The sequence below is a fragment of the Oryza sativa genome, chromosome 4, assembly GCF_034140825.1.
Source record: "Oryza sativa Japonica Group chromosome 4, ASM3414082v1".
Lineage (NCBI taxonomy): Eukaryota > Viridiplantae > Streptophyta > Magnoliopsida > Poales > Poaceae > Oryza > Oryza sativa.
The window spans coordinates 16,362,313-16,429,162 of record NC_089038.1 but is presented as its reverse complement, the minus strand read 5'-3'; the positions used below and the strand labels follow the sequence as shown (position 1 = coordinate 16,429,162).

The following is a 66,850-nucleotide window of genomic DNA, read 5'->3' as shown; positions in this document are numbered from 1 at the left end:
TATCGTAAAACTTTGCTTGGCGTTGCTTTCTTTCTTTCTTTCGTTAACTTGGTTTCTGGCTTTTTACCTTTCCATCTAGAAGCCTTACAAATTGAACAAAAATCATCATTAACCTTATCTTTCCAAAACAGCTGACAGTTATTGGGACATGCATGAATTTGTTGATAATCTAGACCAAATTTTGAAACCACCTTCTTAGCCTCATAAAAGTTTTTTGGCAATTCTTTTTCATTTGGAATTGCCATGTGAAGGATATCAAGTAGATCGCCAAATGATTTATCACTCCATTTGTTCATGGATTTCATATTGAACAAAAGCACTAGCAGAGATAAGTGTGATAGTTCACATCCATCCCATAAAGGCTTCTCTGAATCTTTCACCAGCTTATAAAATGCTTGAGCTTCTAAATTTGGCCCATCAGTATGTGTACATGGTGAATCTGCATGATCACTCATAGGCACGTCGTCATACACAGTCCTAAATGCATCATTAATTAATTCGTGCATGTTAGCACGCATATTTTCATTGTGGGGCTGTGGTTGCTGATTCCTAGTTTGCTCCTCTGAAGACTCACCATGAAAATCCCATTGGTCATAACTCTGGAGCATTCCATTGCACACCAAACGATCATAGACATCATTTTTTGAAAGTAGCATAGTATGTACGCATGTTTCACATGGACAATAAATCTTTGTATCCTCCGACTTATCTTTATATGCAAATTCAAGAAATCCATGTACTCCAGCTAAGTACTCATCAGAACCTCTAGGGTAGCGCAAAAGAATCTTGATGGTTTTTAAATCCATTTTGACCTGTATAGAAAAATGATATTTAAGATTCTTTTAGATAATAACAATGACAAGGAATTGTCTCTTCTGATAATTTTTTGAAAGTAGCATAGTATGTAAGCCTTAGTCCATAAACTGTAAAAACAGGCTATATACTACCTGAAATTAAAGAAAAGAAAATGGATTCTCTCAGAGAAAGTGAACATTAAGGGTTAAAATTTACCAAGAAAGAATATATATATAGAGAGAGAGAGAAGTGCAGCACTTAAGAAAAACCCAGGATGGCTGTAGCTTGCAAGAAGATGAGATCAAGCAAATAAATGGGACATAAATGTTCTAATTTCAAAATAACTGTATGGAACCAAATACGAAGTATAATAACCATCAAACTTCATCTGCCAGCAGCAAGTATCTCAACATAATCAAATTTCATGCACTGCTATATAATGTATATACACACATATCCCATTCAACTTCAGTCCATCATTTTTATGAAGACATTTCTAATAATTTATCAAACAAATACACTAATGAAATGAGTGGAGCAGGCCGGGGATTGGACTCAGACCTTAGTTCTGCAGCCTAGCCGTAGACCACCTTCACCCGCGTTTACCCCGTCAGCGGACGCGGAACAGATCGGGGCGCTGCCAAGTGGTGAGACCTCCGGCGATCGACTGCGGGGTTGAAAGTCACGACGTTGACGGAGGATCAGCGCCGGGACTATTAAAGGATAGAGAGAATGTTTTTAAGTACAAATGATTCAAGGTTAAACATGAGAAATAAACTATCAAAATTATATTATCATCCATAAATGTAAATTAGTCTCTTGAAAATTCAGAACTTAGTTAATTCCTTTAATTGGAAAAGAGGCAACATAAATGAAGGGGATCATCGCTTTGGTCTAAATCCAGTGAAAATATTGTTAGCACAAATTTATTTAAAATCCTATAGGCATGGCAATGTAGAGAAACAGATTGGTAATTGTTTTATAAACAAATCCAGCAGCATAACATATTGGTGTAATACTTTCCTACTATTGACTACTACCTCCGTCCCATTATAAGTGCAGCTATAGTTTTTCGCGTCCAACTTTGACCGTCCGTCTTATTTAAAAAATTTTTGAAAAAAATTTAAAAACATAAGTCACGAGTAAAGTACTATTCATGTTTTATCATCTCATAACAATAAAAATACTAATTATAAAAAAATTTTAAATAAGACGAACGATCAAAATTGGGCGCGGAAACTTATGGTTGCACTTATAATGGGACCGAGGGAGTACAACTTTGCTTGATTAACAGGGTAGCAGAAAGTTTCTGCGGCATTCAATAGAATGCTGAATGTCCATGGTCTGCTCGTACATGGCATGAACTAGTCAGAATATCATGTTCAACTCAACAGCTAAATAAGTTTAATTGGTGTTTGCATCATTAATAATGCCATATCATCGAAGATCGGGCCCATCAGGTAGCTATCCCATGGATAATATGCTATACGTAGGAGTTCGAGAGAAGCAGTAGTGCCTCCAATTCCAAATACCGTCTTCGGAGGCTGGGGTTGGCAGTCGGCAGCCCGACGAACGAGGCGGCGGCCGGCGTCGCTGTGCCCGGCGGCGGAGGGCGACGGCGGCGCGGCACAGCGGAGGGGGATGGTGGAGCGGCGCGGTGCCGGAGGGGGACGGCGCGGTGTCGGTGCTGCGCGGCGTGGCGGCGGAGGCCGGCGCCGGCGGTGCGCTACGACGCGAGGAAGAGGCGGAGCAGAGTTGGGGTCGAGGAGGCGGCGCTGGGTTGAGCCCACTGGGCTATATTTTGTTCACGTATATCGTTCTGTTGGTTCTCATTAATTAAATTACTAAATATAGTATAGTAGTTATGCCTACATATAAACACAAAGCATAACATTACCAGGTTGTTAGGTGACTGGACGGAGAGCACTTTTTCACGAATGTTGCGTCTCTGTTTCGATTAACACAGGCCGATTTGTTTTTTTTTTAAAAAAAAAACTCGCTTGAATTTTTTTAAAAAAAAACAGCTCGCCCAGTACACAGTGTAAAAAAACAGCTCGCTCAATTATTATTATTTTCTAAAAAAGCTTGCTTTAGTCCAAAAGTTTTTACATGGCAAAAAACCAACTCACTTGATGATTTCTTAAAAAAAACAGCTCGCTAGATGTCCGAAATGTAAAAAAAATATATCTCTTTCAATTATTTTATAAAAATAAACAATAAGTTTGCTTAGTCCAAAAGTTTTTACAGGACATTGAGACCATTGCAACGCATGTTATCTATTGCAAAGTGGACTCAGGCGTTGCAATATACTCAATCTCTGCAACATATGTTCTACAACACATATTATCTATTGCAAATTAGGCTCACCCACTAATAAGCGTTGTTAGGCTCGCATTTTGGTAACGCATGCTTCATGCGTTGCCAAGCATGTATTGCTAGAGGGGGTTCCTGTTGTAGTGCGGTGGGTGCGACTCCGGTCGGTGGCAAGCACGACAAGGAGGGGCGACGAGCGCGGTAGGAAGGGGGGATCGGCTGGCAGCGTGTGGCGAGCGGCGAGCAGCGACGGGTGCGGCTGGGTAGCTCCGGTCGACTACGGGTGCAGTTGGGCATGCGTCGGCGGGTGGTGTTCCGGTCGGCGGTGGGCACGGCAAGGAGGGTGAACTGGTCGGCGGCGAGCGACAAGGGGCGACGGGAGTGGATGGGTGCCTGTAGTCGGCTACGGGCACAGCTGGACGAGCAGGGTGAGCGCGTCTCCGGCTGGCGGCGGGCATGGCGGGCAGGAGAAGTTGGTTGGCAGCGAGTGGCATGCGGCAAGGGGCGCGGCTGGGTGGCCCTGGTCGGTGGCGGGAGCAGTGGGGAGGGACCGCCACCGTCACTGATGCCGCCACCACCGCCGTCGCTGCTTTCCCGGCCTGCCCTGCCCCCCGGCGGTTCCTTCGCCACCACCACCGCCAGACCTGGAGGAAGAAGGGGAAGGAAGGGGAGAAGCGGCTGTGGCGAGGAGGTGGCTTCGCCGACAGCGGCTCGCTACCGAGCTGCACTCGTCGCCGCTGGCGACCCAGCTGTGCCCGTCGCCGCCGCTCGCACCACCACCCACCTCCCACTCCTGCGCCCCCATGAGAGAGATAAAGTGAAGAGAGAGAGAGAGGAAAAAGGGAAGCGGAGTATGATAGGTGGGTCCCATAATTTTTTTAAAACAAAATGATGACATGATTGCCACGTGTATGGCATGTAGGACAAAATCGCTCTGGATTAGGTCAAGGGGGGTAATTCGTGCGGTATTGAAAGTTCAGGGTGAAATAATAACAAAAATTACATGAAAAAATTACAGCTCATAATCTTTACAAAATTAGTTACAAAAAGTTCAATCTTAGATAAAAATAAAGTAAAGCCATATATAACAGCATAAGTACAGTTAAAAAAGGTAACCATACACACGCATACCTAGTACAATTTTAGACTTAGGAGTGTGCAATTTTAGGCTTTATTTTTTAATATATGATATCATTGACTTTTTCATATATGTTTCATCGTTCATAAAAAATTACGTAAGTATCATTAATTTTTTTTGACTTTAGAAGAGCATGTAGACTTACTGTAAGAAACATATTTCTTAATGAATGAGAGAAAAAAAATAATCTGAAACTAAGGTTCATGGAGTTTTCCATACAAGCTTAACCCGATTCAACAAAAGAAATATATTTTTAGTGTAGTCACTAGTAGAAAAACCTCATAGATATCTGTTCCAAGACCAGCACCAATATAATTAATGAAGCTAGCTAGTGATGGTACTTGTAGGTGCCTCTTATATATAGTAATCAATATGTGCTGGTTTTTCCTAGTACATATATGCCGGTTTGTTATAACAACCGGCACCTATTACTCCTTAAAACTATTAATTGGTGCCGCTCTGTATTTTAAACCATCATAAATGGTGACGGATTTTAATTTGAACCAGTCAATGAGGCTTAGATGGATGAGAAATTGGTCATATTTGTGCTGGTTTTAAGCGAACATGCATGTATAAGGACGTTACATATGTGACGCAGTGTATTAGTGAATTATTAAATTAAATTAGATGATAACTAGAAACCAATTAGATCTCTCCTTGGAAGTAGACTTTTTGATTAGTAGTATATGGACACTCCAGCCAATCATTTATTAATTCAACACAGTGGGATTGTTGCGCACAGCTCCCTCCAGTGAATCACCAATCCTCGACTCCCTCAAGTCACTACTCTAACAACCATTGTGCGGGTTGGTATAATGTTTCTTTCTTTTAACTAATCATGCTGAAACTTTTGCATCGTTTTGCCTGAAAAAAGTCTGCATTACCACGGAGAAAAGATGACAAAATAAGACAATATCCATAATTCCATATATAGTCCTGCCGGCGAGCTTGTCAATCAATCCCTTAATTCATCAAATCTTGACGGGTCCCCTATCTATTAATCTCAAGCCAACAGATAAATTAAAATCACAGATAAATTGATTGGGCCACGTTTTGTCCCTGACATCACAGATAAATTTTGAATTTATATAAGAAGAAAAGTATAAATCTATAGTATAATAATATGAGATATATCACATTGATGCGAGTGGATAGTCATCGAGAAAACTCTACACAACACATAAGCCATGGGCTCATGGCCCGACTCAATTGATGTTAGTTAGGCCAAATAGGCCCATTCAGCAATGTACCATGAGGCCAAGTTTTAACAAAACACAAGAATAATTTGTAGAATAATAAAAATATTCTATTTGAATGCTAGAACCTATTCATAGAAATCATAGGAATTGTCGAAACTGGAATTTGGCAACAATAAACGGGGTAGCGCAGAGACCTAAAAATGGATAGATGCGGAGATAATGGTTTAGATAGGTTCAGGCCCTCTCGATGAGAGGTAATACCGTACTTCTGTTTGAGGATTGTATCCGCGAGTTATGTATTGATTTGAAAATTTGGTTGTGGTTATGTGTTCATCTACCCTTGAGAGGGCCCCTGCTCGTCTTATATAGGTTGGGGGTGGGGCAGGGTTACAAAGACAGAAACCTAGCCGGACACGGCATTAGTTTCCTAATCTACTATATGTTAGATAATAGAGAAATGATGAAATGACTTGGATTGAAATATTATGAAAATGATCTAGCATGTGTATGTTTAGTTTTAGAATGAAGTAAATTGTAGATATAATTACTATATGTTTGCATGTTAAGCCTTGTGTGTTTAATGGGTTGATGTGGCATGCTTGTATGTAGGTTTTAGGAGTGCTAATAAATACAATACTTGCATGTTTTGCTTTAGGTAGTACCCGGTTGGGCTCTATACCATGCCTTATGATACAAGGCAACATAGCAACCGAGTCCTACTCTATAACATAATATATGCATCCTGCCCACCTCATATCTCTTGTCGAATATGCACTAGAACGGATACCCTCATCTCAATTGGGTGGTAAGCCCCATCTCAATCGGGCATGGCGTCCGTCACAGGCTAGAAGTCACTGATGTGAAGAGCTATCTCAATCGGGCAAACGGCCGTCACGGATGATTCTATCTCAATCGGGCCCTAAGTAAAGCCCGTCACCGATAGCTTTGACCCAGACGACCAGTCAAACTATATGACCTATCTCAATCAGGCTACAACTAGCGTCCGTCACAGATGACCCTTATCTGTGACGGGCATTAATTATAGCCCGTCACATATGAGTCATCTGTGACGGGCATTAACCTATGCTAGAGTTAATGCCTGTCACAGATGAGTATATTCCAAAAATAAATAAATTTTATTTTTTGGCTAGCCCTCACTCGTCACTTAACGTCAAAGTTCTCTAGAGATTGGCTTCCGGAAAAGTAATTGTGACATGTTGGTATGAGTATTCTATTAATCCTATTATGCCCTAGTCCAGGATGTCAAATTGGGATTATTAAATGATTTCAAATGGAAAAGTCACCAAAACCAAAGTTGTAGAACTCATCGAGGTGCAAAATTTTTATTTTGGTAATTTCTCCATCTGACTCTATTTAAACAATTTGAAATTTGAAATTCAAAGTTTGAAAAGTTCAAATAGAATTTTAGATCAGTGAACGACTTCAACTGAAAAAGTCATCAACAACAAAGTTGTATAACTCATCAAAATCTATAACTTTTATTTTGGTCATTTTTCTATATAACATTTTTTGAACCGTTTGAATTTGAATTTAAAAATATGACAACTTCAAACAACATTTTCAAATACTAAATGATATCAACTGAAAAAGTCATCAACAACACGGTTGAATAACTCATCAAGATCTAAAACTTTTATTTTGGTCATTTCTTCATACGACAAAGTGATAGTAACATTGTTCACAAAATTGACATATCTCTTATCTGGTTTTATAAACTATAACACATATATGTAAAATTTGTGAATAATATTACTAACATTTCGTCAGATGAAGAAATAAAAAAAATAAAAGTTTTAGATCTTGATGAGTTATTCAACTTTGTTGTTGATGACTTTTTCAATTGAAATCATTTAGTATTTGAAAATGTTGTTTGAAGTTGTCATATTTTTAAATTCAAATTCAAACTGCTCAAAAAAATGTTATATTGAAAAATGACCAAACTAAAAGTTGTAAATATTGATAAGTTATACAACTTTGTTGTTGACATTTTTTCCATTTGAAATCATTTACTACCTGTAAAATTATTTTTGCTATAGTCAACTTATAAATATAAACATTTCATATGAAAAATGGAAAAATAGTCTTCGGTGACGGGCTTTAGTTAATGCCCGATAGAGATTAAGTATATAGCCCGTCACTGATGAGTCATCTGTGACGGGCCTAATTGTTATCTCAAACGGGCCTCAAGTTGGTGCACGTCACAGATGATGGTCATTTGTGACGGGCCACAACTTGAGGCCCGTTTGAGATATGGAATGTTATCTCAAACGGGCCTAAAGTTGTGGCCCGTCACAGATGACCTCATCTGTGACGGGCCACAACTTTAGGCCCGTTTGAGATATGAAATGTTATCTCAATTGGGCCTAAAGTTGTGGCCCGTCACTGATAGGTGTCATCCGTGACGGGCTTAAGTTTTATACCCATCTAACATGTCTGTGCGACCATATCTCAATCAGGCACTTTTCGGCCCGATTGAGATGACTTCCTTGTGACGGGCCGCTATTTCTAAGCATATTAGAGTCCGTCACAGATAGAAGGATCTGTACTAGTGATGGAGGCCATGTGGGTACCCGGTAACCATATTCTCCACAGTAGCCACTAAGACGACCATCACAGTCGAAAAGATAATCTTCTGCTGAGGTAAATCACCAAAAAGCCAAGTATTTCAATCATCTTCGCCATAGTCTCGCGAGCGCTTTTATCAAATCATGAGGCTATGGAGGGCCGAAAAAATTTAAGGATAATATCGAATATATATTTAAGTGAATTGATTAGATGCACCTAATTAAGTGTAGTTCCTGACTATGTGTTTAGTTGAACAATCTAAGCATATAGTCAAGAGATAAATAATTTAACCATCCAAGTGGTTTAAGCCACCTAAGTAGCATAATAATAGTAGTATGAACCCTCGAGTATACGATACTCAAGTGATAAAACTGACTGCTTAAAAAATATAATGCGTACAACCTAAAGTTGACTACATCTTTCAAAATTCACATAGAAAAATAGCTATAAAGAAGCTTGTATGCTGTGAATAAAGAAATCTCTAAAGTATCGGGCACATGCCATGCGCACGCTGCTTTAACAAATATGCTTAACTCACTAAAAGACACATGGTTTCACTACACCAAGAAATATACGGCATATGTGGTGTAAAATCCGTGTAAATAAACTCATAAAGGATTTACCAGCCGCCTAAAAAGGACCAAAATGTATAATCAGCCTAAGCCATAATATTGGTCTATAAATAAAAATGCATACTTACGTAGCAAAAATGCCACGATATTGTATCCAATCGATTGCTTTATAAACCCGAACAATACCCTGACTTATATATATATACATATATATATATAGAGAATTATATATAGAGAATTACTATATGGCACCTTAAGGGGCTATGTACTAAACGGCACGTGATACAACCCCAGCCCCCAGCCCCACCCACTGTGGAACCCCACACCCACACACACTCCCCACCCTGCCTACCACTAGGTCCACAGAATGCAGTTAAAATTTTACTCACCGACCAATCTCGATCCCACCCCTATGCCCCTCCCCACACTCCCATAGTCCAAGTAATTTTTTATTAAATGTTAACCAACTTCTTAGTAGTTCTATATATAGTTAAAATTTAACTCATCGACGACCAATCTCGGTCCCACCCCTGTGCCCCGTCCCCCACTCCCATTGTCCGAGTAATTTTTTTAATTAATGTTGCCCAACTTTTCAACATATATATACATGTGTTGTTCCCCCATCCCGTAACCAACTGCATATCCCAATCTGATTTTTTGGATATGAGGGAGAGGCGGTGGGTCAGTGGTGACGGGCGTCTGCGGGCACGGCATCGGCAAGTGGGAGGTGGATCTAGCACGGCACGGCTGCGAGCGCAGTGGTGACAGGCGACTATGGACGCGCATCGGCAGGCGGGAGGCGTGGCGGCACCACCTCTCCCGTCGAGCGGCAGAGGGCGTGGCGTCGGCGGATCTGGCACAGCACATTTGCGGGCGCAGCAGTGACGGGCGACTGTGGGCGGGAGGCGCGGCGACTCCACCTCCACCACCGAGCGGCGGCGGGCGCGGTGGCGGCAGATCCGGCATGGCCTGGCTGTGGGTGCGGCGGCGACGGGCGACTGCGGGGGTGGGGGGGGAGGGGGGTGGCGAGGAGGCGGCGCATCCGGCTGCCGCTCCGTGCCCCACGTGCGCGGATCCTGTTGCGGTGGAGCGTATCCAAGCATGGATGCGGGCGGCGCAACGGAGGATGCGGAGTGGATCCTGCACGGGTGACGGCGAGCGCGGCTGTGACAGGCGGGAGGCGAGGCTACGGTGGATCGGGCCACCACTCCGCCCCCACGCGCACGACGTGACCTCCGCGGCGGCGAGCTCGGACTCCGATGGATATGGAGGAACAGCTGCGGCCACCTCCACGACGCGCCGCCGTCGATGTCCGGAGCAAGTGCCAATTAAAATTTAACTTATGCTTATAGATTGTGAGGATGTATATGTTGAGTAAAAAATTTTTTGTCATACCAAGTTAATTTTTTACTCAGGAAGGATACCAAGTTAATTTTTTACATAGTCGCCCCTATGTTTTTAACATTATTAAGCTGCATCCCATGTAAAAAACGGGTTTCTAATGAATACAACGTGACAATTACGCAACCTATTTTTTTTCCCTTAATTCACGCCAAAAAAATGTGTAACATCATTTTTTGCAGATCCAAACGAAGAGTCCGGTTTTGTTCAGAGGAATTATTGCACAAAAAAAGCACCTTTTTTGGGCACCTCGTCTAACCGTTTTTTCAATTAACACCGAATCAATACTCCATTCAATCATGCATATTTTTTTAAAACTAAAGTTACTTTTTAACTATGTTTTTCAGACATCATATAGGTGTTTTGAAAACTATAAGTTATTTTTTAACTATTAAATCCAACAATTATGACATCACACATTTTTTTAAACTAAAAGTTATTTTTTAACTATGCATTTCAAACATCATATAGGTGTTTTTATAACTATAAGTTGCTTTTTAACTATTAAATCCAACAATTATAACATCACACAAATTTCATAAATTAGTTTTTAACTACTATTACAAGATCTTATATTTACAAGCTAAACTTTAAGTACATATTCAGTCCCCGTATAAGTATTTCTACAACTTCATATTTTTTAACTAATAAAACAAATGTTTTTAATGTCAGTTATTATCACATCGATTTAAAGTTAATAGTTAACTCATCCATATTTTGAGTTTACGTAACTCCAAGTTCAACAACTCACATTGTAAAGTTCAATTTTTACTCCACAACAATGTCATCTCAATCCACCAACCAACTGTATCATATTTAAATTTTAACTCCACAGAGAGGTTGGTTGCCTCGGTGGTGGGGGAAGTCATGAGTAGCGCTACGAAGTTTCATAGCACGCAGCGTCTGTTTGTCGCTTCACGTAGCGCCACCATATATATAATTATATATGATATATATATTGGAACATATATATGCATAATATATAAACATGCAACAAGCAGCATGAAAAAAAAATCTTTATACCCGGTTGGTGGCACCAATCGGGACTAAAGATTGATCTTTAGTGCCAGGTATTTGAATCGGAACTTAAAATAGTAATCTTTAGTCCCATATACATAACTCCGCCAAGGGGTTGCAACCGGGGTTAAAAGATGGTTTGTGCAACAGTGATATAATCCTACAAGTCATTTTTGTGCTGACCTTAAATATTGCTTTGATCGAAGAATAGTTTCATTTATTTATATTTTAGTAGTCGTTTCGATTGTCGATCTGAAAAACAAAAAAATAGGGAAGGAAAAAGTGCGTGTATTTATTAGTACTTGTACTACTTCTACTCCCTTTATCAAAAAAAGTCTAACGCCAAAGATGAACTTATGTTCAGATTATTCATCTGTGGAATTAGATATTTTTTTAATAATAGATTTAAATAAAACCCGGCCTCTGTCTAAGTTCAGCGCCACACGATTTGGCGTTGAGCAAAAGGGTCAGATTTGAAATAAGTTTTGGCAGCGATTCATTTGTAAAAATAGTTTTTGCAAAGGGTCAAATTGTCAAAATTAATGGCCAATTGGATGTACCGAGTCTGATTCCTGATTGAGCATAGGGAAGTCTAATCCTAATTGAACGCTACGGAAGTGAACGTCAGAACGGGACAGCTGGGATAGGGAGATGAGGGAATTCGGCAGACGAATCCACGAATTAGTACGGTGGTATACTGTTGATCCACATCACCAAGCACCGGAATTTCTGCCTGCAGGTTATTCTCCTCCACACAAGACCGTATAAATTGCCTCGAGTGGACCCGCAGCAGTTAGCGCGCAGCTCTCAATCATGGTCACCTTGCTTGAGAACTGGTCATGATAAGCAAGGAAGATACAGGAGCAGTTAGTCCCGACACTGGTCACCTTCTCGATCCTACGAGGCGCTGACATGGAAATCCAATCATATTAATTCCCCTTTACTGGCACTGTTGGACGAGCGACGGTGGGTGCGACTCGCAACGAGTAGCAAGCGGTGACGGGCGCGGTAGGGAGGGGGAATCGGCCGGCAGCAAGTGGCGAGCGGCGATGGGTGCAGCTGGGTGGCTCCGGTCGACTACGGGTGCGGTTCAGCATACGTCGGCGAGCGCGGTTCCGATCGGCGGCGGGCGCGGCAAGGAGGGCGAACTAGTCGGCGGCGAGCGATGAGCGGCGACGGACACGGATCGGTGCCTCCAGTCAGCTATGGGCGCAACTGGCCGAGCGGCGGCGGGCGCGTCTCCGGCATGGCGGGGAGGAGGAGTTGGTTGGCAGTGAGCGGCAATTGGCAAGGGGCGCGGCTAGGTGGCCCTGGTCGGAGGCGGGAGTGACAGGCAGGGACCGCCACTGTCACTGATGCCGCCACCACCGCTGTCACCGCTTTTCCTGCCTGCCCTACCCCCCCCCCCCCAAGTGGTTCCTCCGCCGCTGCCACCGCCGGACCTAGAGGAAGAAGGGGAAGGGAAGGGGAGGAGCGGCTGCGGCGAGGAGGTGGCGTCGCTGACAGCGGCTCGCCACCCACTCGGGGGGTAATTCGATCGACCGAGATAGTTCGGGGGGGGTAATTCATACCTTTTTCTTTATTATTTGGTATAAGGGATGTATTTATCACTTACTAGACCCGCCTTCCAGGATAAGTTCGTTTTACACATTCCACCTACCAATACATAACCAACACAACTAGAATACCGTTACTTTCTCAAAATCCAATGCCATTATTCATTACTAAGAGTAACAATGCTTTTTTTATTCCTTCCTATGAGGTTGTAGTGCTATTACCTGATATTAGTTGCTTAGTATCTTCACAATGTTTACTACTTGGTATAAGAGATGTATTTATCGCTTACTACACCCTTATGCTAAAATAAGTTTTGTTTACTAGCTGGTTGTAATGCAATTGTCACATATTTGCTGCTTACTACCTCCAAAATATTTACTATTCGATATAAGTGATGTATTTAGTGCTTACTACTACACCCTCGTCCCAAAATAAGTTCATTTTTCACACATCTCACATGCACCAATACAAAACAAAAAGACAATAATACACTTGCTTTCTCAAATGACAATGCAATTATTTCTTGCTAAAAGAATTAATGTTTTTTATTCCTTACTAGCAGGTTATAGTCTTGCTTGATATTTGTTGCTTAGTGCCTCCATCATGTTTACTGGTTGGTATAAGGGATGTATTTATTGCTTATTACACCCTGCTCGCAAAATAAGTTTATTTTTCACACATCCCACACATAGCAACCACTATCTATTTATTTTACTACCTATTTTTTCTTCTCAATCAATCACAAACTTCATCCAATCATTTTTACCTAGCTACTTCCTTAATATCCATGCCCACCTAATATTAGAATGGAGAAAGTATCTATTTTGTGATAGAGAGTATCCTTTTAAGAGTTCACTGTGGAAGCCCTATTATTTTTACTTATTTCTTTAATATCCATGCCCACCTAATATTTGAACGGAGAAAGTATCTATTTTGTGACAAAGAGAGTATCCTTTTTAAGAGTACATTCTAGAAGCCCTATGCCTTATCCTATATAAAGCAGCTAGCTAGCTAGCTAGCTAAAGCAACGATCAGACTACCACACTACAATAGTATCAGTGAACTGCTATTGCCCTCCCAAGGGAAATATACTAGTATGTCAACTTCCATCCCTCTCCCTTTCTTCTTCTCTCATGGTGTTGTGCATGCTAGGATAGGCCATCGTCCAATCCAGCCATCGGTTGGGCTTCTTTCTGCTGGTGCCCCGGCAAAAGTCTCCTTCCGACGACAAAGCAGTGCGCATCGACATGCTGCACATGTTGTGTCCTCAGAATCAATCACTCCTGTAAAGGAAGTATCTAGCTTTGAGCCCTCTGTATGGGGGGATTTCTTTATCAACTATGACCCAAAGCCACTACAGGTATACCTTTTTTATTTTCATATTGTAGAAACCCTATCTTGATCCAATACAAGCATCGTGGCAATCGATATGAGATGACATAATTAAGGAATAAGGACGAGATGATGTGAGATAAAGAGTCACTAGAGGTCGGGCAGATTGATGGGCATATTATTTAGGTTTCGCCTTTTTCACACGTGGTGCTATTATGAGGCCGACCTGTCAATTGTTTTTATAGACAGCTCTGGGTATTTTCTATTAAAAAATACGATTTTCTCGGCCTTTAAGATGGGCACCTAAAAGAATGATCCTATTTTTCTATGTGCCTCCTAGCTAGCATGCTTGCCTATGAAAATTGACTCTCATCGTAGAGCCTTGACCAGAGAGCCTACGCATTTTCACAGGTAGGTACTTACTTAGGCCGCCTATAAAAATATACGGGTTGTTCACGAAAATAGTTCTTTATAGCGTGGGCAATTACTCCCTCCAATGTTTCTCATTTGGTATTCTGACGTGCAGATTTTCCCAACACAACTTCAACTAAGACTTGACTTTTATAGTAAGAATGGCATATTTTAGCTGTAAAATCAACGGCAATATTCACATGACAAATTATATAATTAATACTTCTATATCTATTTACGTACTTTAAAAATGTTTGCAAGCACTCATTGTAGAACGGCACATATTTGGAAATTAAAAGGATGGAGGGGCGACGTAGTTCACATTTTCCTAGTGGATCAATGGAGTTTTATCATATTTTTTTATTACATTTGATTTAATGCAGCTTTTGGCAAGAAAAAATTTGGTCAAATCCACAACACACCAACAAGTTATCTAAAAGGAATGTTTTATTTCACCTAATTATTCATTCCTGTATTTCTTTCATCCGATACTAACAAATCAAATTTATGCATGCAAATAAACAGAGATCGGAGGATTGGATGATGGAAAAGGCTGATAAACTAAAACAGGACGTCCGTATACTGTTTGAGACGCACAATGATACAGCCAAGAAAATGCACTTAGTAGATGCAGTTCAACGTCTTGGAATAGATCACCTTTTCCAAGATGAGATAAACAATGCAATAAGTGACATCAAAGAAAGTGAATTCACTAGCTCTAGTCTCCACGAGGTTGCTCTCCACTTTCGCTTACTTAGGGAGCATGGCATTTGGGTATCTCCAGGTACTAATAAATACTGAAAGAGATAACTTGCAGAGTGATTTTCACAAAATTGCAACTTGGTCAAAACTATCTCACTGCAACATTTACTATGTATTTTACAAACAACAACAATGCCAAACAAGTCTATTACAAAATACACCCTTCGTTTCTATAAATCTGGTCAATCTTAAAGAAGTTTGACTAGCAAAAAAGTCAAACGACTTATAATATGAAAAGGAGGGAGTAACAATTTATCCACTATGTGCATATGACAGATAGGCCCAATTTTCAATAGTGCCAGTATTTCTTATATTGGTGATGACTTACATATACAAATTTTTGTATTTTTCTCTAGATCACAAATTTTAAGTCATTGTATTGTAGGTATTCATTCATTTTCGTAATTATGGTTGTGTCAAACAACTTTTCAATACAAGTCCAGATTAGAATATATACATAAAAATTAGTCAAGAATATCCGATGTATTAAAAAATTGTATGAAAAGGGAATCTAGTGTCTTTTGGAAGGAAAAATCCACATTTAATTTAGCTGCCTTGCAGATGTATTCGAAAAATTCAAAGGAGAGGATGGGAGGTTCATCAATACAATAGCTGATGAACCAAGGGCATTATTAAGTTTGTACAATGCAGCTCACCTCCTTGTCCATGATGAGCCAGAACTTGAAGAAGCTATGTCTTTTGCAAGGCACCACCTCGAATCAATGAGGGACGGAAGTAGGCTCAAGGCCCCTCTAGATAATCAAATCAACCGTGCCCTACACTTACCATTACCGAGAACCTACAAGAGAGTTGAAATGTTGCATTACATGCTGGAGTACGGACAGGAGGAAGAATGTATTGTTGTTCTTTTAGATCTTGCAAAGCTGGAATTTAACCTTCTGCAGCATGTCCACTTGAAGGAGCTCAAAGCTTTTTCTCAGTAAGAGTCTTTCTTTGCTTTGTCTTTGTACATGTCTTGTGGATGTAGATACCAGGTTTATTCATTTCCTTTATCTAAAAAAAGAGTATTTATTTGATATTTATATATATAATAAGTAAATATATACCATGAAAGTAATTGATTGTGCCCTTTAGGACAGAAACAAACCACTGTAATAATCTCAAATCTGTGTATGTGCACGATACAACTACCAAAATATGTTTTTCGATCTTCGCTCTACAGTTAGTAAAGATAATTTAGAGAACATTTAGTTATTAGTGAATGGGCCGTGCATTACAGTGGAGAATTTAGAAGTATTTGTTTTCTAGGAAAGCTTGATAAAAACCTATTGGAAATTATTTACTCGTCATACCTAAAAGGACTATAATTTGAGCTACGTAGAAGTTGATGTGTAATTTCAACTCATGAATAGTTATGACAAGTATGAGAGGGATTCGATGGCTTTTACTTTCTAGGTGAGATGTTGCTCAATACATCTTGAGCTCTAAAGCAATTATACTAAGTGGTTAATTCTGAATACACATGACATGTGGGTAGCTATGATCAAAGTAAAGGAGGAATCCAAAGGCTGTTGTATTTCAGATGAACTTAATCAATACATGTGGATATTTTAGCTCTGACTATATAGGATAGACAGATATAGATAAGTGCAAAATTCTGGAGAGACGTTGTGTTCCTTCGATGTACTGAATGGTAAATACATAAAATGTGTACCTCGTTTTAGACAAATTGACGCTTTGTTTGTGCAACCAATTTAATGTTAATTAATCACAAAATACATGTACAACTTTATGTTTTGTCCAGAAGTAGTCAATATATGTCATGTTAATGAGGTAGTTAGTGTATCCGAGTTTAGGTATCGCTTTATCTGTAGTTTCAAGTATTGAACAATAGAAAATTAAGGTTTATACTACTATATAATTTGTCCACTCTCAGATAAAAAAGAAGGACAGCTAGCCTTCAAGGAATATCCGAATATTTTATCAATCTTTGTCTCAGCATTTGCAGCAGCAATACACTAGAGGCTTTTATGCGGCTTTAAACATCCAATAACTAGTGACATATACTGAAATAACTAGCAATATGGCTCTTCATGTTGTTAGTGTTTTCGGTATGCCTGATATGCTATGTACATATTATTACTATCATAAATCAATTAATACTCATTGCTTCTAATGATCTAATATATATATCTTAAATATACTTCAAAACAAGCACCTAAAACAATCGATCATTTTAATTTTCAGGTGGTGGAAAGATCTTTATGGATATGTCGAGCTAAGTCATGTTAGAGATCGTGCAGTGGAGTCATATCTTTGGTCCTATGCGCTGTTCTATGAAGAAAACTTAACACTCACACGGATGATCCTTGCCAAGATAATTGTATTCATTGTCCTTATGGATGACACATATGATGATCATGCCACCATCGAGGAATGCAGGAAGCTGAATGAAGCCATACAAAGGTACGATTAATTAATAGGTCAAAAACAACAGAAATTAATATCCTTCATCTCGAGCCACCAATTGTAAGAGAAATCAAGAAAACCGCACAACAAATTATATTTAAAAGTTCTAAAGTTTCACAGAATATTATAATATGTTAAAGATCAGGCTTTTCAAAATTGAAAGGTACAGATGATCAAATCAGAAGCCCAAAAATAAATCAAAATTTAACTATTCTACCCCTATACCTGTAAATCTGAATCAATTGAAACTTCTAAACGCTATGCATGACCGTGTGATATAACCTCATATACTTAAAGTAATTTCTATGGAAAAATATACAGAGATAGATAGAAAGAGAGAGAGAGAGAGAACGTGCTATTGCCTAACACGTAGCATGTTGTTTAACTAAGCAATGTGTCACACGCGTGCCCATCGATCCTCTGCACCTCTCCCACCCCTTCATTAGCTACCCTCTGCCCCTCCCATGCAGATTCAATATTTTGTGTATTTTTGGAAGACCCTACCTATACTTTTACTTCTAGATGGGATGGGGAGGGGATAGATTGGGATGGTTGTCTCTGACGCATTGTCTAGATGGCCAAAAGCTGGCAGTCTTTTTATTTCAATAATAGGCACATGCACATTTTTCATCGTAACCACTACAAACCATTTCCGTGTCCCTATGAAGATGACTAATGCCGCCCAGGGTCATATAACAAAAGAAAACTATTTTTACAGATAGCTCCTTATGAAAAATTGCATGTGAAAATAGGTCTATTAACACAAATGGGTCGCGTAATTTGAAAGGTGGGGTCATTTTTATATACGGATCTCATAAGAAAAAATCAATAAAATTGATTTTTAAGGGCAGTTCTATTAGGAAACCACTTGTAACTCTTTCCTATGATGTCGCCTAATGACAAATGTTATGTGACAATTATAGTTCTTGTTGAGATGTTGTAGTTAATGTTTTTCTATTTTAGGTAGTTAATGGGATCAAAAGTTCATTATAAGAAGCTTTAAGGTCTACATTAGAATTTTTTGTTACATACGTTGACGGGTACAATTTCTATAAAACAATATAGCGCTCGACAAGGTTTGTAACTTTCTAGTCAAAGTTATTTCATTTAAGAACATTTAGGTGCCGAAATATTCGTTACAAATTCGGAATCTACTTTTTAAAATAGGATGATTTTACAAACAGATCTTTATGAAGTCTAAAGTTTTAAAATTCATAGAAAATACACCTTAAGTCCAATTGAGTTAATCCAAAGTTCTATGAGATCCTTACAATATTTCCTCAAATATGGCCTAGTCAATTTTTTTTTTGATATTTCCTTTATTATGAACATTCACAAATGTCAAGTTGCATAACACATCAAAACATACAATGGGAACTTGACATAAGTGAACAAGGATATTACCAAAATATGGACCTTACAAATTTAATGAAAAAATTGTTGGGATCATATATAACTTTAGTTCACCTCAATCGCACTTCAAATGAACACTACATAAATCTTTAAGGTTTTAATATGTGTTACAAGTTTAGGAGAGTTTAAATTAGAAGACCAACGTCTATTTCATAGTAATTAACAAAGTGCTTCATATGTAAGATGGTAATAAGTAAGATACACATGAAGGGAGAGATCCCGGATTTGAATCCTACATACTAGATGCATATTTTGTGTGAAAAAATTGCGAACTTGTGATAATTAAAATATGAAATACTTTTTGCGCCTACAATAATTAAAGACTTGAAAGTCGAACTTAAAATACAAAAAAATAGATTTGTTAACATGCAGTTGTGCAATCCACTAGCACAAAACTGTCGATTTCTATAGGCCCTATGTAACATTTGGTTGGCTAAACACTTCCAAAAATGGGGGTACCAATTATATTGTAACCGCCTATAAAAGTAGTTTTCCGAGCATTCAACATTCCACCTCTAATTCTAGAGCAGCAAAACATGCGAGTTTTTCCAACTACTATGCAATGACCAAGCAGAGTACCGCTCATGCATACACATATATTCTACTGTCATTCTATCAAGAAACAGCTAAGGCCAACTTTTAGTTAATTAAAACAGAGATGTGCAACTGGAGGTAGAGCTAGCTACAACTACCAAAGGTAGCTGGCATCAGTATTCTTGTTACCGAGCTGTTGCTGCCAGCATGATATGAACCAACAATTTCCATGAACCCGAGCTACTTAGAGCAAATAAAAAAGAAATTGTTTATTTTACCTTTTGATGTTTAATGCACCTAAACAATTAATCTGAGTAAAGCACAACTGAAAAACCATGTTGATCCTCTAACTAAATAAATTTGTTGTACAGTTACCATCGAATTTATCGATCACTATACATCTCAATTAATTATGGTCACGCGTTTCACACAATGTTAACAAGTCTTTCATTCGAGAAATATTAAACATCATCAAACCACTTTATTCGTCACTGGTACATGGCGTGTCCATTTGAGCATAATTTACAAAGTATTTCATTCATTTATTTGTGGTTTCAACGCGATACATCCCTGTCAAACTATCTTTTTCGGCTAGATTTATTTACACTTGCCTAATTAAGTAATTTCATAAAAATTCCCAATTGGCCTATTGGACAGATGGGATGAAAGTGCTATCTCATTACTACCAGAGTACATGAAAAAGTTCTACCGTGCACTGCTGAATTACTTCAGGGAGACTGAAGCTCAAGTAGAGGCCAGTGACAAATACCGGGTGACCTGCATGAAAAAAGAGGTATACCAGTTATATATGTACTGCATCTTTCCACTTTTATTTCCTGTATTTGTTTAAATCTTCATATTATGCATTGATCGTTAATGGATTCTTCTTACTGTATGTTATCGATATATACCAAGAAAAGATCGTGTGCACCAATGAAATTTGTCATCTATTGGAATAAACTATCCACATTTATTATATATTCAATATAAGAGCATCACCAACAGTTCCCAAAATTCTATCCCTGAAATCTTTTGTTTAAATCACTAATGAGAAAATTTTGGGATAGAATCTAGGGCTAACTTTTCACCACCAAACCTAAAATTTTGAAACCATATTGAACATCTATTACTGATAGAAAATCGTAATAATCCAGGTACCAATACTTATAGCTGTATGCTCAACATGAATTTGTTAAACCATGCCTAAACGATAACACACGTGCTTTTTCATCCTCACTTTATGTAAAATGTTTAGTAAGTGTTGCTAGAACTTGGACAACTAGATACGTAAACTTGTGTAACCCTCCCAAAATTAGCATGGTAGGACTAAACTTCTCATTTCATACTGTACACACGTAGACTTCTATGCACTACCAGACTTGTGCTAACCCTACGGATCAAAAATTGTCAGAAAAATAGGGTTTATCCGTAGAAATTGTATTTTTGAGGGAACCGACAAGAATTGCCGATAGAAAAATCACAACGGAGAAATTATATTTTCCTATGGGTTTCCCTATGTGTTTAACACAGAAAACTTCCATTGGCATCGGGTTTTGTCGCCTAAATTGTGACGTGCTGCCGTCAGGAAAAAAGATCATGTGGCACCATAAAATAAAATGGCTCCAAGACAACCTCCCGCCCCCCCCCCCCCCAACAATTCAATCCACATATCCATATGGATTATTGAACATAACTTTTTCAACAAAATATGCAAATGAACTCTTTTTTTTTTACTGATACATAAGTGATAAAGCTACAGATAGGCATGCACAACAATTCAGCATCAAATTTTAAGCAAACTTCAATCCTGTAAGTTATATAACCAATACACGTACATGCCAATTCACATCAACAAGAATCTTTTATTCACCACTATAAGTTACAAGTTATGGTACTACATGTCCTCCGGCAGCAATATTCCAAGCTAGATGAGACAATGAATGCAGATATCTTATCCCTTTTCGATGCATTTTTATCTCTATCTATTTTCTCCTCTTTACTTGCCTTGAGAATACTACAGATTATGGTAAAAATATATCAACGTATAGGAGACACACAATATTGTAAGCTGGTCAATAAGATCCTGCTATATGCTTAAAAAGTTGTGGTTACTGAGGATACTACAAACAGCATAATATTGAATACATGTAAGTAACTGTCAGTCTAAGAATTCCAAGGATATAAATAACTGATTAATCATATGGCTGCTATTATCATGCTTTAATGTTCTATACTATTTATGAAATTCATATATTATTTAGCCCAATAGCTTAAATGGAATTATCTGCCATATCAATCTAGCTAGCAGGAAGCACAATTAACCCATAGCTTATACTTAATCTAATCGTATTCCAGCGGGCTTTGCACAAAATATATATCCTTCACTGACACACGAACTACATATCCTTAACAAGATGGACAGGGACTGAAGATACACGCAAAATAATGAACTAGCTAGAGACTTTAAGTGTATACATCGATCTAAATATGTTGTTTTTTAATCATAACAATATTAGAAGAAACCAAGGGAAGGCCATGGCTTTTTTCTACAATAGGAAACTATGAAGTCACAACCTCTCAGCATTCAAGCACCTTACTTAATACAGTAGACAAAAAGCATTCGAAAGAAAATTACAGACAAGGATCCCATCTTAGCATTTCACAATAGACTGGCTTTGGCTACAAGCAAACTGGTTAGTTTAAAGTAAAATAGATGCATCAACCTGACATTAGCGTGGATACATTGAAACAACGCTCACCTCCAAAGATGGCTAGCTGGCTAGCTCGATCGGGTAGCCGGTGGGTGGTGACTGCCGAGGATGAGGGGAAGGGGGTGGCCGGCACATGCTCTCCTTACAGTTGGTTGACCTCGAAAGCAAACGGCAGCGCACAAGGATAGTCAAGTGGAGGAGGGGGGAGACACTGTCCACTCACCCATAAATAACTCGACGAAGTTAACCTTTAACTATGTATAACTTGCCTAAAATGATAATTATTGGAACCGGGTGGAGTATGTCTTTGTTTGATGAGTATGGTAGTAGTGCGGTAAAATAATTATAATGATGTAGCTAACTAGTTTTTTTTGGCTAATTTGATTTGCATGGGTGCAGTTCCAAAATCTATCCACGTATTACCTGCAAGAATTTGAATGGTTGCATCAAAATTACAAGCCAGCATTTAAGGAGCGGGTTGCTTTGTCAACCCTGTCCAGTACTGTTCCACTACTCTGTGTGACTGCTGCAGTTGGCCAGGGTGATGCAGTAACGAAGGAATCATTTGAATTGACAACAGTACGTTCAAGTGCCGTTATAGCTTGTGCAAAGATTATGCGTTTCATGAACGACATTGCTGCATTCAAGGTATAGATGCAGTAATTCAATTTTACTGTTTTGGAAAAAAAATTGAGAGTACTAATTCCATGTACTTCCCTAATTTATTGTATTTAAATATGTAAGGCTGTGTTCGGAACTACGATTCCTAACTTCTACTCTCTTATTTTCCATGCTCAAGTTTCGTGAACTGTTGAGTTGTGCTTTTTTTATTAAAAAATCTATAAAAAGTTGCTTTAAAAATCATATTAATTTTTTCAAGTTTTTAATAACTAAAAGTTAATTAATTGCGCGCTAATAAGTCCCCTGTTTTACGTACACTGGGAGAAGTTCCCAACATAGTTTATGGAACACAGCCTAAATGTGTATGCAGTCTGGAATTGGATGCTGAATGTGGTCCAGCTACTTAATCACTTTACATTACTAAATTATTAGTGGAGAGCTGAAATGTTATATGTATATAACTAGCTATTTCCTACAGCATATAATATTGAAACAAAAATTGTCAAGAAAACCTAATTATATATTGTAAAATAGAGGAAGTAACATATATTTTTTTCACACTCATGCAGTCTGGAAGAAAGAACAAAGGAGATGCCGCAAACACAGTAGAGTGCTATATCAATGAGCACAAGGTTACAAGCGAAGTTGCCTTAGACAAGATCGAATCAATGATTGAAAGTGAATGGAGAACCCTGAATCAGGTTCGTTGTGATCATCAAAAGCAGTTCCATGTGGTGCAACGAGTTATGAATTTGGCCGTAGCAGTGCCATTCTTTTACGATAAGAAGAAAGATGCATATACATTTTCGAAGTATCATCAGGGAAATGTTGGGAATCTGTTTGTGAATCCTGTCACCCTTTAGAACTGAGCTATCAACAATGCAGCAAACTATGTGCTTACACAATGCTTATGTAATTCTATCTCCATCTTAAAATAAGTTCACTTTTGTACATAAATCTGGACATGGTCTATATCCAGACTCATGTATAGAATGAAATTTATTTTGTGATGCAGGTAGCAATTCTTATGCGTATACTCTATGTGTACGTTGGTAATTAGTAAATAAAGATGGCACCGTCCGAAGTGCATTGCCATTTATGTTGTTGGGCAGGTAATTCTCTATGATGTTTAATCATCTCTGGTCCCACTGCAGTCGCTGCATTGATATTGTCACACCCAGAAATTCAAGTAATTTCCGAACTAATTTGTGCATTAAAACCCTCGTCCAGAAATCAGCCGATGTACACAAATTGATAATTTTATATATAGATTCTTTAAAATAACTAAAGCGAAAAATACTTTCATAAGAGGCACTTAGTCCTCACCACGAAGAAAACTGGAGCGGAAAACAAAATCTATCGAAGCTTCAACTTTACTCCCACATGCAGCTCAACTAGAATCTAAGCCAAAGTTCTTCTCCTTCTTGATCATTTTTCTTCAACTGAGATTTGGTGTTTATTACAAGGTGAGTACATGGAATACTCCATAAGCCAGACAGGAAATATGCAAGTACACAGGGATACCAAAAGAATGGCGTAATATAGGGCTTATTTGCGAAAGCAGCATTTAGCAAAGAGTTGAAAATATGTAAAACAGTAGAGAAATCAATTAAACAGTATTAATCCAACAATATACAACATACCCGTTGCATAGGTCCAACCAAACCTGAACAACCAACCCTGGTCGTACAGATCAAACCTCCAAACCAGGAATTAAACATTCCAAACCAGGAGTTAAATTAATTACCATCAATTATCACATTATTACCATTAATGAGTAGTGTGGGATTAATCACCAAAACATTGTTAGACCCACCCATAACCGCGGACACGAGTATATAAATAGTTTTACTCTGGCCAGAGGTGTACCACGATACCCACAAGACACAGCCCCACAACATGTCACCATGCCCTTAGTACCACCATGGTACCTCGAAACGGGACTGTGACAGTACCCTCCGTATAACGCAATTCACAGTAGTGCACCTTTCCTGGATCATAATCACCCCCTTATGGTATGCTTTCTCCAGCGACCCCTATGGGCTTATCTCCGCCACTTCACAGTCCAGTGCCCCACAATGAACCACACTATACAAAAGGTAAAGTCGTTGCCCACGCTGGCTTGTGGTTGGTACGGTTAATGTTTCACAACAGTAGCTCGCGAACCGGTCCTTAATTGTCATGAGCACGACTATCAAAACCATGTACTCACAACCCACCATTATCAGGTTTTAGTTGGTAATTAATTAACCAATCACGATTAGCCATTGTTAGCTACCTTTAAATAATCATCAATGATATATAAGTGAAGCATTAGTTATCCCAAAAGTGTGCTAATGTTTTTCAGCATAGCTAAGCAATGATATTTAATATCTAGCTGAACCAATATATAAAGTCCAAGCTAGTCAAATTATAAACCATAGGAAAATAAAATAATTTTCGGCCATAATACAGGGAAAAGGCTCACACCACCCAATGACATTCGAAATAAATGCACATTTTAAATAAATAGAGAATTTAAATATAGGTTCAACATGCTCAAAGGAATTGTGTTTGGGATCTGTGTGACTTGCCTCGCAAACAAGCGTCTTCAAATCGTCTTCAGGAACTCCTCCAACGAACTAACAATCCTTCCAAATGACTAAAAACTGAACCTAGAGCACAAAACGAGGAAAAACACTAACAAAAACCAAATAAACATTACAGTTACATCAATGATTGGGAAATGGGTATGTTGACGGTTCTTAAATCATAACATTTGACCATCAATACCTGCATATAATAAAATAAAACATGGTATCCAACTTACCGGTGTTGATGTAAAAACACCAGGCCTGAGAGATCTGCTTAACTCCAGTGCATGTCCAAAAGCTTGCCTTTAGGTTCGTGAGCGTGCCAGTTGATTTGATCCTGCAATCAACAAGAAAGAAAGATAGAAACCGCGGTTAAATCCATAAATGACAACCGATCGGCTAATTGCCGATGACATATCATTTATCTTTGAGCCGATGTCATATATATATTGATCGGCGGTCGTAAATAAATAATAAAGAATTAAATCTACTCGATCGGCTGTAGATATTAGCAATATATAATCCTTATGTCGATATATACTGAAATCAAGTGATTAGGATAGATCGGTCGCCATGCCGAGACAGTATAAATCACTTAGATCGAAATATATATTAACAACTGGATTATATAAGTTTATAGCATAGCCGATCAGATAGATCTAGCATGTATCGGCTAATACTCCGATATCACTCTATATTAAGATATTAAAGCAAGTAAAATACGTCAAACAGAAGCCTAACGTATCTAATTACAACAAGATCTTAATGTAAAGGGCGGATTTAACATGTCAATCAAGCATATAACACATAAAGTAGTTAAATCAGGTAAGATCGGCTGAAACCCCGATGCTACCCTAATCGGCAACCAGAAAGCAGGCTAGGGATTAAGATTCTAAACATGACTTATAAGGTCAAACTCAATTGATGCAACTATAAGTATGAAAAGAAGAATAATATCTAGACAATCAAGCCGCTTGATGTTTCATAGAGTAGTGGATATTCTATATAATCTAAGCCAATGTTGTTACTTAACCTAATCGGCTGCCTTCCAGTGATAGACGTTAGCCGATTGAAGGTTAAATAGCAATATTGTCAGGGATTGTATAGAATATATGATATCTCGACGAATTACATAATTAAGATTAGAGTATCATGAAGATGGAAGCACTAATCCAAAGAACGCAAGCCGCCATAACAAGTTTTAACTCTAGTTGAAGATCGAAACCGATGCAGCTCAACTCGAAAGCAAGAACTCGTTGAAACAAAACGAAAGTAAAAGGGTGGCGATGCACCGAGATTGTATTGAACGTGTGTTGATTTGATTACATGGGGCTCGGGTCTATTTATACTCGAGAATTACAAGATATATCCATGTCGGACACGACTATTATCTCTAACAAACTCTAATATACCATAAGTCTTTGCGGCAGATTTTTGCCCACACTTATCTCTAAAGACATTACATAAAATACCCTAATTAATAGATACAATTACCTTCTTAGGACTCAATCTGTGTGTGGCAATCCACGTGAAGTACATCAATGTTGACGGTTGTTATCGATCAGTTCTGACCGTCAATATTACTAAAACAGGAGAGAACTAGTGATGCTTGCAATGCATAAATATGTTAGAACAATAATATTCCACTAGTATTAGGTCTACTAACCTTTTGCAGAGAATGACAATAAAGTGGAGAAGAATTGACATCAACATAGACGATAAATTAATCGGACGATGTCGAGAACCAGACTTGTGTATAGATGGGCCAAGAACGCAGACTTGACACGATGAATCAGGCCAAAATTCACAAGTCTACGAAGTGAAGCAGCAGAGGAGGCCGCAACCCGAAATTGGGTGTCACAGCCTGATTTTCGTTTCAGGATTTATAAATCATTTAATAAATTATTAATAGAATTTATATTAAATGTTCATTAATTTACAAGTGAAGTTAAATGTGGGAAATAAAATTTCCTAAATATAAAGCATGGATGGATTTAATTTTTATTAAATTCTCCATGATTAATTATACTCTCTAGAATTTTCTCGGATTTTTCAGAGCTCAATTCCTAATTTTAATAATACAAAGAATATTTCAGTAATTATTTAATTAATAAATTAATCATGAAATGGTATGGTTTTAATATTTTTAAATACTTTGAGTGTCCAAGTATGTTCAAGATTTTTCTTGGAATTATTTGAGCATTGAAAGTATTTTTAACAATTGAAAGATCATCTCATTGGTTAATTTATTTGGAAAAGTAATAAAAATCCTCCTCCTCAGCTTGGGCCGAATTCAGCCCATTCTCTCCCTTCCTCTCAGCCCAGACAAAGTCTGATTTACCTCCCTCGCGCTACAGTACTCCATCTTCCTCTTCCAGACAGAGCCGAGCCAGCCGTGCTCGTGCACAGTGCCGCCGCCCCCTCCCACCAATCCGTCCTCCCCGTTGCTCCTCTTTCCAAATTAGTTGCGGGAATGGAATCCCCTCAATCTCCTCTTCCTTTTCCCCAAGAAATCCCCAAAATTTTCTATGGAAATTCTTTCCAATTTCGCGGATCAAATCCTTCCTTTTTCCGGCGAGAACCTAGACTTTCCCGATTTTTTTCTCGTCGATTTGGGCCTGGACCCGAGCTCCCGTGCCTATATAAAGGACCCCCTAGTCGTCCTCTCCCTATCCCTTCAAGTTCCGTCCGCCGCCGTCGCCGGAAACGCTCTCCCCGTGCTCTCCTTCTCTCTCCAAGCGCCGGCGCCGCTCCAACCGTCCCTAGCCGCCGCCTCATCTGCCTGCTTCCTGCGCCGCCACCTCCATCGGCTCCGCAAGGTCGAGCTCCACCCCGGCCGCCGTTCCCCTTGTGCCGAAACCTCGCCGGAGGCAGTCCTCGCCATGAACCAGTGGGTTGCCGTCATGTTCCGATCTCCAGCCGCAGCTAGCAGCCGCCTTAGCTGCCGCTTTTGGTCGCCGCTGCCGCCGTTGGGTTCGCAAGAAGGAGAGGGAGCCCGGCAGCCATCTCCCCGAAGCCGAAATCCACCGGAGCTCCATCGTCGCCGTCAACCCGAAGCTCGCCGTCGCGTTTTGATCTCCGGCGAAGCCCTGCTGCTCCTCCCGTCATCGCCAAGGTTCGCCGCTGCCTGCATTGGATTCGCGGCTGCGAAGTGAAGCCCGGCCACCCCTCCGTTGTCGCCGCACATCGCCGGAAAGTCGTCGCCTCCGTGGACAGTACCTCGCCGCCCTTCGAAGCTCGTCGCCGGCCATCTTCCGTTGCCGTTCGTCGTCGCGTAAGTGGTGGTAAGGGTCACTTTGATCCCCTCTCGCTCCCGGTGCCCTCCGTTTGCGTTACTGTGCCGTGGTTCGCCGGCAACCGCCGCTCCCATGCCGTTCACCTGTGAGTTTTTCCCTAGGGTCTTAATTCAATCTAATCCGTTGTCTATCTAGCATTGCCGTCATCTCCATGTGTTGCCGCCGGTTCACCGTCGTCATCTATCTCTCTCCGACCGCTTTGGTTCGGTGAGACTTCTATCCGTGACCCCTCGGGTTAGGTTTCAATCCCTCGGTCATGTCGCCGCTGTTGCTCTAACCCTAACGCAGCCGCTGCCGCGTCACTTGCCGGCTGCCCTGTGCATCGTCGCTACCGGTTGTGCCGTTGTTGCTTGTCGCCGCCGTTGTGCTAGCCGCCTAGCCAAACCAAGTTGCCCTAGTGCCACCGTGTCGCAGCTGTGTGCCGCTTTAACCTAGCCGCCGCTTTAGCTGTTGCTCGGTAGCCAAGTTGTCTAGCCGTAGGTGCATCCCTAGGTTCCTACCAGCCTATCATTTGCAGTACCGGGGCTTTACCGTGAATCGTTCCTAGTCCACCGGTTTAGCCGTAGCCGTGGTTGAGTCGTTCGCTCGTTCGTTCGAACGAGGTGTTCCCTGTGTTTCGTTCGTTCGCCCGTGTTGAGTTGTCCATTAGTTTAGAGCCGTTCAGAGCCGCCAGTTTCGTTCGCCGGTTTCGGTTGAACATTTGGGTGATCCCGTGTCACGTAGAATTGATTCGTTGAGTCGATATCTCGTGAGGCTCGCTTGCCAGATCAATCTAAGCCATCCGATCTTGGTCAACTCTCGGTCAAGATTAATCTTAGCCGTCCAAAATTGATATAAATCCGTTCTCTCTTTTCAGTGGCATATTATTTATTTTTAATATATGTCATCTACCAAATATAATCTAATCTTTTCCGGAGGTTGTTTTAATCTTTTATCTCAGTTATAAATCATTTGTAAATTGTTTAATTAATTTGGAATAGTCTTTTCTTCAATAGGTTTAATTGGAATTTAATCTTGTAAAATTTGTAATTAATTCATATGAAATCGGAATGAGGTCGTTCAAGTCTCTAAATTCATCTAAAATCATGACACATGTTTGTTTACTTTTATGTACTGTTTATTTGGTTTTTATTAGTCTTTTTCCTCGTTTTGCATGTTAGCTTGTCGTTTCCGTTATTTCGATGGTTCGCGTGTGCGTCGGAAGTATTCAAGAAGATTAATTGAAGACCGATTATTGCAAGGCAAGTCACACAGATCCCAAACACAATTCCTTTGAGCATGTTGATCTTATATTTAAATTCTCTATTTATTTTAACTGTGCATTTATTTTTGAATGTCACCGGGTGGTGTGAACTTATTCCTTTGTTATGGCCAATTTGCATTGATTACCCTATTTCTTGATTACCTCGGGGTTATAATTTGACTAGTTGGATTTATATATTAGTTCAGCTAGATGTTAGACATAATTGCTTAGCCATGCTTAGAAACATTAGCACACTATTGGGATAACTAATGCTTCACTATTACTTAATGATGGATATTTAATTGTAGCTCACGATGGTCAATCGTGATTGTGAATTAATTAATGTGCCAACTAAAACTTGATAATGGTGGGTTGTGAGCACATGGTTTTGATGGTCGTGTTCATGACAATTAAGGACCGGTTCACGAGTTTCGGTTGTGAAACATTAACCGTGCCAACCACAAGCCAGCATAGGCAACGGCTTTACCTTTTGTATAGCATGGTTCATTGTGGAGCACCAGACTGAGAAGTGGCAGAGTTAAGCCCACGGGGGTCGCTGGGGAGTCCATGCCTTGTTTATAAGGGGGTGATTATGATCCAGGAACAGTGCGCTGTGGTGGATTGTGTTGTGCGATGAGTACTGTTACAGCTCCTTTCCGTGGTACCGTGGTGGTATTGAGGCGCATGGTGACATGTTGTAGGGCTGTGTCTTGTGGGTACAGTGGTACACCTCTGGCCAGAGTAAAACTATTCGAATAGCCGTGCCCGCGGTTATGGGCGGGTCTAACAATGTCTTTCGTGATTAGTCCCACACTACTCATTAATAATAATGTGATAATTGATGGTAATTAATTTAGCTCCTGGTTTGGAATGGTACATTCCTGGTTTGGAGATAGATCTGTGCAGCCGGGTATGGTTGTTCAGGATGGTTGGGCCTGATCAGCATGGGTGTGCTGTTCAGTGTTGATTAATATTGATGATTAATTACTCTACTGTTTTGCAATTCTTAAATGTTTGCTAAATACTGCTTTTGCAAATGAGCCCTATATTATGCCATCCTTTGGTATCCTATGCACTTGCATATTTGCTGTGTAGCTTGCTGAGTATGTCATATGCTCACCTTGCAATAATCAATCAAACCTCAGTTGAAGACAAGTTGCGAAGGAGAAGACGTTTGGCATATACCCCAGTTGAGCTGCCTGTGGGAGTGGAGCCGGAGCTTCGCTAGATTTTATTTTTCGCTGCAGTTTTCTTCATGGTGAGGACTAAGGGCCTATTAAGTAAGTATTTATCGTTTTAGTTAATTTGATGAATCAGTATATTAAATTGTCAGTTTGTGTACCTCGGCTGATTCCTGGACGAGGATTTTATGCACAAATAAGTTCGGAAATTACTAGTGAATTTCTGGGCGTGACATAACCTCATCCCTTCATTCCAGCATAATCTAAAGAACTCACAACCCCAATGAGGATCAAAACCATCATCGTATTCTTCATAATGCTTCTCCTGCTGCTTGTCATATTTCCTTTGATATTTGTTGATAATCTTAGCCGAATTTACTTGAAAACCCTTTGCACGGACCCTATCGGCTATTTGACCAGCCGTATGCACCATATTAACAGGAAAAGGATTATCATCGACTTTCATCGGCTTTTTGGAATCATCAAACCTAATCTTTCCCCCCTCAATGGCAACCTGAATTTGCTGTCTAAAAACCTTGCAATCATTAGTGGAATGAGATCCAGAATTATGCCATTTGCAATATCTCTTTTTGCCTAATTCCTCAGCCGATGGGATTATATGGCCAGCAGGAAGTTGAATTTGCTTCTCTCGGAGTAGTAGATCAAAGATCTTGTCAGCTTTGGTAATATTGAAGTCATACTTCTTCTCTTTTCTAGGACTTTTTACCCATTGGCATGATATGACCTTTTTACTCCTCACCCATTCGGCTGCAGCTATTTCAGAATCGTCTTTCTCATCATCCGACCCATACATGTATGGACAAACATGATTAACCTTCTTAGAGCTTTTCCTGACTTCTGCCTACCTATACTCATGCAAGGTTACCTTCTGTATCAGATGTGATAAGCTATCAAAGTCTTCAGACGAGAATTTCTCCCTGATTGGAGCAATCATACCTTGGAAGGCCAAATCGGCTAACTGAGCATCAGTTAAACTCAAGCTAAAGCATTTGTTCCTCATCTCCCTAAACCTTTGAATATACTCGTGCACGGGTTCATCATACCGCTGCTTAATCGCTGTCAAGTCAGATAACTTCATCTCATGAATCCCAATGTAAAAGTAGCTATGGAATTGCTTCTCCAAATCGGCCCAACTATTGATCGACCCATATGGCAAAGAGGAAAACCAAAAGACGATCCAGATAAAGATAACCTGAATAACCTAACCTTTAGAGCGTCTACAGCCGATGCTTCACCGCACTGAGCTAGGAATCGGCTAATATGCTCATAAGTCGACACACCATCCTGTCCCGAAAATTTGGAGAAGTCCAGAACTTTAAATCGATTGGGAAGAGGAACTCTCTCAAACCACTCAGGGTAGGGCTGCCGATACAAGCTCCTAGTCTCTTTTGGTTTGAGGCCGAACTGTTCCCTCATTACGTCGGAAATCACGTCGGCCCACGGTCGTTGCTGAACTGCTCCTTGAGGCTGCTGTTGCATAGGCTCGAACTGACTGTACTGAGAAGCAAACTGAGGTTGGGTTGTCCTCCCTGGCTAATATTGGGCTTGTGGAGATGGAGGCTGATACTGATAATTTAAGTTGCTCCGATACTACTTTATATTAAGATATTAAAGCAAGTAAAATACTCAAGCAGAAGCCTAATATACTTAGATGCGACCAGATCTTGATATAAAGGGTAGATTTAACATGTCAATGAAGCATATAGAGAAAATATAGTTAAATCAAATAAGATCGGCTGAAACTCTGATGCTACCCTAATCGGCAACAAGAAGGCAGGCTAGAGATTGATATTCTAAACACGACTGAATAGATCAAACTCAACTGATGCAGCATTAAGTATGAAAAGAAGAACAATATCTAGACAATCAAGCCGCTGGAAGTTTCATAGAGTGGTGGATATCTCATATAATCTAAACCAACATCGATATTTAACCTAATCGGCTGCCCTCTATTAGCAGATGTTAGCGGATTGTAGGTTAGATGACGATATTGTTAGAGATTATATAAGATATATGATAACTCGACGAATTACATAAAAAAGATTAGAGCATCATAAAGATGGAAGCACTAATCCCAAGAATATAAGCCGTCATAACAAGTTTTACCTTTTGTTGAAGATCGAAACCGATGCAGCTCAACCCGAAAGCAAGAACTCGTCGAAACAAAACTAAAGCAAAAGGGTGGCAATGCGCCGAAATTGTATTGAACGTGTGTGTTAAAAGTTACATAGGGCTCGGGGTCTATTTATACCCGAGAATTACAAGATATGCCCATACTAGACATGACTATTATCTCTAACAAACTCTAAGATACCATAAGTCTTTGCGGCAGACTTTTGCCCACATTTATCTATAAGGAATTTACATAAAATATCCTAATTAATAGATACAATTGCCTTCCCAGGACTCTATCCGTTTGTGACAATCATCTTGAAGCACATTAACTTGAACCCGATGTCGTACACAAGTCGTATTGTCGGAATCGGCTGAATCACTTAACCTAGTCTGACCAAGACTTAGCCGATCTTAATCGTAGCTGATCCGGACTCCAGCCGATTCTTACTCTGTTTCCACGACAATCCTTATCTTTGATTCCGCTTCGATCCCATCTTCCTCTCCGATGCTGATATTACCAAATTTGGTTGTTAACACTATTTAGCTCTCAACTTCCTTGAAATTGTTCTTGCAGGTGTTAGCCGATCTATTCTCTTTTGACATCAAGGACTACTTCGATGAGACAAAAGAAGATACCACAAGCAAAGCCTTAGCCCCCTTATCCGATGATGTGAAGAGAACTCTTGATGATATCTCTCATCGGATGGAAGCATCATCACTAGACAGTTTGGTGGTAGACTGTGGGCCTATCAGGACTCGGCTTCATGAGGTTCAAGCTCTGATCCCAGATGAGCTAGCCGATGTCCTTACTCCAGCTGTCTATCTTAAGCAACAACAATTCAAGCTGGAGAAGGCCAAGCTGAGACTAGCCGAGCGTCGGGAGCGCAAAGACATCGAGGCCACAATCCAGGCTAATCGGCAGCTTGTTCATGAAGAAAAGGCCAAGCTTGATCAGTTATCTGAGGGCCCGATCAAATCCAATATTGATCGACTTGAAGCTCGCAAGATTGAACTCTTGGCACAACTTCAAGAATGCAACACCGAGCTGGACATGGAACATAAAAAGCTAGCCGATCTCCCACAAGCTGTCGAAGAACAGAAGGCAAGACTAAAATCGGCTATCAAGAATGTCGCGGATATGACCAAGTCCCTAAAAGTCATCCCTGGAACCGATGCTCAAGATGCCCAAGCCATCGAAGAAGTAGAACAAATTAGGCAAAGAGCTATATCGGCTATCCAACGATACTTGTCTCAGTGACATTCTGTAATAAGGCTTAGCACATTTTGTAATCGGCTAAGATGATTCTGTAACTAGTCTTGACAAACCTTGTGCCGATTAATATAACTCCATGCTTTTTGCTTAAAAATTTTCCAAATTTGCAACTTGTGAATATATGTGCCCCCTACTTTTGCAATGACAAAGGCATTGATAAAATTAAAAAATTGAACTAAGAGCGATATACCAATATCGGCCATTGTACATCGGCAAAATACAACCGATTACAGTTTAAAAACAACTAAGGGCGATATAATAATATCGGCCATCTCAAGGCGATGCGAATACATGAGACGATGGATTACACTAGCTGTGATGGCGAGGTTAGTTGTTAGGTATTCTTGAATTATGAATAGAAGAAGCGCCGTCCTTGTTTTTGAGTATATTGTCCTTTGTCCTTGCATCATATATGGGTGTTCGCTTAGATGATGCAAGCATGTCGGCTAGACCGCCCGTCTATTTGTCTTCAGAATCCCAACTTATCATTGTATTGAATTTTGTAATTCAGATTGTTTTTGTCCGTCCTTGAATCCAGAGCGCAGCCACCATCACCCGGAGCGTGGTAATTTGGCACACCGCCACCCGCGCTCAGCGGCGCGCCAGCGCCCCGTAGCAGCGGGCGACAGCTAGGGGCATCGAGCAGCGGGCGACGGGCCGACGGCTAGGGTGGCTAGGGGCGACGGCTGGGGGCACCGGTTGGGGCAGCTACGGGCGACAGCTAGGGCGGCTGCAGGCGATGGCTAGGGGCGCCGGCGGTGGGCTGCGTCAGGGCGGCGACCGACATCGAGGCGGCGACTGGCGACTTGGCGAGATGGCGATTTTTTTTCGATCTGGATGCGGTGCGGCGCAATGAGGGGAGACGGAGGGGGAAGAGAACGGCGATTTAGAGTTAAGGGAGAAAATCACGTCAAACTTTTTTTTGGCCGAAATATTTGACCGGACCTCACTTACAATCGGAACCCACCGAAATGTCCAAAATTTCCAAAATTTACAACCCAGTGGTGGGGAACTTGGCGAATGAGAAGGCTGGCCCAAATGCCGACCCCAACGATTCTGAGACCTGCAGGACAATCCAACAGCTCAAAAATAAACGATGTGTAAGTTTTGTAGTAAATAATTGCTGTAGTGGGTCGATATATTCTTTTTATGGAAACGCATGCACAGTAGAGGAAAAGTATTTTCTGAGTTCACGCGTCCCAAGCCAGATATCCAATCAAGGCTTTCATCGCTAGTCATCTATATCAGTCAGTCAACATTGGCAGATATCCAACTCCGCGTCCGTCCAGCTCTGCTTCCTACACAACCCCCTTCAGGACTCTCTCCCCGTCAGTCAAAACATGGCTGCCCTGCTGCAGCTGGCCATGTCCGTGGCCGCTGTTCCCCACCTCCCGGAGGAGGAGACCACGCCAAGCGTGGACGTGGAAATCGCCTCCCCAGATCAGCAGCATCTAGCTGCTGCTGCTGCACCGTCGATGGCCGTATTTCCTCCGGCGGCCGACGAGGAGGAGGAGGAGGAGGCGGTGGCGGTGTTGCTGTCCGGTGAGTTCTTCACGTGCTGGTCTTCGCTGTCGGAGTCGACGGATGATGAGACGACGAGGAGGACGACCACCGAGTCCATGTTCTACATCCCGACGAACGGGAGTAATGATGTTGGGAGGAGGAGGAGGAAGGTCCGGTCCTGGAGTCGGGGGAGCTTCCTGGGACGTGGATCCTTTGGGATGGTGTTCGAGGGGATCACCAAGTAAGTAACAAGTCCTACTCATCTAATTAGAAGTAACTTTGGATCCATCATTTCTATTCCCTCCATTTCATCTGTTTACTTTCTGCTATGATGCTACCATCTATTTCTACTGCCATCTTAGTTGACAGTAGTAGAAACGTAAAGAGATGTAACTGTCAAAAAAAAAAAAAAAAGGCATTGAGAGGTAAAATCGTCATTTAGCATGAACTAAATCTAGCAGTTATAAAGCTAAGTGAAATGCTCTTCCTCTCAATTACTGTCCTGGGGATCAGTTTATAATTTAACCTCGTTATTAAATATCATTCCTCGGTATCATTAACGTGTTTGGATTTTCTATAATGTTTTTTTCTTGTTTGGTTTCAATGGTGATTTCGGGGCTAATTTTCTAACAGATACTCCGTGGAGCGAGATGCTCAGATCTGAGCGAGCGATTTTTTTCATAGCTTTTTACCATTCATAAGGATATACCACCAATTGCTAGCTACCAAGAGGTAAAAAAAAAATCTAACAGTTGATTAGGCAAGGCATAGGTACGATGGGGCTAACATTTTTCCTGTTCCATCTCAGCGCCACGATTCGCCACTGACTCCACTCAGTGGCACCACCTACTCACCTAGTGCCTCGCTGTAATTCCCCATCATCCCTCCCCTTTTCGTGAGCGCATACATAAATTCGTCTTCCCAATGGATCGATCAGAGTCTGCAGTGTCCTGAATTCGTTATTGGTGCCGCTAGAAGCTTGTTTCGTTGGATATGGAATACATAACTATTGGGGAGCAAGAAGAGCATGCCGATGTTGGGCATTGACATCGTCCAACTCCAGCATCGGTGGCGTCCACGCTGTCACGGAGGCGATGACCTGGGGATTTCAATGGGTATCGGCGTCAATGGTGGCCGTCCGGATCCGCGTCTCGGAATCTATCCATAGCGGGGCTTTTGATTTCACCGAGCACGTGAACGATTTAGGCAGCTACCGGTAGGGCATCAGCACCAAATGCAGTGACAAGCTAGTATTAGGCCAGATTTGAGGCGTCCTAACTAATTTTCGATTTACAGCGGTGTCGATGTGTGCCTAATCCCGCCACGGATAAACCGATAGAAGCCAGAGTGTATATGTGAAAGTGTAGTTTTACCCTACAACTAACACACGAAGGCACGAGACATTTGCTTAGCTCTCGTACAGTTATACTGCAGGTCCTATCAATCGGATTTAGAGTGTGCCACTTAGTTATCATGTAACTAACGAAAATACATAGAACAGTGAATTAATCAAATAACTTAAATAATCAAATACCGATAGAGTTAGGGTCATTGGCTACTTGACCAATGGAATAGTGAATTAATCAAATAACGTAACTAAAATGCATAGCCATCGACTGGTACGGAAACTGAACATAACCAATCATGAATAACTCTTTATTTAAAACAACCTTGATAGTTGGGACCAAACCATTTTTTTTTGGAAGGCACTGTAGGGGAAGCCCCCACAGTTAAATAGCTTTATTATAGAAAATAAATTACAAAAGATATAACCAATTCAAAAGGGACTATCTCTCAGAAACATTTAGTCTAAAAACTAAAAGGGAAAGATCACTCTTAAAGAGAGCTTTCCAAGAAGAAATTGAGGGTGCTAAATTCTAGAAAATCAGGGAGTTCCTCTGTTTCCAAATATTCCAGGCTGCATAAAAGAATTTTCACCATAAAGTGCGTAGACTTATAAGAATTCATTGTCTGATGCAGCATATCTATGAAGGCAAGAGAAATATCCCAGACAATTCCAAACTATGTCCAGCAATCAGCACTAAAAGGACATTAAAAAAATAGATGAAAGGTGGTTTCTCTTGCACAGGTGGAGCAAAGGACACAAGTTAGATCCGAATTATTGGGAGGGCAATGCCTTCTGTTAAGCATGTCATAAGTATTGAGTCGATCAATTAACAGGAGCCATCCAAAAACTTTAACCTTCATAGCACACTTACTCTTCCAGATCCAAGCTAGATAACTAGGCGCATGTATATGCATGAAATTAATGTCATATATTTTCTTGGAAGAGAACAAACCATTTCCCCAAACATAAGACCAGACATCATTCTCATCAGATAATTGATCTAAAGGATCAGCTGCAGACATTGTATCATACTCATGGAAGGCTTGCTCAGACAGAGGGAGATTAAAACGCTGCGAAATACTCTTGGAAGAGGTTAAACTCACTGAATCCTTCAAAGAAACAGCATAAGAGTGAATCCTTGGGTACATTACTGACCTGACTTTATTATTCCAGAAATCATCCCAAAACAGACAAGTCTTTCCATCCCCAACCTTACAGGTGGACAATCCCCTAAAAATGTCTGCAAATTGTAGAACATCTTTCCACCAAAAAGACCCTCTAGGGCGATCAGCATGAGGAACTTTATTAATATAATAAGTGGACCAGATCAAGCTAACCCAAGGTATTGAGAGCCTATTATAAAATTTGTGCATATTTTTCATTAAAAGAGCATTATTATGCAGCCTCAGGTTAATGACTCCTAGACCTCCTCTACTTTTAGGTTGACAAACCCTTTCCCAAAGAACCAAAGATTTCCTGCTAGAATTAATATCAGTTCCTCTCCATAAACAATTTCTTCTAGCTCTATCAATGTTTTCAATTATTGACTTTGGAAGGGAAAGAGAGCACATATAGTAAGTTGGGAGGGAAGATAAAACTGAATTGACCATAGTTAATCTATCTCCATAAGACAGAAGAGCAGAAGTAGCAGACAATCTTCTCTCAACCCTATCAACTAAGGGGGCAAAATCAATTATCTTTGGCCTAGTTGTTCCCAAAGGCAGACCTAAATAGGTGAAGGGTAAAGTGCCCACTGAGCAACCAAACATCTTGGACAAATGCTGCACCTTTTCTATATCCACATTCAGAGGAATCATCCATGACTTACTGTAGTTAATCTTCAAACCGGTAGAATCTGCATAAGAGTTGAGAATAACCTTCAAACAGAAAAGCTCTTTTGAGGAAGCTGTCAAGAAAAGGAGAGTATCGTCTGCATACTGTACAACTGGAAAGCCATTATCAGGAGTTGGGATTGGAATAGTCAAAACACCCTGAGAATAAGCTTTGTTGACAACAGACTGTAGTAAATCAGCACCTAGCACAAATAAAAGAGGTGATAATGGATCCCCTTGCCTTACACCCCTTTTGCAATAAAAATTCCTTCCAAGAACCCCATTTAGAAGAACTGAAGAAGATGCTGAAGAAAAGATCAAATCAATCCAATTCAACCACTTTGAATCAAAACCTTTTTGTCTCATGATGTCCAAAATAGTAGAGTGCTCTATAGTATAAAAAGCTTTCTCAAAGTCCAACTTCAACAGCACTATCTCCCTTTTTGATTGTTGGCACTTGTGTAAGTACTCAAAAGACCAAGAGAGACAATCCTGTATTGTCCTGGCTTTGATGAAACCATATTGGTTTTGATGGATGAGTTCTGTAATTACAGACTGAAGCCTATCAGCAAGAACCTTTGTTAAAAGCTTGAGAGCCACACTTTGGAGAGAAATCGGTCTGTATTCATTAACCCTCTCAGGTGTTGATTTTTTGGGAACAAGAGTAATGAAAGATCTATTTAAACTTTCCAAAGCTAAGTTACCTTCACAAAACTGGGACCAAACCATTGAAACTAACAAAGGATGACTTAGACCCTGTTTGATTCAACTTAGGATTATTATAATCTGGATTATTAGGAGTAAGCTGAAACAAACAAATAGATTATCATGCTAGATTATCATAATCTATAAGCCAGATTAGTATAATCTAATAATCTCCTCTGAATGAGCTTTTTCCAGATTATTGAGTGGCTAAAGACCCACTACCCTTAATGCCTCTAATAATCCAGAGAAACAAACAACTCGCAGCTTATTCTATGTCAGCTTATTATAATTCAGCTTAGAGTAATCTGATTTAATAATCTAGATTACAATAATCTTAAGCTGAAACAAACAGGGCCTAGTTACTGATTTTACCGATGTGAACATAAGACGGTGCCATACTTTTCAAGACTATAAAAAATGACTCATTGGCTAGAATTAAACTCCGATGAAACGTTGTATAAAACATATCGGCTTTCAAGAATTAAACATATCTAGCCGATAGATCGGTCCTAAATGTGTCAGGGTTACGGGTTAGGTATACCCTTTACCCTTTGACGTACGTCGCATACCGATGTAGTATACCCACACGTAGACGGATACTCTCCGCGTATATTAAGGAAACCCCTCACGGAGTTTACAAATGGAAAGAGTCCTACTCGGACAAGACTGGGTCATCAATGTATCGGGTAAGGTTTGATGTTTCCGAGTTCTACTTGGAAACCGCCTAACCTGTGATATAAAAGGGACCCCCCGGGAGGACCTAAGGCATTGAATCTCAGAGCCAACACAACCCACACAGCCTACGAAGTCGGAGCCTGCAAGGAGCCAAATCGCCAGGGATCGTAGTCGAGCCAACTCGACCACGATCTCGCCGGATTCGTCAAGTTCCACTGTTCCCTTTGTAACCTGTGTTTTCCATCATATAATCCCACATCAACTGGATTAGGGCTATTACCTATAAAGGGGCCTGAACCAGTATAATCTTTGTCTTTTGTCTGCTTGATGTCGTATTACGTAGATCCTTGTACCAACGTACCCCAATACCCTCTATATCCGGTTTACGGGTATCACCCGTCGACAGTGGCATGCCAGGTAGGGGCACTTGGTACTCAAGGTTCTACTACTATGTCATCCAGCCTCGTCAACAACAGCGTCAACACCAACCTCAGCCAAGTATTCCCTGCTTCAACGATGCTAGTGTGGACTCAAGTCGGCGAAATCGTCTTCCCGGTTTACACCACAATGCCGATCTCAACCTGTCCACTAATGACTGGAAACGAGAACGCAGTGGCTACAAACCGAGACGACTCCATGTCGAAAGATACTCCCACCGAGGCGAAGAACGGAATATCGACGACATCCGAGCTCGAGAAGGATTCTAATGCGGCCAAACCTTGTCGTTCCGACATGAACCGCGAGCCGACGAAGATGACTTCCGAAGCAACAAGGTCCTGGTGTCCTATCCACAAAACCAGCAAACACACTTTGCAAACCTGCTGGGTTTTCCTCAACGTCCGCGCTGAAATTCGTATCTGCAAAGAGCGTGGAATTCAGCGTATTTCTCCAACTCGTGATGTCTATTGTCCTATTCACAAGACAAAGAATCACGACCTCTCAAGCTGCAAGGTCCTTCTCAGCGCCATGAAAGCGCCACCTCCTAAGGTCCAACAGTCACACATCCCCATCAGGGATAAAGACAAGGAACGAGGAGCGACGCCAACTTCAGATCGATTTGTTGGGGTAATCGATATCGATCCTCACGAACCATCAGTCTTGCACCTTCTCGAAGACTATGGATCATCGACAACGAGCGCACTGCGGGAGGTATTGGCTATCGATGATGTCGGCACATCAGCGCGCACCAATGCAGAAGCAGAGAATCAATTGGCCACCCCGGCCCAGCACATCAGAGCCGTCAACGCTATACTGAGGGAAACCCCCTACGATCCTGTTCTGAACGACGATCTCGCTCGTTGGACAGCACGACTACGGGAATCAGTGACTAACCTCAGCAACACGTTCGAAGAGGCCGCCGCCGCAGCGCACCCGGAGCAGCCACCAACTGGCGATGCCAATGGTGAAGAGCCTGAATGGAGGGAATCGCCTCATTGAGCCACCCCTCCACCTTGCGGCACTAGCGATCTCCGAGATCACGTCAACGGCCGCCGAGAGGCACGACGCACACGAGACAATGAAAATCGTTCCCGGCGTCATGTCTCTTCACGGCGCCATAATGACGAAGATCGAGGAGACCGCTCAAACGAAGACCGAGGCCGTGATAACCGCCACAACCGCCACGATCACAACGATCGCGAACGGCGGGTGCCAGACGATACTGGTTGAGGACGTCGCCATAACGACGACGATGATGGAGACTGGCGCCGGGACAACAGCGGGAGACGACGACAGGATTCTCGAGATCCAGGCCGACATCCTCGTGATCGTACGCCGGAACCAAGCGACCCATCGTCATCGTCATCATCCTCGGCTTCCTCATCATCAGACAGACATCCACGAAGGACACACAATCGCCGGCAACCCACCGCCCCAGCGCTGGGTGTAGGGCTTTCAGTCGTTCCCTGCGTGATGTCTGATGGCCTGAGAGATTCCGACCCGGAGCAATAGAAAAGTACGATGGGAGCACCGACTCAGAAGAGTTCCTTCAAGTCTACTTCACAGTACTCTACGCTGCCGGAGCAGACGACAACGCATTGGCGAATTATTTGCCAACTGCGTTAAAAGGCTCTGCACGTTCATGGCTGATGCATCTTCTGCCCTACTCAATCTCTTCGTGGGCAGACCTGTGGCAACAGTTCGTCGCCAACTTCCAAGGAACCTACAAGCGCCACGCGATCGAAGACGACCTACACGCGTTGACACAGAACTCGGGTGAATCCTTGAGGGAATATGTTCGGCGCTTCAACGAGTGCAGAAATACAATCCCCGAAATCACCGACGCTTCTGTAATTCACGCCTTCAAATCCGGTGTCAGAGATTGCTATACTACCTAGGAGTTGGCGACAAGACGCATCACAACCACTCGATGATTGTTCGAGATTGTTGAGCGATGCGCCCACGCAGATGATGCGCTAAGATGCAAGAATGATAAGCCGAAGACCGGGGGAGAGAAGAAACCAGCCACGGACGCACCTGAGTCAAGCAAGAAGAAAAATCGCAAAACTGGGAAAAGGAAATCTCAAGCGGAAGTCCTCGCAGCAGAATACGCGAACCCTCCCAAGCGCCCAGACCCACAAAGTGGTGACACAAAGAAAGCATGGTGCCCCATACACAAGACGGACAGACACTGTCTGGAAGATTGCCTTGTTTTCAAAAAAATCGCTCGAGAAGCACATTGCATCTGAAAAAGGCAAACGAGTATGCGTGGTCGAAAAGGATGCGGAGGCGGCTCCCCAGGAATCGGATTTAGCATATCCAGACTCTGACCTCCACGTTTTACACATCTTCGGAGGTTCCACAACGTACTCCTCTAAGCGAGAGTACAAGAAAGTGGAACGCGAAGTCTGTTTGTCATGACCGGAAATAACCCAACGGGCGTTCCTTATGTGCGTGTATTATTCCTTGTCCCAGGAGGCAAGGTACACCAAAAGTTGATATATTTCAAAGTTTATCAAGCGGAAGCGTAAATAGTTAATTTATTACATGGGCGGCGAAGGCCTAGCACACAGGAAGACAAATAAAAAACAGCGGAAGACTAGGGCGACGACCACAGGCGCTTGACAGCAGGCACGAGCTAGACACCAAAGCCTTCATCTTCTAGGAACTCCTCTTCTGGGTTTGGAAAAAATTGAGCAAGACTGAGTACAACCACCGTACTCAACAAGACACACCCACAAGTGCAGAATAAATGCAAGGGAGTACAAGGGAGTTATAATATAAGGGGTTAGGGTTTGCAGTAAACAGCATTAAAAGACACTTAGTTGCTCAAAGCTATTTTGTAAATACGATCCTAGAGCTATACAAGATTATTAATCAAGGCCGTGAACCCACACGAACCTGCCTTAACCCAAGGCCTACGATGATTTAGACCGAATTGGCAACCTGACCCTAGGTCCCAGCTCGTCCCAAGCCAACCCAGGCCAACCATTCCACATTTTAGTTGTTAAGCAGATTTTAAGAATTAAAACACTAACTTGGGTACATTGCTCGGCTTGCTCAAAACCGAGGGCGCGGCTATTCGAATAGGTTATACTCTGATCAGAGGTGTACATCTTTACCCACAAGACACATCTTCCTCACGTGTAACCACATGCCACATACCACCACGGTATATGGACGGAAGACGTGACATAGTTTCCAACCCATCCTAGCCATAGACAAGAGTACCAACCCAACCCCACCTACGGCCGGAACCTCTGGGACAGGTAGGCAGGACTGAGCCCCTAGCAGCAGGACACCAGCCCTGTGCCATGACATCTCGACTACCGAGCCGCAGCTCGTGTAGCCTTCATTTGCCCTAGAGATGTCCATCGACCCCCGACTTCGTCCATCTCCATCTGTGTACTTTTGTTTATAACCAGACTGAGCCTCAAACTAAGCCTTACCCACTAGACATGTGGAAGTACGGTAGTGCTTTGCAATAGAGGCCCGAAGACCGGTCCTTATGTGGCCGAGGTGCTACTATCAAAACCATGCACCCCGAGCCCAGCCTAAAACCATTTTGAGGATTTTGAATAGAGGGGGAGGTGTGAATCCAATTCCACCATAATCCAACCATTCCATAGTGTCCAGGTGATATGAATATTCCCAAAGTCTAGAGTTGTAAAACCACCTAATGTTGCCTAATTAACCAACGAAGCATCTACCTAAATTCATACTAGTGGTGCCATGAATAGAGTATACACTAGTTGGGGTTTTATTTATTCTAGGGTGAACAAGGTAATAATAACAATAGCAATAATAAGGTCATAACAAAGGTAAATAGGCATGGCTAAATAAAACAGTGATAACGCGGGAATTTAAATAAAGCGATAATGCATTAATTTAAATCAAAATAATTTTATAAACTGGGATTCAATATATTCAAGGATGATGTGACTTGCCTTGCTGGCTTTCCCAAACGTCGGCTTCAACCTCCACGTAGAGCGGATCTTTCGAAGCTGCAGCGTCTACACGACCAACGGAAAAGAAAAGGGCTTTTACGCTAATAAACTCCACATAACAAGCAGGAATAAAGCACAAAAATGGGTTCTTGATTTCTTAAGGAAAAATTAGAGACTTGAATGGTCCAATTCCGAGTTCAAATGGTCAAGTTATGGCCATTTGAAGTTTAAATGCTCTTTAAATGAATATTTACGAATTTCTTCATTTAAATTTTAATTTAAAAGGGATTTATTGCGTCAGCCGAGGGGGAGGGGCGCGCGGACCGGGTCCACGGGAGTGGGGCCCACGCGGCAGCCTCACGGTCCACGGTGGACCGGGCGCACCCGGGCTCACACCGGCCGGCGCCGTGGGCCCCACGCGTCAGCCGCACCTGAGGGCGCGGTCGGTGAGAGGTGGCGCACCCGCGCCCCTATGGTCGCCGATGGTGGCCATGGCACGGCGGAGAGGCGGCCGAGAGAGGGGAAGGGAAGGGGGAAACGAGGCGGCGGTCCGCGGCTCACCCCGAGGCAACGGCGGCTACGGAGGAGGCGGCCGGAGCGGAGGGAGGCGGTGGCGCGGCTCGGGTCGACGGGGACGGCGGCGCTCCGGCGGTCGGCGACCGAAACGGAGAGGTGGACGAGGTCGGCAAGGATGCGGCGAAGCCGAAGGAGGCGGCGCCGAGGTGGGAGGCGGTCCGGGGCGACGACGGCGGAGAGAGAGAGCGACGTCGCGAGCTCGAATCCAGCGAGGAGGAAGGGTGGCGAGAGGCGGAAACGGACGGTAGAAGCGCGGGGAGGGTTTAAATAGGGCCGGGGCGAGAGAGGGCGGCCGGAGGGGAAGGAAACCAGCGCGGCGTTCTCGGGCTCCATCAATGGCGCCGGCAGGATTAGGGGAGGGGTTTTCAAACTTATCCAAGGGAGAGAGGGAGGGAAAATTGGGGGGAAAGGGAGAGGGAATCGGGGGAAACATTTCCCCCCACTTTAATGCACGCAGGGACGGCGGGATGCGGCGGATTTGGCGGCGGTGGCGGCGCTTGGCGCGGGCGGGGCGGCGGGAGCGGCGGGAGGACGGGGATGACGGGTGGGCCCCACCCGTCAGCGAGGGTGGTGGGCGGGCCCGCACGTCAGCGGCGCGCGCGCGGGGAGACTCTGGATGGGCCGCGGGGAGAGAAGGGAGAGAGGGAGGGAAATGGGCCGAACCGGCCCAAGAGAGGGAGGGGACTTTTTTTAGGGTTTTTCTTTTTATAAAACCTTTTTAACTTTGTTTATTTCTTAACAATTATTATTTGTGCTCTGAAAATTCCACTAAAATTTATTTACACATTTTAGCCTTTTAGGAAATATACAAAAATCCTCTAAGCCTTATTTGGTCTTTTACTTTGCACATTTTTATTTTTGGAGGCTTTCACACAGATTTTAATTATTCTAGGCATAATTTAAAGGATATATTTTAGGGTCTTTTTGGGACGCGACAAACCTACCCCCTTAAACGGAATCTCGACCCCGAGATTCAGAAGAACTGGCGAAGAGATCGGGATGGGCTGCCTTCAGCTCGTCTTCACGCTCCCAAGTAGCTTCTTCCTCGGCGTGGTTGCTCCATTGGACCTTGTAAAAACGGATTACCCGATTCCTGGTCCTGCGCTCCATGGTGTCCAGGATTTTCACAGGTCTCTCTACGTAGGTCAAGTCTTCGCGAACTTCAATCTGCTCTGAGTCGGCCTGCTCGGACGGCACTCGAAGACATTTCTTGAGTTGCGACAAATGGAACACATCATGCACGTTGCCCAAGGAGGCGGGCAGCTCCAACTGGTAAGCAACTTCTCCGCGTCGAGCAATGATGCGGAAAGGACCCACGAACCGAGGTGCAAGCTTCCCTTTCGTCTGGAACCTGTGTACACCTCGCAATGGCGTGACCCGAAGGTACACAAAATTGTCCACTGCGAATTCTAGGTTGCGGCGTCGGTTGTCTGCATAACTTTTCTGCCGAGACTGTGCCACCTTTAGATTCTCCTGAATGGTTCTGACTTTAACTTCAGCTTCTCTCAGGATATCGGTCCCGAACACTTGGCTTTCCCCAACTTGGTCCCACAATAGCGGTGTCTGGCATTTGCGGCCATACAACGCTTCATAGGGTGCCATTTGTATGCTGGCTTGGTAGCTGTTATTGTAGGAGAACTCGGCATAGGGGAGACTCTTATCCCAGGTCTTCCCAAAATTTAGGACACATGCGCGAAGTATATCTTCGAGGATCTGGTTCAGACGCTCGGTCTGCCCATCTGTCTGTGGGTGATACGCGGTGCTGAAATTTAATCGGGTACCCAACTCTTCTTGGAGTTTCTTCCAGAAATGAGAGGTGAACTGGCTTCCCCGATCAGATACAATTTACTTAGGAACGCCATGGAGACTCACGATCCTAGCGAAGTAAAGTTCGGCTAGTTTGTTCCCTCCATAGGTGGTCTTCACAGGAATAAACCGAGCTACCTTGGTTAGTCGGTCCACGACTACCCATATAGAATCATATCCGCCTTGGGTTTTTGGAAGTCCGGTGATGAAATCCATCCCAATTTCATCCCATTTCCATTCTGGTACTTGGAGAGGTTGGAGAAGTCTGGCCGGTCGTTGGTGCTCTGCCTTGACATGCTGGCACACATCACAAAGGGCCACGAACTCTGCAATTTCCCGCTTCATACTAATCCACCAATATTTCTCTTTCAAGTCCAAGTATATCTTCGTGCTGCCAGGATGGATGGAATAGGAGCTTTCGTGAGCTTCCTGAAGTATCAACTGTTTAAGTTCCCAGTCGTCTGGAACGCATACCCTATTTCCGTTCCATAGGGTTCCGTGTTCATCCTCTGTGAAACCAGCGGCTTTACCCTGTTTCATATTCTTGAGGAGTCCATACATATCCGGATCATTCTTCTGAGCCTCGCGGATTTGATCGAGCAAGGTAGGCTTGGCTTCCAGCGTAGCCAAGAATCCACGACCAACTATGCTTAGGTTCAGGGCTTCCATCTGTTGATTAAGTTCCGGTGGAATGCCACGGACGCCAAGAGTGTTGCAATGGCTTTTTCGACTTAGAGGGTCGGCGACCACGTTGGCCTTGCCAGGATGATAGTGAATTCTCACATCATAATCCTTGATGAGTTCTAACCATCTTCTCTGCCGAAGATTCAGATCCGACTGAGTGAAGATGTATTTCAAACTCTTATGATCGGTATATATTTCACAGCGATTCCCAATGAGATAGTGCCGCCAGATCTTTAGAGCATGAACCACAGCGGCTAACTCCAAATCATGGGTAGGTTAGTTGCCTTCATGGGGCCGTAGCTAGCGTGAGGCATAGGCTACCACATGACCTTCCTGCATGAGCACGCGCCCCAATCCTTGGCGCGAAGCGTCACAGTACACCAGGAAGTCCTTGCGAGTATCCGGTAAGATTAAAACTGGCGAGGAAACCAGCTTCTCTTTGAGAGTTTGGAACGCCTTCTCGCATTGCGGGCTCCACACAAATTTTTCTTCTTTCTTCAACAACTGTGTCATGGGTTGAGCGATTTTGGAGAAGTTCTCGATGAACCTCCGGTAGTATCCTGCCAAACCCAAAAAGCTGCGAACCTGAGTAACTGTCTTGGGTTGCTTCCAATCAGTGACGGCGGTCACTGTTTTGGGATCCACAGCAACTCCTTTAGCAGATATCACGTGCCCTAAGAATTTGACTTCAGACAAACAGAACTCACACTTTCTAAGCTTGGCATACAATTGATGTTCCCGCAGCTTTCCCAACACTAGACGGAGATGCTGCTGATGGTCTTCCTCTGATTGTGAGTACACCAGAATGTCGTCGATGAAGACCACAACAAACTTATCCAAGTATTCCATGAACACTTTGTTCATTAAGTTCATGAAGAAGGCAGGAGCATTGGTCAGACCGAACGACATCACCGTGAATTCATACAGTCCATAACGCGTGGTGAATGCGGTCTTCGGGATATCTTCTTCACGGATACGCAATTGGTGATATCCGGAGCGAAGATCGATTTTAGAAAAGACAGTGGCACCTTTAAGCTGATCGAACAGATCATCGATCCGGGGAAGAGGGTACTTGTTTTTGATAGTGACTTCATTGAGGGCTCTGTAGTCAACACACATCCTCTTTGTCTTGTCCTTCTTTTCCACAAAAATCACGGGAGCACCCTGGGGGGAAGTGCTCGGCCGTATGTACCCCTTTTCCTTCAGCTCTTCCAACTGCTTCTTGACTTCGGCCAGTTCATTCGCGGCCATATGGTAGGGCCGCTTTTACATAGGAGTTGTTCCTGGAGCAAAATCTATCCGGAACTCGATCTCCCGCTTGGGCGGCATACCGGGTAGTTCTTCCGGAAATACGTCACCGAATTCACTGACGATGGGGATTTTTGACAGTCCTATCTGATGAAGTTCTGAACTGCCGACAGAGGTTGGGGGTGCAAAGAAAACAGAGCAGATCACCTTTGATGTCGCTGAATTCGATACAGCTTACAACGCCATCATCGGGAGAACTGCACTTGCGAAGTTTATGGCCGCATCTCACTACGCGTATCAAGTGCTCAAGATGTCGGGACCGAAGGGAACAATCACTATTCAAGGGAACACAAAGCTGGCGGTGCAATGCGACAAACGGAGCCTCGACATGGTCGAGCAAACGCCCAGCCCACCCGACACGACTGAGCCACCCAAGAAAGTGAGCAAGACAAACAAGACGCTGAAACCGGACGGCGCAATCAAGATCGTTCCGCTCTACAGTGCCAACCACGACAAGACCGTTAAGATCGGGGCGATACTAAGCGAGAAATTGGAACTCGCGCTCATCACCTTCCTTCGCGATAATGCTGACGTGTTCGCTTGGCAGCCGTCCGACATGCCAGGGGTCCCTAGGGAGGTGATTGAGTAAAAACTGATGGTGCGACCCGATGCCAAGCCAGTAAAGCAAAGACTACGGAGATTTGCACCAGACCGAAAACAAGCCATACGAGAAGAGCTTGACAAACTTCTCAAAGCTAGCTTCATCAGAGAAGTACTTCATCCAGAGTGGCTAGCCAATCCAGTCATGGTGCGGAAGGCCAACGGAAAATGGAGAATGTTCGTCGACTTCACCGACCTCAAACAAGGCGTGCCCCAAGGATCACTTCCCTCTTGCTCGAATAGATCAACTAGTGGACTCAACAGCCGGCTGTGAGCTGTTGAGCTTTCTCGATGCTTACTCTGGCTACCACCAAATCAGCATGGCAAAAGAGGACGAAGAGAAGACAACATTTATCACGCCGTTTGGGGTATTTTGCTATGTTAAGATGCCGTTCGAACTGATAACCGCAGGGAATACCTTCCAGCGCACGGTCCAGGGCGCACTTAGCGATCAGCTCGGCAACAATGTCGAGGCATACGTCGACGACATCGTTGTCAAAATCAAGACATGCGACTCATTGATTGACGATCTGCGGGAAACGTTCGACAACCTCCGACGATATCACCTTATGCTCAATCGAGAGAAGTGCACGTTCGAAGTACCGTCGGGCAAGCTGCTCGGTTTCCTTGTCTCTGGCAGAGGAATAGAAGCAAATCCCGAGAAGATCAAGGCAATCGAGAACATGAAGTCACCCACAAGACTCAAGGAAGTACAGAAGCTAATCGGATGCATGGCAGCATTGAGCAGATTCGTCGCTAGGATGGGAGAACGAGGGCAACCTTTCTTAGCTCTGCTAAAGAAGCAAGACAAATTTGTATGGACACAGGAAGCCGAAGAGGCATTCGTTGCACTCAAGCGCTACCTATCAAACCCCCCTGTACTTGTTGCCCCCCAACCTAATGAAGAATTATTCCTCTATATTGCCGCCACGCCATATTCCGTTAGCACCATCATCGTTGTCGAGAGAGAGAAAGTACAACGACCAGTCTATTACGTCAGCGAAGCTCTCCATGACGCAAAGACAAGATATCCACAAATCCAAAAGCTGCTTTACGCGGTCATCATGACATCAAGGAAGCTACGCCACTACTTTCAAGCCCACAGAGTCACAGTTGTCTCCTCCTTCCCTCTCGGTGAAGTCGTGAGAAACAAAGACGTTGTCGGCCGCATTGCGAAATGGATAGTCGAGCTGAGCCAGTTTGATGTCCACTTTGCGCCACGAACAGCCATCAAATCCCAGGTACTCGCCGACTTCGTAGCTGATTGGACTATGCCTGATAACAAATCAGACAACCAACTCGACAACGAAACGTGGACAATGGCGTTCGATGGTGCACTCAACAGCTAAGGAGCAGGGGCAGGATTTATCTTGACGTCTCCCTCCAGAGATCAATTCAAGCACGTAATCCACCTCAACTTCAGGGTGACCAATAACACAGCCGAATACGAGGGACTACTCGCCAGGATAAGAGCTGCAGCCACACTTGGGGTCAAGCGACTAATCGTGAAAGGGGCCTCCGAGCTAGTCGCGAACCAAGTGCACAAAGATTATAAATGCTCTAACCCCGAGTTATCCAAGTATCTCGTAGAAGTCAGGAAGCTAGAGAAAAGGTTCGATGGGATAGAAGTCCGACACGTCTACCGCAAAGACAACATCGAGCTAGATGACCTAGCACGACGTGCGTCCAGACAAGAACCGCTCGAGCCCGGCACTTTTCTGGACATCCTGACGAAGCCATCAGTAAAAGAGGTTAGTGGCGAAGTTAGTCCGGTCACCCTCGATATTAGCTCGAAGGCCACAAAGGCAGAACGCGCCGTTGCCGACATCGAGACCACAGACGACTGGCGCTTCCCACTGATCAAATTCATCAACAGCGAGGAGTTGCCCGAGGACGATACAGAGGCCGAGAAAATAACCCGTAAAGCAAAGATCTACTGTATGGTCGGCAACAATCTATACAAGAAAGCGCCAAACAGGGTACTTCTCAAAAGCATCTCGTCCGACAACGGCAGACACCTCCTCCTTGATATACATGAAGGCATTTATGGGTCACACGCCGCCGGTTGGACATTGGTCGGGAAAGCTTTTCGACAAGGGTTTTTTTGGCCAACCACCCTTAAATATGCATGCGACATGGTCCAGCGATGTGAAGCCTGTCAATTCCACAGTAAACACACAAGGCTATCCGCGCAAGCGCTCCAGACTATCCCTCTTACTTGGCCGTTCTCGTGCTGGGGGCTAGATATACTCGGGCCATTCCCACGAGGACAGGGCGGCTATAGGTTCCAATTCGTGGCGATCGACAAATTCACTAAATGGATCGAAGCAGTACCCATGGGGGAAATCAAGGCTGTCAACGCCATCAAATTCATCAAGGGGATATTTTGCAGATACGGACTACCTCACCGCATCATAACCGACAACGGCTCCCAGTTCATCAGCGCTGATTTCCAGGATTACTGCATCGGGCTGGGAGTCAAGATATGCTTCGCCTCGGTCTCTCACCCTCAAAGTAACGGACAAGTCGAGAGGGCAAACGGCATAGTACTACAAGGGATCAAAACCCGCGTCTACGACAGGCTCATGTCACATGACAAAAAATGGGTCGAGGAACTCCCATCAGTACTATGGGCCGTACGCACCACACCGACAACGTGTAACAAGGAAACAACCTTCTTCCTCGTGTACGGCTCCGAGGCCATGCTCCCCAGCGAGCTATGACATCAGAGTACACGAGTACAGAAGCACTCCGACGAGGACCAGGAGGAGCAGCGAAACGTCGATGTAAATCTACTCGAGGAACATCGCGAACGAGTTGTCGTTCGAGCAGCCAGCTATCAACAGGCCCTCCGCCGTTACCACGAGAAGCGCATCCGAGTATGCATACATTCGATCGGCGACTACGTCCTCCGACGGGTTCAAAGCCAAGCAGCGCGAAACAAACTCTCACCCAAATAGGAAGGACCTTACACGATCACACAAGTCTTGCGGCCAGGCGCATTCAAAATTGCAGACGGCGATGGTCACGAGTTAGCAAATTCCTGGAACATTAACCAACTACGTAAATTCTATGTATGACTCAATACCATCCGTACCTGTAAGACACCTTACAGTATCAGTAAAGCCTATTCTTAGGCCCATATTACAATCAAAGTGTTCCCGCCCGATGATCCCTTACCCTGATGACACCTAGCGTTGAAACCTATCCTCATGTCCCTTTACGCTGTCTTGACAAGGCCTCCGAGGAACCTAAAGGATCTTCGGCTGGGGACGCCCAGAGCCGATAAGGCCTTGTCAGATCCTGTAGAGACGAAAGACCATGTAAGATCTGGTCGTGTAAGAGTTCTCGCCGTGCGTATTAACCAAGCCGTGAAATCGGAAATTAACTTTCCAACTTCATGGCTGGGGGCTAGGATCAGAGCTTATTCAACCAAGGCAGGTCAAAGGTCCAAGAGCCTTATCCTCCGAGAAAATTCCTCCGACGACAAGGCTGGGGGCTAGGGAGAGTGTACGACTCAAACGACTGACTAAAGTCGTGAACTAAGAACACACTCTTACACACGACATCTGGAGTAAGAAAGATTTGTTTTGTTAAAGATAGATTTCTTTTCTATTTCACAAAATATTTCTTACAGTTTTTACACAAATCCAAAGCTATATTACACATTTTTCCTGAGATATCTACCACAGGGTACGAAGACTACCAAGAAGGCCAACGCCAGTCCATAGACTGGAAGATCTTCTCCGCGAACGGCGCCATCGACCTCGCCAGGTGGTCTATCTCCGCCGGAGTCCTCCGAGAACGAGCAAAGCCCTCACGGAGATCTCGTAGGCAAGCCAACACGTGCCCTCCGGCATATCGGCTCGATCGATGACACTCCTGCTTCAAGGCCTCGTCGATACGCTTGCCGACGCCATCAAGTTGAGCACAGGCTCCGTTCAGCCATGAGATGTATCCAGCTGCTGACTCCTCGGGATCTCCATGGGGTACTCGAAGTTCTCTACAAACCCTGGCCATGGATGTGCAGCAACTCTTCAAGTACGAGTTGAACCACACCTCACCACCTCGGAGCGTTTCCACAGCCTGCTCTTTCTTCACTGCAAGCATGGTTCTCTCAAGATCCGCTACTTCAAATTTTGTCTTCCAATATTGGATACGACGATCTTGGCCACCAAGAGCACTCTCGAGATCTGCTCAGTGTGGGAACAACTAAGTCAAGCTACACGCCTCTTTCAAGAACAGAGCTGATCTAGTCGGAGGAGCAGAAAGGGATGAATGGACTACTAACCTAAGGAAGTCGTCACCATCTCTGGCCCCGTAGCAAGGGTCTGGTCTACATTGTCGGGCGACGCATGTGGTTCAAACTCGGGCTGCCCGCGTTGCTGGACATCCTCGTCATCAACATCTCTACAAGGGACAAAAGTTTTCAAGATCAACATACAAGAGTGAACTAGTTTTCAAGATCAACATACAAGAGTGAACTAGCATAACAGCTGCACACACAAAGGCGGTTAAAATCCAGGTTTACACAGCATGTCTAGGGATTACAAGAGGTCCTACTCTTCAAAAAGGGGGAGAACAGATTCCCCCAGATCACCGACTTCTTCCATCACGGCCAATGCCGCGAGCACTAGCCTCGAGGAGGCGCCCCATTTCGACCTGGAGATCCTCCCAGGTGAGGACGGCAGCCAGTGGACCACGACCAGCTGCGGGATCGCTGACTGGGCCGCTTGGTGTCACCTCGCGGCTCCCAGGCGCAAGCACGACATCCGTCGAGGCTGCAGCGGGAGACGCGCCGGAAGTCCCTCCGGACTCGTCTTGCACCGCCTTCGCCCGCGCCGCCCTGTGAGACAGCTATGGTTCAGACAACACTCGAACAAAATCACGAAGACTTAAGTTCATCTACTTACTTCTCGCCAACTGTCACAAGACGTTGTCGCCGTGGAGGCAGGGGAGACGCGTCCGAGGCCTGAAAAACGGTTGATGCGAAGTAAGGCGAAATTCTTCTAGCTGCATGATCTGACGACAGGATAGCTTATCGAGGGGGTTGATGCCTTGCGACGATGTCCGCTTACAGAGAACTTCCTCCCCTTTCTCAGAACATTGCCACCACTTGTGGTAGCAGCGGCAGCATCAGACGCCTCCTTGGCGACCTTCTCTTTCAGTGACGCCGCCACCTGATGGTCCGCGAGCGGCCCGATGATGTTAGTCAGAGGAAGAGCCTACGCTTAATCAAGTCATAAAGTGATCTCAAAAGGAAAACGCAGGATGCCTATCGAGAACACTTACATTGATGGCAGCATCACGTTCAGCCGCCCGCTTTTCACAAAGGGGAACGGGGATGTTACTCGCTGTTGTCGGGCTGCTGATCATCACCTGGCCGACACGACGTCCCACGGTTTCGCTGTTCAGACCTGTGAATCGAGAACCAAATTTTGATAAATCAGGAGGAACGTGGACATGAGCATGTCAGGATAAATGCGAGAAAGATACCCTGAGGAGAAACCCGGGTCGCGTCCTCCGGTCCGGAATAGTCAAAGGCTGGATGGACTCGAGCCTGGAGCGGCTGGATCCGTCTTCTAACGAAGTCTGCAGTGACTTCATACCTCGACAAGCCTCGTACTCGGAGATCATCGACAATGTCGATGAACGATTGGAGAGAAGGAGTCAAAGGGGGCTTTGCAGTCCAAGACGGGATTTTGTCCGGTTGTTCCGTAGGAACAATGAAGACAGGGTCCGAATCTTTGATCTGAAGGTAGAACCACCTCGTCCGCCATTTGCTGCGAGAAGAAGGGCACTGGAAGGGGATATAACGCGACTTCAGGCCATCCCGAAGTCGGAACCCGACGCATCCAGACACCCTGTTGGGCTCCATCCAACGCAGCTCATAGTAAAAGCGAAAGAGATCAAGAAAGGGCTCTACCCCAATGTAGGCCTCACAGAGATGAGAAAAGATGCTAAGAAAGGCGATGGAATTGGGGTTCAGGTGGAGCAGAGAAAGACCGTAGAAGTTCAGAACCAAGAGAAGAAATTCGGAAGGCGGAGGGATAAAATCACAGAGAATGTAGTCTTCGATCACAACCATGCGACCTAAGACAGGCTGGGGATTAGTACCTCCTGCTTCCCTTTCCATGGTCCCACGACCGGGAAGGGCGCCATCTTCCTAAAGCTTCTTCAGCGACGCGCTGGTGGAGGATGATTTGCCAAGATCCATCGTCGATCGGAGATCACCGGAGAAGGGGCTAAGGCCGACGAACTAGGGTTTCTTGTGGGAGTGGAGAAGACGAAGAGCGCTTGCAGGCTGGATGTTTTCTACACGATGGGCGGACTTTGGATCCTCAAAATTCCTTTAAATAGACACACTACCGACGGTGCGAATTCCAAGGAAAGGAGAGAGATGCTCGCCGGAAATTTCTGGGTCCTTTACGCGCGGCAGTTTTTTGGACTTCAGTTTAAATTCGCTCATGACCGTTGGGCTTCAAACGGTGTTCTCGACTACGTCCTGTCTCTACGGTCCTCGCATCGGGAACGACAACAGTCTCGACACAAGAAGCCGTGAATGGTTACACGAGCTTATTTAAGCAGAAGTCGGGGGCTACTGTTAGGGTTACGGGTTAGGTATACCCTTTACCCTTTGACGTACGTCGCATACCTATGTAGTATACCCACACGTATACGGATACTCTCCGCGTAAATTAAGGAAACCCCTCACGGAGTTTACAAATGAAAAGAGTCCTACTCGGACAAGACTGGGTCGTCAATGTATCGTGTAAGGTTTGATGTTTCCGAGTTCTACTTGGAAACCGCCTGACCTGTGATATAAAAGGGACCCCCCGGGGAGGACCTAAGGCATCGAATCTCAGAGCCAACACAACCCACACAGCCTACGAAGTCGGAGCCTGCAATGAGCCAAATCGCCAGGGATCGTAGTCGAGCCAACTCGACCACGATCTCGCCGGATTCGTCAAGTTCCACTATTCCCTTTGTAACCTGTGTTTTCCATCATATAATCCCACATCAACTGGATTAGGGCTATTACATATCAAGGGGTCTGAACCAGTATAATCTTTGTCTTTTGTCTGCTTGATGTCGTATTACGTAGATCCTTGTACCAACGTACCCCAATACCCTCTATATCCGGTCTACGGGTATCACCCGTCGACAAAATGAGATAGTATAGGATTGAAGACAATAAGAAAAACTATCTAGTCGATAGATCTATACAATCGTGATGGATAACTCATCAGCTAAAACTCCGATAGAACTTTGAACAGAGCCTATCAAGCCTGAATAAGTCTATCTAACGAATAAAAGACTAGCAGATCGGACTTAACCAAGACAATATAAGTTTGATGAAAGGCTTGATAGATCTATATTAAATCAAACTAGCAAAGCAATCAAATAAAGAGCCAATATATCAGATATATTGAATCAAATTAAGAAAGCAAAGAAATCAAAGAAAGAGTCGATATATCAGATAAGGAACGGTAGTAAAATGTGATTAGAATATCGGACTTAATCGAGAAATTACTAATTAGGCCGATATAAGCGAAGTTGATGGAGCTTACTTTCTCGTTGGAGATCGAAACCGGTGCAGTCTAAACTCGATACTTAGAACTCATCAAAATTAACTTTGTTAGAAAAGGAAACTAACAAACTTGCCTTAATACGAAAACTAAAAACAAAATACTTCTAAGATTGGTTAAATATATCTGATACACTTTCCAACCATCCTTGCTAGAATCACAACTTCAACCATCTCTTTGACTTGCTTTGCCTAACGGCATGCACCAAATTTTGCCGTTAACATATATATTTTATTAGTATGTCTATTCTATGTTAGAAATGTTGCTACGTTTTAATAGAATCTTCATAAAATCTAAAGAAATTTAATGAAGTCATCTTATAATATGAAATGGAGGGAGTAATTACTACTGATCAATCACTTTGTTGTAGTACTGATCTTTTTTAGTTTCAACTCTAATTAATACCTATAAAAACTCAAATTAAAAAGTAACAGATATGTAATTTAATTTGTTTTTCTTTTTTATTACCCTGAGTGTTATTCTTCGAGAAAGAAAATAAAATTTGTATAGCTACCTATACAACCATGTTACGGCTGACAAGTATTTTATCGTAACAGCGAGGGTGTTTTCTTTGCTGTCAAAGAAGTGTACTTAGATGATCAAGGGAAATACGACGATGCACAACAGTGTATTTTTCAGCTTCAGCAGGTTGGTTTCGCTAGATGCTTCTCTTGTTGATAATATATGGAGTATATATATTTCTGTTGGTAATGGTGTATTTTCAGATCATAAAGCATCTACTAATTTCTAATAATCTGTTCAGGAAATTGCACTCCTGAGTCGTCTGCAACACAATAACATTGTACAGTACTATGGTACAGACAAAGTAAGCTCCTGATCGATCTTGTGATCTTTGCCTTTAGGGGATCTTGTGGTTGTTCATCTATTTGTTGAAGTAATATGTGTTATTGTGTTGTATATAAATTCATAGGTTTTCTTATACATATTTCTTTTAAGGTTAATATGATCATCCATTGTGTGACGACTGCAGGAGGACTCAAAACTTTACGTCTTCCTAGAACTAATGTCACAAGGCTCTCTTGCATCCTTGTACCAGAAATATCGCCTGCGAAATTCTCATGTTTCGCGATATACAAAACAAATCCTTAATGGGTTGACTTACCTCCACAACAGAAACATTGTTCATCGGTAATATTCATACGTCTGTTTGCACCATAGGCAATTTCAACCTGTAATTTTGTAGCATAAATGGGATTTCTTAATTATAAATTGCTCACTAGATTTCTCAATTTGTCTTGCAAAGGAATAAAATATTAATTATATACTCATGTACTTCAATGTTCAAAATTCTTGTAGGGATGTGAAGTGTGGCAATATACTGGTGCATAGGAATGGATCTGTGAAACTTGCCGACTTTGGTCTTGCTAAGCAGGTCTCTGCTTTCTGCTGGGCAGAATCTGTATTTATGTTTGTGTTAGATCTTTCAGTTCTTTGTTACTGACTTTGTTCTACTCTTGATTTATTAGTTATCTCTTTCAGATAAACAAATTCAGCATGCTTAAATCATGTGAAGGAAGTGTTTATTGGATGGCACCCGAGGTATACCACCATGCATGATCGATGAGTTTTTTCTATAAAAAATAAAGAAATAACAAAATGGACATGCTAAGATTTTTTGTCACCATAGCTTTCTCCCCCTCCTTCGATGTTTTGTCCAGAATAAAAAGTACTGAAATATTATCCTAAAAATGAGCGGCACATATACATTGTGGACTTGGGTGAAAGTGAAAGTCAGCTGGCACAATGTGGCCATGGATATATCCAACAATTTAATGTTAATAAACGCTAAGAACTGGCTAGCTAGTATTATATCAAATAGTAAAAACTGTCTATGATGGCAAAGGTAGAGTTTTGTTCTCATGTACTGAAATTTACCAGCAGTACGCCGCTTAATTCAGCTTAAATCTATACACTGAACATTCAGGTTGTCAATCCCAAGAGGACATATGGAACGGCAGCTGATATATGGAGTCTCGGTTGCACAGTCCTGGAGATGTTGACACGTCAACTGCCTTACCCAAATTTAGAATGGGTGAGTTATTCTTCATCAGGAAAATTGTTTTCCACTGTAGAATTAAATTATGTGTCAAAATTCGATAAATTAAATGTGTCCACTATGATCCAATTCCCTTGAATTATTCCTTCAATTCTTGTTCAATTAAATGTGTCCAACTATTTCTTCAATTGTTGTTTTACAGGCACAAGCTTTATTTAAGATCGGAAGGGGTGAACCACCAGCAATCCCAAAATACCTTTCAAAGGAGGCTCGTGATTTCATAAGCCAGTGTTTGAGACCATATCCGGATGATAGACCTTCTGCATCCAAATTATTGGACCATCCTTTCGTGAATAGGTCAGTAAGGTCTATAATGTCTGTAATGACATCTTGAAGCTAAGACTCCTCAATAAGGTGCGATGAGGACATCTCTTCGCTCTCAATGTGTGTGGTTACAGATGTGGACTAGTGTAGTATAACAGGCATCTGTCGAGGAATATGCCACAATACTATTGGTGACTACACTTGCACCAAATGCCCTTCTAAAAGGCTGAGGCAATAAGTCGGAGCACGTATAAATCTTCTCATATAATCTCCTGTGGGGATCAGTCGGAGCACGTAGGAATGCCGACCACTACATAAGCCACGTCTGGCTGAGGCGAGCAGCAAGCGGGGAGAGTCTTTTTAAGTACAAGAACGTTGGGGTGGGACGCTAGTACTTAAACTAGGGTTGCTTCTTAGCGCTAATCTTGCGTTTTTCAGCAGTTAGTTGTAGCGCGCCTTCCCTCCTTCTCTCATTTCGGAAAGATTTGGCAGTATTTTCTTATGATGACCTGGTCGAGAGAGTACGAAACATCGGTGTAAAAGATTGAGTGGGATGGTTATAGTAAGGGGCGAACCAAGTGCTTGCGCGAAGAAACGAATCAATCAGAATGGAGACAAGGAAAGGAGGAGAGGCGAAACTCAACTAAAAAGGAAAAGGGAACTCGAGCGACTATCATGAGCGAAGTGAGGGAATTCCTTCTGATTGGATCCCTTAGGAGAGAGACAGAAGGTATAAATATAATTAGAGTGCGATGAGAAAATGAAGCAGTGTACAACTTCTAAAAAAAAAAAGGAAAACCAATCTTCTACTAGGTGAGTTATGTATTCTATTGATTTTCATAATGAAAAGTATAAAACAACAAAAAAAAAGTTCAGTCAACTCAAATTGTATATTACTTACTGCAAACTAGCACCAGAAATAAAATGCAAATTTAGCATAAATTGATTTCATCTTCTTGACTTTGTAAAATGTTTTAAATTCTAGATTAACTCAATTTAATACGCTAATGCAGATTATATTATTTGTTGTACATTGGCATGGTTCACACCAACACATAATTTTTTTAAAGCTAGAACTTTCTTTCTCTAACCCTAACCAAAAAGTTAAGTGTTGTTTCCTAGGTTCCGATTGAACTATTCAAAAAAGTTCTACATATATAAGAAAAAACTCATATCTCCAAAAAATAATGTTGATAAGCCCTAAGCTCCGATCGATACACACACTGCTATGATTGGCCGGTTCTTTCGATGAGTTGAGATAAATACGATTTGGGAGAGAAGTTGTCGGCGCAATTACAATTGTTTGAGGCGTTGTTGTGTTGTGCCTTACCATGGGTTGTTGATCTTACCGGTGCAGATCAGCCATATTCCTGTAAGTAAATCAAAGAAACAAGCAAGAACAAGATAAAAACAATCTAAATTGTAAATAGGAATTAAAGATCACGATAAGGTGGGGCTCCGAAGACAAGTAATTAGACGGTCTAGCCGACACGCGCAAATACAAGGTTAGTAGTAATGGCTAAATTTTAATCTAACAAAACCAAAGAAATTCGGAAGGGGAACCTATTTATTTAAGGAGGTGGGGCGACGACTAAGGGGTTCCTAGGGTCATGCTCCACAAGTTTGGGGCGCACCCCAGGCCGGGGTCCCAGGTGATACAGTACATTGATTTTGCAATTGTGGCCAACTTAGATGGAATTTGGAGATGCGACTGGATCCATTGGAAAGAGGACTCCAAGAGCTTTCCATCATGGGCCCAAAACAAAGCTCTTATGCACAATTGGTGACCGTTTGAAGTCACTGTTGTTCAACGTGGCCGAATTGAATTGTTTTTGCTTGTTCTCCATGCCTTCATGTTTCTATAGTAGGCATGAACACATCGTCCTCCCCTTCTTCAAAGGAAACCGTTCTCAATTTTTCCATATGTTGTTGTTCATGTAGTGCATGATCTTGCGCATAGACGTGTGTACATGAACACGAACACAAAAAACTTTTGTCATGCAATATCATGAATTCTTTCGCAAATAATATTAACGTCTAATGAAACGGTTATACCTGGTAATGTGGATGCACAACATAGGATTTATATGCTACATTGAAACTATTCCCTTTGCAGCGTATATCGCTCTCCTTCTTTATGAACAAAGTACTCGAATGGTGTAGTTGTAATGGTGTATGGAAGCAATATTGAGCAATCTAGTAGCTCCCCTTCTTTAGAACCAACTTATTCTTTAAATTGAAATGAGATAAACTTGAGATAACATGATTACAAATAATGTATCTCCCTACTTACTATTTTCTTCTATGAATATACGATGTTACAAAACTGAACATATGTAAACTTTATGCATCAAAGATATGATAAATAGTATTATTTTCACCAAAGATATGATAAATAGTATTCATTCGACATGCCAAATTAGACTTAGCTAATAAATTCTACTTCAAATTATCGAGTACACAAAAGTCATCAAACATAATATAGCCCAAAGTCTTTAAAGAAGATAGCAATTCACATTCCTCAACTTCATTCGCAATTATGAACAACATGCTTAAAATCAGCACATAAAAGAACACTAGGAATAGTATGTTCATTCATTAGTTGTGGCATGCATATAAGTGAAGTATTATAACACAACTCTTCTTTACCACAAGGAATAACAAATAAATCAACTTGTCACAAAGAAACCTTAGTAATTGGCTCCTCTAATGGTTGCTCTACAGTAGCATGAAAAGTGGACATGTGTAGCTTAGCTTAACCTGATTCAACAAAAGAAATATATTTTTGGTGTAGTCCTTAGTAGAAAAACCTCATAGATATCACTTCCAAAACCAACACCAATATAATGGAGCTAATGATGGTACTTACAGGTGCCACTTATACAAATAGGTGTCGGTTTTTTCAACCTACTTACACCGTATGTGGCATTTATATGTGCGCGCTTATTATAAAAATAGGCACCTATTACTTGATTAAACTATTAATTAGCTCTGTATTATCTAAAAAAATTAATTAGCTCTGTATTTTAAATCATCACAAATGAGTAGTCATAGGTGAAGGATTTTAATTTGAACGAGTCAATGAGGCTTAGTTGGATGAGAAATGGGTCATATTTGTGCCGGTTTTAAGCGAACATACATGTATAAGAACGTCACGTATGTGACGTAATGTATTAGTGACTCATTAAATTATAAATTAGATAGCAAGAAACCAATTAGATCTCTCTTTCGAAGTAGTCTTATTGATTAGTACTCCCTCCGTCCTAAAATATATTTTGGGATGGAGGAAGTAGTATATAGACATCCATCCAATGATTTAATAATTCAATACAGTGGGATTGTGGCATAGCTCCCTCCAATGAATCACCACTCCTGCGACCTACTCAAGCCACTACCCTATCAACCTTTGTTCGGGTAGGTATAGTGTTTCTATCTTTTAACTAATCATGCTGAAACTTTTGCATCGTTTCGCCTGAAAAAAGGTCTGCATTACCACGGAAAAAAGATGTCAAAATAAGACAATATCGATCTATAGTCCTGCCGGCGAGCTTGTCAATCCGTTATTTCATCAAATCTTGTCGGGTCGCCTATCTACTAATCTCAAGCCGACAGATAAATTAAAGGTCCACGTGTTAGCCCATGACATCACAGATAAATTCTGAATTTATATAAGAAGAAAAGTAAAAAAATCTATAGTACGTATAACTAGAAAATCAGCGCGTTAGTTGGCGCGCTAGAAATTTATAGCCCATATACATTATTTATCGATCATCTTGAATATGGAAATTTTGTATAATATTACATGGCTTAGTTATTTTTTGAGTATATGGGTTATTTCAAATTATGCATAAATCATATATTCAAAAGAATGTTTTACTGGATTTTAATTATCTATATGTTTGTCGAAAATTGAGATGGATCAAATAGTAATTTATGATTTGTCAGTAATTATTTGGGTAGATTGTGTTGTTTAAGTTCATGAGTATAGGTGCATGTGTTAGGAAAAATAATAGTAAGTGTGTTGTGTTAAATTGCAGTGATTTTATAAAACTTGTAAGTTTTACATATTCATTAGAACCTAGTAGAAAATAAACATATAGAAAAAATGGCTCATAAGAATGTAAAAACTTGAACCAATATTTTACATTATTTGCGTTATTATTTTTTCTATATATATTGTTTTCTTCTTTCCCTAAAATATATGATATCAATGTAGTCATAGTACTCGCATCAATTTCAACTTAATTGTAGTACCAGGGACCAGGGACGATGACGACGACGATGGAGGAGGGCGCGGGATTCGCCCCACGAGATCCCCCGCCACGGTGCGCGACGCGACGGATCAAAAAGAAGGCGGCGGAAACCAGCTCCTTCGACGATGACGGGCAGCAGCACCCTAGGCCGCAGGGCGAGGTGGGGGCGGCGGATCCCGGCGATTCAGTGAAGGAGGAGTCTTCGGAGCGAAGCGGACCAAGCGGTTGTGGGGGAGCGACCGAGAGAGGGGGCTGCGGCGGCGTCGATTGAGGAGTTGAGGAGGAGAGAGCCGAGGGGAGATACGGAGGGAGCGATCGAGAGAGGGGGGCGACGCGTGCATTGATGCGGCGGAGTGCGGAGAGCACGACGAGTGATGGATGCGCGATGGCGCCGCGTCGAGGTATAGAGGCGGCAGCGGCGGGGTGAGGGTGTGGGGGAGATAGAGAGGGATTGGGGGCGCCGTTTTTTTCTCGCCAACTATGGATTTCTGATGCCATGGTTAAGGTCATGTGTCTATATTGGTTCGCGTGTTTACGTTGGCTTTACCTTCAACCACTATGCATTTTTTTAAAGTAGTACAGATAATACAGAAAGCATTCATTTTTTATCAAAAATGATGGTAGATTTTGGTGAAAATAGAAATCCATGTTCTGTTTTAAATGAGGTTTTCTTTATAAAACATAAAAGAATAGAATGGTATAATCATTTGTCCCATCATAAAAAATAATGATGAATTTGAATTATCCAGAAAATTATTCTGGTATGATGGGTTATTCTTCTCGAGTAGGCATATTGTATCCCTATTATATAACTCTGCACTAGTGCTACTTGCAATTTCAGCAGAGATTATTCAGCCGCATTGTTCAATAAACACATTTGTATTTTGATCGTTATACTCAATAGAACTATTTTGATCATTATAATCAATAGAACGTACACACCTCTTTTGGTATTGGGATCCACGCCTCTTTTGGTATTGGTGAGCAAAATTCCACATGTTTCAGTATTGGTAAGAAGAATTCCATATCTTGTCCGTGAGATTTGGGATTTGTGTTTGAGCAACTGGAATTCATGGATTTGGTAAGAAGAATTCCACGTCTTGTCCGTGAGATTTGGGATCAAGCTGTTGTGTTTGAGCAACTCGAATTTACGGATGATTTGAGTATTCTCGCGATCATCTCAATGTTTTCCATACCCTGCTAAGGACACTTTGATATGCTTGGTTCTCTCAAATATCTCATTTCACAGCCAAATAATAAGAATAATAAAACTTCAATTCTTTTTATTATATAAAGCTAGAGATTGGGTAGCATATAAAGGGAGAGAACCGGAGACACACGCAATGTGTTTAGCTGCTTGATTTCCTGGGCTGAATGTCATGTGTTTCGTTGAACACGCTCCATGTGACATGCATGACCGCAGGCTTGACATACATGAGAGATCAAACAGCCTCGATATGATAAGGAAAAGCTAGCTCGTTAGTTAGAATATTTCATCCAATTTCTTTAACTGAGTTAAGACATGAAGTTACAGTGTAGTTTACAGAACTACCTTCCATAAGGATTACTATACTTACATAAACAGGGAACTACACGAAGTAAACAGGGACTCAGGGAGGCACTTTTATGTGCCATGGGACATTGTATGACAGCAAATTTAAATTATACACATCCGGCCCACTATACTATGATAGAAAGTCCCAAATTTAATTTTAGGATATCACACTTGGGCCACATTCAATTCTTTCTTCTCTACTGGCCCATACTTTCCATCCACTCCCTTGATCCAACCCCCTCGACATCTTTTCATTCTCTCTTACAGGCCGGCCCACTTTTTCCAGACCAGCCCAGCTCGCTTTCCTCTCTATTGGCCCATTTACACCGTTGCGCAGCCTAGTAGGCCCAACAGGCCCAAGGCCCAGCATGGCCGAACTCCTGGCCCTAACCAAACCATACATGCTGCTGGCTCACTAACCGAGGTGAAGCTTGGTGTGCTCTAATACGTATGAAGACAAGTAAGCAATGACATATCGTATTTTTTACCAAACCATATGTCATGTTTAATAGTACAGTTTGTTCAAACCAAAATGTTTTTAATTATCCTCCGATTGTCATAGGCTATTGAACATATGGAGAAGATAGTATGATACGTACTGTGCGGTTTTAAGTGTTGATGAGCAGTGTTATGATCATCGGAAAATTTAACTAATTTGTCACTATTAAATTTGTAAAATCTCCCATATACCCCTCTCCTATTTGTTATTAGTATTACATTTAGTTACTGGAGAGAGAGAGACAAAACTTTTTATATTTCGCCACTTTCATCGACATGGCGTGCCAAGTGCCAACAAGAAGTCCTGCCAGTGCAAATGGGTGGTACGAAATGTCCATTTTACCCATGTGGTCCCCACAAGTCAGCTGCTCCCCTCCATTCTTCACTCAGCGATTTGTCCCTGCGGCCTTTGTCTGCTGTCGACAATGATCAAGGCTGTGTTGGATTCTCTTGGCGGATTGGGATTCGGTGACATTCCCCCGTGAAATTCCTGGTGACATTGAGTCACTGACATGTGGGACCCACATGTGCCTGGACCCACATGTCAGTGACTCAATGTCACCAAGAATGTCACGGGGGAATGTCACCGAATCCCAATCCTCTCTTGGCCCCAAATCCTCTCTGCTCTACGCCTGCATGAGGGTGGGATGCATCGATCATGCATGACAATTCATGGTGCACGTTGTCGTGACCTCGCC

At 42.6% G+C, this 66,850-nt stretch overlaps 2 protein-coding genes and 1 long non-coding RNA gene across 4 annotated transcripts; all 3 read left to right on the top strand.

Moving 5' to 3' along the window:
* The first annotated feature begins 13,515 nt into the window (after nt 1–13,515).
* Nucleotides 13,516–23,887, top strand: LOC4335518 (tau-cadinol synthase). Of its 2 annotated transcripts, none has more exons than XM_015778961.3 (7): nt 13,516–13,938; nt 14,847–15,105; nt 15,645–16,023; nt 17,292–17,510; nt 20,118–20,253; nt 22,571–22,819; nt 23,362–23,887. In XM_015778961.3, exons 1-7 carry the CDS (start codon nt 13,675–13,677, stop codon nt 23,653–23,655), a joined length of 1,800 nt encoding a protein of 599 aa, XP_015634447.1. In that variant the 5' UTR covers nt 13,516–13,674; the 3' UTR covers nt 23,656–23,887. The 2 variants fall into 2 exon arrangements, with proteins under 2 accessions (XP_015634447.1, XP_025880298.1); XM_026024513.2 differs by having other exon boundaries at nt 13,612–13,672.
* A 3,841-nt stretch (nt 23,888–27,728) lies between these two features.
* LOC107280511 (uncharacterized) lies at nt 27,729–34,588 on the top strand. The gene is made up of 4 exons (XR_010740886.1): nt 27,729–28,649; nt 29,822–29,902; nt 31,050–31,184; nt 33,796–34,588. It is a non-coding gene; the product is annotated as an uncharacterized lncRNA (long non-coding RNA).
* Nucleotides 34,589–35,825: 1,237 nt separating this feature from the next.
* Nucleotides 35,826–60,392, top strand: LOC9271851 (mitogen-activated protein kinase kinase kinase 1). The gene is made up of 8 exons (XM_015778235.3): nt 35,826–36,238; nt 58,063–58,153; nt 58,269–58,331; nt 58,497–58,654; nt 58,823–58,898; nt 59,006–59,065; nt 59,451–59,558; nt 59,725–60,392. The coding sequence occupies exons 1-8, from the start codon at nt 35,835–35,837 to the stop codon at nt 59,914–59,916; spliced, it is 1,152 nt and encodes a 383-aa protein (XP_015633721.1). The 5' UTR covers nt 35,826–35,834; the 3' UTR covers nt 59,917–60,392.
* The last annotated feature ends 6,458 nt before the right edge of the window (nt 60,393–66,850 follow it).

Bases quoted from the DNA above. Each gene is read 5' to 3' on its own strand.
- LOC9271851 (XM_015778235.3), top strand. From the start codon at position 35,835: ATGGCTGCCCTGCTGCAGCTGGCCATGTCCGTGGCCGCTGTTCCCCAC. The intron at 59,066-59,450 runs GTATACCACCAT...CTGAACATTCAG, and splicing joins TTTATTGGATGGCACCCGAG to GTTGTCAATCCCAAGAGGAC. The intron at 59,559-59,724 runs GTGAGTTATTCT...GTTGTTTTACAG, and splicing joins CTTACCCAAATTTAGAATGG to GCACAAGCTTTATTTAAGAT.
- LOC4335518 (XM_015778961.3), top strand. From the start codon at position 13,675: ATGTCAACTTCCATCCCTCTCCCTTTCTTCTTCTCTCATGGTGTTGTG. The intron at 13,939-14,846 runs GTATACCTTTTT...GCAAATAAACAG, and splicing joins ATGACCCAAAGCCACTACAG to AGATCGGAGGATTGGATGAT. The intron at 15,106-15,644 runs GTACTAATAAAT...GCTGCCTTGCAG, and splicing joins TGGCATTTGGGTATCTCCAG to ATGTATTCGAAAAATTCAAA.